Raw genomic sequence first — 60,948 nt, 5'->3', positions numbered from 1 at the left:
ATGAGAAGTCGATATTTCTCATTAAAGCGATAATCAAAATAAGTATTATACTGTGGGATCATGTAGGGCATCAATTCCCCGTTGACAATGCAAATATATTACTACCCGGAAACAAAAATTTAAATGGACATTTAATGACATTTATCAGTGAAATATTAATCTTAGTACGACGGTTCACGATGTTGCAGTAGTTATAATTTGGATTTAATTTGAAATAAGTTTTGTTTTATTCCAAAAAGTCTTTAATAAATGTATGTTTTTATCTATTAATTAATTATTGAGAATTACTTCAAGAGTCATGTGACATTTAACGAAATCCCAGGTTATGGCAAAATTAATACGAAATGGACAATTTAGGACTCTATTTCGGATCTTCAACAGTTTTTTTAACTTATATACAATGTTTGCTTCTCTATTGAACTCATTGACACATTTGGTTCACAGCGCAGTTAATAATTTGTAGGCACACGTGGTCAAAACAGAGTGTTTAGTAAAGGATGGGCAATTTGAGATTATATTTTAGATCTACAACCAACCATTACATGTAGGCTCTATTCATTGACCGCTCATTATGTTTGATACATCAGTTCCGGTCTAGGAGTAGTTTTATCGAGGACGCGGTTACGTTCTGTGCAACATGTTATTAGTAGTTATTCTTCCGCCATACATGTTGCCGAATATAATAATGACGTCACAATAGACTATCCCTACGTCATTGAATGAGGAAAACTCCGGTTACGCTATATTTGGTTACGACTCGACGTCAAAAGTGATTTGACGTCACATTTCAGGGGAGTTTTCCTCGATCTATTTTTTGACGCAGGTTACTCGACTCGTGAGAGGTATCTGGACTGAGTCCAGTAATCTCGCGTGCTTTTCGCCGCCCATTTCGGGGTTGATATCGCAGTTGATGAATATTTCTGAGAAGCGTATCGGCCAATCAACAGACAGCAAAAACACCAGTCATATAATACATATATTTATTATATATAATATATCATGATCTTGGTGAGTATTATGTGGAGCGGTACTTGCTTCTGCCGATTGTACCATTTTGTGTCTTGATTGTCAAGGTTTTCCTCAAGTTTCGAGTCGCAAACTTCACAATTGTACTGAAGCAGGCAAATAACATGCATACAAAGCCATTGCCATTCCATCTGGTGGCCTTTCATACAACATATTGAAATTGTCCTCTAAAACCATTCCAATATCTTGTGTGTTGCCTAATATTTAACGTAAAAATACCATTGCTCTATTACTGTGAACATTATTTATTGTTTTTATTACCGATATTGTCTTTCTCCATACTTTATTCTGTCAAAAATCTCAATCTATTTATTGTATTTTTTAATTTAATTCTTACCATAATCGTGAATTTGATTGTCATAAGTTCTGACTGCAAGTCCGCCGAATATTTGATATGTTGATTCCTGATATATATTCCAGATATATTTGAAAGTAATTTATGGCAAAAAGGAATTCTTCAAATAGCCCATTGTCATTTTTATCAAAAAATAAGAACGCTTTTACATTCTATGACCAAGCTTAATTAGTGGCTATCGTGTGACACGGAAACTATTTACAGTTGTTGTCTTTGCGATTTTGGAGGCCATCTAAGATTCGCACGTTTCTATGTTGGCAAAAAAAAATTAAAAAAAAAAAAAAAACAATAACGTTTCCCTATCGTTGTGGTATTTTATTTGTCGCTTTTAGTAATTTAATAATAGTTTAACTAGTAGAAAATATTTTAGGTCAATTTTGCCCATGACCTCAATTTTGATGACGTCCTATGTAGAAGTTAATATCGGTCTATAAAATGTTTATTTTCTTTTCGTATTCCCGGTCAACAAGCATTCACAAAAAAATAGAAATGTCAGGTGGCGTGCGGGTATCTAGATTTTGTGTGTCATACAAAAATAATTCGACGAGTATTTATAATCCGTTTAGAAAAAAAAAAAAAAAAAAAAACAAACCAAACAAAAAAATCATGTACAAGCTAAGTCAATTTCATCCTCGATACTCCAGGGGTTCCGATCACTTTCGATCTCTACACCCCTGGACTATCTCATAGTAAAACTGGAGGCAACAGAATAGAACAGGTAATTTAGTCATTTGATGTACATCAAAAGAGCCGTATAACGGTACACAAGGTTGACTGTGTGGCTTAGATGTTAGGCGTCGCTCTCTCTGTAGTCTTCAAAGGAAATCTTTGCTAGCCTGTGATTGGTCAAATGTTTTCCGCTGAGCTGCCTTCAATTTCACTATGAGATAGTCCAGGGGTGTAGAGATCGTAAGTGATCGGAAGCCCTGGAGTATCGAGGATGAGTCAATTTTTAGACTTAACAAAACTATATTGCACAGGAGTTTGATATCTCCTGTTTTAAATAATTTAGCAAATAAACTTTGCACTCTTTTTCCAAACTGTTCCCTTTCGGAAAAGGTTGTATGAAAAGTTGTGTGTGGTTCCGATTTTGAAATTCTACGAAACTGTTTTGAATGTTTTCGTATATTTTTGTCATATTCGCGATGTTTTCTAGGATAAAAGAAAAGAAACGAAAGGAATATATCAAGCTTCTGTTTATTATATTACAATGTACAAATGATCCCAGCACATCGGTTTATAACGAAAAAACTAGTTAAGGTTAGCTTTAGAAGCAATGCTTAAGGTTAATAGATATATCCATGCAGTTCACATAAAAGTAATAAACTATATTTTTACAGATATCTCGCAATTAAATCAGCCAATCAGCAAGTGTTTCACACGAATAACACACGTTGTTCTTGTAAACATCCTTTGCCTAAGGTGACAGCTCTGCCACACTCTTAAAAGGCTTTAAACATGTCAGTTATTGAGTATGATACTGTGTATCAAGTTTGTATCAAGGATTCCAGGCGTATTTGATATTAGTTAAACTTTATATCATATAATTAACAAAATGCCTAAATTAATGAAAATAGTAGCTAATTTACTTGCGAGAGACCTTAACATATACATAATATATATAATGGTGCATTTGTTCTTTTTAATTATAATAAATTGATATTGTGTAAATGACAATTGATTCGAAAAAACGAACATGCATTAACTACGTGAAATATATAAAAAAAGAGTAATTAAATTGTTCAAAATTTAAGAATGTTAATCTCGCAATATATCGATTAATTGATTAATCACTTCTCTCAGTTATCAGCTGACTTTCAAATTATTTTCGCAAAGATACACGATACTTCTATAATAGTGAATTCAAAACTCTAATTTTTGACTGTGGCTTTTCTATAATTAACATGCTTTTAACTTAGTAAGGTATATAGTCTTTACATTGCAATATTATCTCAAACTTCATATATGTATTTTATTAAAATATGTATGAAAAACCATCGTGTGACAGTTCGTAACTATTCGATGAATAAGATAAGAAATTGGTAATTAAAGTGAATATCTCAAAAATAATTGTTTAAATATAGATGTGTTTTATCTATATAAAATCTCAGTGGAATTGGTCCAAGAAATACATATTATGTTTTTGAATCATACATGGAGATGGTTGGGCTATTCATCCAGGTGTTTTTCCTCTAGCAATAAGATAATAATTGAAATACAGAATTAAAAACTCACTTCTTTTTACATGTTGAAAAACTTAAATTAATGTATACATACATAATATACACAAACAAATAAAAACCCTCACCATAAACAATTAGAAATAATAAGTTATGCTAAAATATAATCAAACATTAAAACAAGCCCATCAAAATTACCATATTTTACAAGGAGAGCGAATCAATAATGTCAATTGGCGTGCTGTAAGATGTTGTCTCTATTATAAATTGATCAGAAATCGGTTTAACAATCATGAAAATTATCACGTGTATGTCACTATTACATTATCTGATTAAGCAGTTGGATCAAACGCTAAGATATCAAAATTGGTTTAGGACTACGACCAGATAACTAGCACCCGTTAGACTTGATCTTCTATATGGGCATTATGTTACAAAAAGGAATTGATTTTTATTTACCGCTACCGTGTTTACACCTATTGCTACAGAAACTAGTCTGTTCACTTCTCCTCTCTTAAACGTTCCAATCAAGTAATTTACAAGTATTGTGCATTGAAATCAAAAAGTATTTATAATAGCTCGTTTGTCATAACGCATGATGGGAATAAAAATATGAGATGCTAGATCATTTATGAAACAATGGAACGAATATGAAATCATCAATCATTATTATTACAAAAGGATTCATATAAGTCAACTGTCACATTGTAATTTTTCAAAAAAATGTTTACAACAATACAAAAAAAAGTCCTTTACCAAAATGTTTCAACCTTTACTCCAAAGTAAACTTTCCCTTTGAAGTTTCAGTTAAAAGGATACAACCTTTCTTAATTGATGGTCAAATATACATAGAACTAAAGGTCGTCTTATCGTTAACAATAAAACATGTTAAAGTGACGAAAATTGATGGTAACGATGGTATTCGAATAAAGTATGCAAATTATGTCACTTAAAATAAATAGGTACTACTGAGCGAGAATAAGTTATAAATTATTGGATATGTAATACTGTTCCATTTAATTCATGTAGCAATTTTCCATCGGGATTTGTAAAAAGAATCACTCATTAATCAAAACTACCTGGACATATATACCTTTTTAAAACAGATACATGTATAATATAGCACTCTGATTGACACAATTAAATACATTACGATAAAATAAGTAAGATTTGATACAGATCGTACTTAAGACATAGAAACGAAAACGACATTTCATGTTCCTATAATATCGGAATTATATATGTCTATGTAGGCTGTATCGTAATACACTTTTATAAACTATTTTGCGAAGGAAATTAAACTCTTAATGATGTGGTCTATTATTTAATGCTGTAAAATAAAAGATTGTATCAGCCTTATTTAAATTAAATAACAGCAAGCACAGTACATACAATCTTATTCACATAGCTCTTGTTAGTGATACATCTGATTAAATATGATAAAGCTATTTACATCGATATTTATATACTTGGTAATGCTACATGTAATTATTCAACATAATATATATATAAATTTCTACCACAATAGGCAGTGTTATTTAACTCTCAGGACATTAAATAAACACTTCAGCTGTTGAATAACAATTTGTTTATACCCTCTGCACGCATTCTGATTGGCTGACACGATGAACTTTGACCGAACTACTCAGCTCGCAGTGTCATGTCATCATTGTGAACGTCATCAATAATCAAATGACGTCATTATATGTTGTGATTGCCACTTGACGTCAAAAACTGCTGTTGGAAAGCATATGCGTCGTTGTCGTTGTGTCCCTAGAAATATGCGACGTTTTCATACATGTAAGTACTAATACTACATCTTAACGGACAAGAATTTTACAAGTGGGTTTCGTAGATTTAACGTGTAAGAATCGAACTTGATCTTGGTGGTAATGCCTTGATTAATATCTGGAGGGAAACAGACAATGCCGTGTCGTGCTAATGCTTTCACATGTATACATGTAGTCAGAGATTGATTTTTGATTTCTGGAAACAACTATGAAGATTTGAACTCAATAAGACATTAAATGAGTATTATCTAACCCTAAATATGTTGCAAATTAGATAATTTGATATCGGTGGATTCTTTATAAAAGGATGAATTTTGAATACTAATTAGTGTCTTTTTGCTGATAAAAAATATTACTACACGTTATTTGCATATTTAGGTAAATAAACGTCACCGTGTTCCCGCCGTATTCCCGCCGTATTTCTATCGGCTAAAAAACGAATATGATTGTGGTAGAAACATGTCACACTACTCGTGGGTGTTTGAATATTGACTTTATTTCACACTCGTAAGTTATTTTTTGGAACTTTACAAAAGACACTCGCAAAAGTTCGTGTCTTTTGTTATTTTTTTTAAAAAATAACTCACTCGTGTGGAATAAATTCAATATTCAACAACAACTCAATGTTTAAAATCTATATATATGAAGGTTATACACTATACTATCAATCAATGTCATAAATCAATTGTTTTATGACTGTTAACACTTACATCCTATTACACAAACAATTTATCCCTATTGATGAGATAATCAAATGAAAACCCCTCCAACCTAAAACACAGACTACACAAGTGTAGCTTCTCGGGAGTTTCTCGTATGTCCATTATAGCATTACGACTGCTATAAAGATTGACCTCTATACTTAACAATTACCATTCAACTAATTTATACGAGGGAAACCGATCTGGTATCATGCTTAAATGGCTTAACAGTCCAGGTTGACTTCAATTCGATGAAAGCTTATTTACTAGGGTAGAGAAATCTGATAACAGCTTAATGTCCCTGACCGTATTTACTATAGGAAAGATCAAACCAGTGTCGAGCAGTTCTAATTGATATATTTATTTCACAGGTAACTTTAATTTTAGGGACAACCTTTTTTACCATTGGAGAACCCAACCGATACCAGGGCAAGTCATCTGAGTACCTATTTATATAAAAAACACTTAATTGATCTATCAATTATCTAATTGGGGGTAAATTGCTGTTTGCAATCATTTGATTAATAAGTGGAAGAGTAACTCAAATCGGAGTAACAAATTATTAGCATATTTCAAACCATATTTACAATAAGATACAGGCAAAGGTACATTACCTAACATCACGCAAAACAACAAAAACTACAAGAGAACTGTCTCTGCTCAAAGAACTGTCAAACTGACTGAATATGTCTGCCACCTAATACTGTTACCAACTTAATCACTCATTATTTGTATTGGCTGAACATTATTAACGTAAACAAAATAAGGAAAATGAACATGCATATTGAAAACTATACTTATTAGCTAATAACTGAATCCCCTACTTAAATCCGAATATATGCATAAAGCTCCGCTCCACTTCACATATTTCAAACCATATTTACAATAAGATACAGGCAAAGGTACATTACCTAACATCACGCAAAACAACAAAAACTACAAGAGAACAACTGTCTCTGCTCAAAGAACTGTCAAACTGACCTAGCCCCTGCTAATATGTCTGCCACCTAATACTGTTACCAACGTAATCACTCATTATTTGTATTGGCTTATTAACATCATTGACATTATTAACGTAAACAAAATAAGGAAAATGAACATGCATATTGAAAACTATACTTATTAGCTAATAACTAAATCCCCTACTTACTTACATCCAAATATATGCATATAGCTCCGCTCCACTTCACATATTTCTCTAGAGTCTAGAGGATTTTAGCCCCAAGCTGTTTACATTCCCTGTAAGTTTCCTTTTCTCTGTCTCGAACATAAATAGCTACCGCCGGCTGCTTGTCTCTGACAAATATCTCAATTGAAACTATGTATATATCACGTTTTTTTTTTCTTATCCCAAGCGCTGATTAAAACGTATACACTGACCCTCACCCCCATCGGCCTTTCCTGAATCAAATTATTTACTCTACAGCATATAATATAATCATTTAAAACAACTAAAAATGATTTACTAGTAAGAAAAAAATGTCTTGTAGGTGTCTTTCTGGCACGCCAAAACCTGTATTTATTGATTAAATCGTTAAAATTTGAAATATTAAATACATTCTTGACACAGTATATATGATTGTGGTGTATCCGAAATTGCTATGGTTACTATCCTAAACATGCATACATTGCGAAGTTTTGCATTTAGAGTTCATAGGATGCATCCTTTTTGCTTTTGATTCCCATCTCTTGTTTCTTGTATAAAAAAGATCATAAAATAGGTAGAAAAGGAAGTGCAATGCCAAATTGCATATTTTAGATGGCAACTAAAAATCACATTACAAATGAATCATGAATGTACCTAATAATACAACAACGTTATTTCTTAAAACATAGTTGAAACATCGATGAGTTTGTAATTTCACTGTCGTTGTCCATAATTGCTCTTATATTAAAATGAATTATTATTATTTACATGTTATTTTCAAATTCGGTCCATGTCTTCGACCGTACAACCGAATATCTTTGTATCGATATAGGCCATGGCCTAGGAGGGTCCCTTATGCACCCCCCCAAACCTCCGAACCGATTTTTGTTCTGAACCTTTATGACCCACTGATGGCTGTCATCTCGAATTTCAGTAAACTATGAAAATAGTCATAACATTGACATTTTTTCAACCGAAGTAGACAAATGAGGCATCACAATGAACACAATAGAACAGCAAATACATACCAGGAACAAATAATCCAATACATGTAGTGATTACTACGCATGAAATGCAAGAAAATAGGATTTTAAGCCCAAAAATGGTATTTTTTTTAGCATATTTTTTTTTTTTTTTTTTTTTTATTTTACGCAGCAAAAAAGTTTCAAGCTATTATTTCTAATCAGTTATTTAACCGCTTATTAATCAGTAAAAGAACAACAACAACAACAAAATGTTTACATTGTATAAGTTCCGGTTATGACGTCATCAAAATGACCGCCATCTCGAATTTCACTGAAAACTGGGGGGGGGAGTATGGGGGTTAGAGCCAAAATTTATACAAATTATGTTCCTCTTCCCCCAAGGATGTTTGTGGTTAAATTTGGTTTCATTTCATGTAGAACTCTAGGACAAGTAGCGATTTATATGATTTACCTCTATTTCCCCTATTGGGCCCGACCCTCCTACCCCCGGGGGGTTAGAGCCAAAACTTATAAAGTTCTGTTCCCCTTTCCCTAAGGATGTTTCTGGCCAAATTTGGTTACAATTCTTGCAGAACTCCAGAACAAGTAGTGATTTATAGGATTTACCTCTATTTCCCCTATTGAACCCCGCCCATATTGCCCTCGGTGGATCAGAGTCAGAGCATTTTGATACCTCATTTGTCTTCTTCGGTTGAAAAAAATGACAATATTATGACTATTTTTCAATTTCCAGTGAAATTCGAGATGGCGGCCATCTTAATGTCGCCATGACCGGAAGTTCATCCCAACTTTTAAAATCATGTTAACATTTTGATTTGCAATCAGTTGGTCATAAGGGTTCAGAAAAAAAAATATTGGTTCGAATGTTTTTGGTGGTGCATGTGGGACCCTCTTAGCCCATGGCCTAATAGCTCCAAATGCAAGCTACAGTAGCAATGTTATTGATCCTTCGAATGATTTAAGACGCCCCTAACTAAAATTCTTAACCATATTATATTTAATTGGGACATGCCTTAAAAAGTCGCGTGCATTATAGGATATCACATCTAAAACATCTGGCCTGGTCTTGACGTGTTTCACAAGACCTCTCCGGAACCTGTGACCAAATCTGCGCTGTCGTGTACCAGTCAATTCGACATGTCTCCATCGCAGTCAACAATCTGCCAATAGTTGCACTCGCCTTAAACTCGTCTACCCAACATTGAAGGAGGGCACACATTCTCTCCTGAAATGTGGTTGGTTGACCAATCTCCTGCTGCTCTATGATTGGAGGAGACAACCCGAGCTCGAGACAGAGATTGAAGAATGTGTTACCAATATTTGGAACAATTCTCTTGATTTCTTCATCAGAGGGAGCTCTTTTCCAGACGTCGATAGGGACAGCATCTGCAACGGGATCAAAATGAGCTTTTTGTTCATAAATGTAGAAGAATATTTAGGCATTGATGTCACTATTTTTTTTTTAATTTTATCGGTGTATGAAAACAAAATTGTTTGCAAACTGTGCGAATCCGCGTAAAAGTTTGCAAACAATTTTTTTTCATAACCCTATAAAATTAAAAAATAGTGACATCAATACTTATAATTAATTTTATACTCTATTGATGACATGAAGTATGTTTAAATGTAACATTAAAGTGGTTTTTCACGGGATTCTTTTTCCGAATCAATACGCAACGTCAATGGCTCTATTGTGACGTCACGATAACGTCAGGGTTTCGCGCCATTCTCGGATTTTTTTTCATAGTGGTATGCAAAAAAATGTTGGCCAATCAGAAAGCCAGATTTAGTATGAAAACAAAGAAAAATTAATTATTTAAATTTAAAAAAAATACCTTTGTCGTATGCCTTTTGTATGAAGGTATAACTCATTACTGCCTTCAAATACAAACTAAATTATAACACGTTAGTATTTGTTGAAAGCATTCTCTTTGCCGGCATTTTTTTTTTGGAATATATATCACACAATACTTTGCATTTGTAACCATGATATACACATATTTAAAGGAATAATAAAACTGTTGCATTGTCTTTAGTTGCTGTTGTTGAACCCTATTTGTGAACGCCGAAAGTTTCATGTGTAATTTTACTAAAAATATGAAAAAAAATAATGACATAATAGTACTTTAATCAAATGAATGCTGATGTAATTCGAAGAAAAATGTTGTTTTTAAGTAGCTACAGAGGCATTGTTGATGATATATAGATCGGTTAAGCTTACTAGCCATTCCTTCACAGCTCAGCCAACCAGTCACTGATGATGACAGGTGGCTGATACTGTTATGATTTTGTATACACACACGTTCTAAACAGTCTCTCCCCCATAAAAATACAGATAAACTAGATTGACCCGGTCAAAGTTACTGGTTGTGGCCGTCCAATCATGGAAGGAGGTGTCAAGGGTATATCTTAATTGTTGCGGCAATACATTCGATACAGTAGTATAGTACTTTAATCGTTCACAGATAGTGTTCAACGTCAATAAAGTATATATAACATCTGATATATGACGCTATTCTGTATTGTTTTAAAGTACATTGGCCATGTATTCATATTTTTTGGAAATGTCTGTGTAAGAAGTTAATAATTGTATTTTAATGGAGTTAATGAATATATGTTTATATTAACCAATGAAAAAATCCCAACAAAACTGAGAGTGTAGTCCGAGCTAAATAGTTCTCGTTTTCCTATGACATCATATAAGCATATCAACTGAGCCTTATTAAGATATTCTTCCTAACTGTGGCATATCCCACGAAATGGCATTGCCCTTGAATATAATTTTACTCATACATTAGCTATGGCAAAAGCCACAATCTTGTCGCAGCTTCAAAATATACATCATATACATGCATTTTGTTGGCCTAACATACAGAATTAGTAATTTTCTAGTTTGTATATCTATCGAGTTTATGTTGAAGTCATCTGTATTCAATGTAGTCAGTATAGAACCTAAAATTGTCGTCTGTGGAATAGTTTTGGTTACGATTCACTGTGGTCGATAGAGGATTTGTTATAAACATCGCGAAGGTCATCAAGCGTTTTGGTGACGTAGATGATAAATATTTCCAAAATAATCAGTTAGTATTGATTCTATCCCTTAACTGAGACGCTAGAAAAAATATAACTAATAATAAGTATTCATCTCACCATGATCAATCAAGTCCTCATCAGTTTCCAAGACTTCATTGATACGATTTGTTGCCATGTCAACAGATGCCATTGCCTTCTTGATATATCAACGAGTGTCTGATTTGGATATGCATTTGTCCACTTTAGGAACATCTTAGTGATAACTGTGATTCCAGCCAGACTCCGTGCTTCAAACTTGGTTTGATCGACCTCTGGTAATGGTAGACCAAGTTCCACAAATAGCCTATCACATTGTGATGCGTCAACCAAACGCGAGAGACGGCCAAGTTCTTGTGGCGTCGGCCGCCGGTTAGGAATGGTAGTATCATTTCCTCTTCCTAAAATGTTTTTGAATATTCCTACAACGTAAGTAATAAGTATGAAAGAGGCTATTTCATTTTATATATTAGACGTTAAGTTGTGGTGACACAATTCACGAAACAATGAAAGGAAAGTGATCCACATTAATCTGGATCAATGTCCGTCATCTTTTTTATAATGAAATACTTACTCAATGTACTCTCATTCTTGTGTGTATTCCCAGATCCCTTTGACTAATAAAAAAAAACAAAATAAATAATTACATCTGTCTTGGAATCTAACTGTATATGTACCACAAACATTTCCTTTTTTGATCAACTTCTGACTGAAATGCTAATCTTGTTATATCATTCTAAATATAGTTTTTTGTGATATCATAAGTCAATTCATTAAGATGGTAAAAATCTGTGAGGACGACTAAGGTATTTCTTGCTGTTTTGTTTAATGTATTAAGTATTTATCTGTGAATGCATAGTTAATGTCTTTACCTTTTTGATGCCCCAGTAAATTGCATCACTCTTTGACAAACTATGTTTTCCGTGACAGTCACCGCCTTTGCATGGTACGCCCCTCTCTGAATTGATTACACCGTACAGATGTACAGGAGTATCGTAAGATCCCACGTAACAGCTACAATGGAGTTGGTGCGTGAACTGGAAGTGCTGCTGATTGCACATTTGCAAGGTTTCTGAAATTATCTGCTCGATAGAAGTGCGCACGTGTCGTCCAGATTCCGAGGGAAGGCTGGATTCGGTGGTACTGAAGACAGTCAAGGCTATCGTGGATCGCTCTGCATGCATGGACACAATCATTCGGCAAAGGTCATTGATTTCGAAACAGCCAAAACCATTGCGGAGACAAATTGCATTGTCTGATGTTGGTTCGCTATCACCAATTGATTCTTCCAAGTTCTTTGTTGGCAGTGATACCGGCTTGTACTTCCTCAGAACAATGGCAAAGATTCGATGGAACACCTCATCAGGCACATAAAACCGGTCGAAAAACCACACACAAAGGTTTTAGATACAGGGCAGTGTAGCTGCTGGAGCCTGATGATTCTGTCTGTGATGTCATCGATGGCCTCTAGCTCCATAAGTTTGCTCGGAATGACGTATGTCTCGGGGCATTGCTGATGCCCCACTTCTGTATCTGACGATATCAACTTAACAACTAGACCAAACTTTTCCATCAGGGCAAAGAGGACTTGCCTAAAGGGAAGGAAAGCTTTGTTCTCTTCCAAACCAAGAAGACCCTCAATCATCGTATGAGTCAATTCTCCCTTTTCTTTGTACAAGTCCAAGTCTCGAGTCAGCCGGAGGTCAGCAGAGGGAAGAAATTCATTGGGCGTTATATAGATTTTAAAGAAATCTGACAGCCACTTTGGATCGCAGATAACGAAATCAAACTCACGGAAGTAAATCACCGATCTTGTGCAGTGGAGATACCTGGAAAGTTTGATTTATTAAATTACAATATCCGTAATATCAAATTACAATATCCGTAATGTTAAAGTTAGCTACGAAACAAACAATACTGACAAGCAAAAACAGATAATAACACAGACATAAGCAATATAGATTGTATACAAATACTTTCGGATAAATTGCATATTGTATGCTATTTTAAACATTACATTATTTTTTATTGCTGAGGTGATTTTACAGATTAAAGGTCAATGAGTGAAATTTGAAACTTACATTGTTTACATTGTTTAAGTCATTAGAAATTAAATATATCAATAAAATTGTATTTATTGCAGTTTAAGCGATATATATCGTTTGGAACATACATCCAGACAATTCAGAAATACGTCACAATGATTTATTTAATCATTTTAACTTTAATAACGTTTTTGTTCGATGAACTGTTTTGAAGATGAGTATCATTTTCATTAATTTCTCAGTTTTACCAAACTGCAAGACTAAATTGTTAAAGCTTTACACATAATTGGAGTAGGCCGTTAGTCTGTAAACACAATTTTTTCAGCATTCAGAATTATAATAAATGATCTCATGAGTAAATTGATAAATATCATATACAAATATGCAGTTACCTAGCGCTGTTCGTTTAAAAAACAATTTACATTTTTGTGACACGCCATGACATATTATTTTTGTATTGTACATACAAAAACTAAAATTTGAACCAATAATGTTGCATGACAATTTTTCAACCATGTCATAGATTGAGATTGATGTTTAGCACATAATTCAGACGAATGAGTATATGGACGATACCAATGATATATATATTTTTTGCATTCGTTTTGTCATTATGTCACCTCATCCTGACTGCTTTGCAATTTTGAATCCCAAAACCATAATTAAAATATAGTATTTATGATATGGTCTTCCTATATTTTATAATTATCTGAACTTCTTCCAAATAAAAAATTTCTTAATCTGAGACACAAATAGACCTGGATACAATGTATAATAAAATTGCTGGTAACCGCTGGACATATTTGTCCGGGTTTGCTAATAACCCTAAGGCAATGGTGTATATTCTTTCTATAACTATATAAACTAAATTCCAAATGTATAAATGTTTGTTATATAACACAAATCCCAAATTAACACAAAATTAAAGGGACAATTCAGTTAAAGTGTACATTAAAATGTGCATATATATCGGAAACAAACAATTTCTTATTAGAATTAGATTAGTTGGTTTTACTATGATAGCTAGAAAATAAAAACCGTAGTGAAATGTATGTGAAATGTTCAAAATCGCTTGCTGTCCGCCATTACACAATGTTGTCGGACGACTTGTATGCCGAAATAAAGAAGTTTTTGTCTAAACCTACTCAAATCGCTGTTTATGTTATTAGGTGCATGTTCTTGTCCAAATATTATTTCACCAACTTATCAGTGTTTACACTTGTATGTATCGCATTGGATTAGCATACGCGACTTTGGATCGGGTATGGGTGGAACAGCATACGTGTAATATCTGATCAATCGTATTGAATTTCGTTGGTATCAATCAAAATACTTACCAATTTCGTGGACTTTGTTAATATTTCTTGTTATATGTTTCATAGGAATATAGAACAATGCATTTATGTCTTGTTTCGCTTCGTGGTTGTGTAACATAATTTTCTCTTTTAACAATACATTTAAGTCTAGTTAAAATTGCCCATATAATGAAAAGATGAAGGGATAATGCCATATATAAGTCACAAGTATGTTCCTTGGATAGAGTTTTGCAATCGGTTGTGGATACTTACTCCAAAGCAATCTTGACTTCATCTTTATCCGCCAAAGGAGCAATCGATGATTTGTTCATTTCTATCACCTCTGCCAATGTGAGTATCTTCGTTCCCTCTTCTCTTTTCTTGAATATGTCCAGCTCTAACTTTAACCATTTCGTGGGCAGTGGTCTCTCCCACTGATCTTGGTGTACTGCTGACTGTATTATTAAGTCTCGAATTTTATCTAGGTCGGCTTCATTATTACCGAGGCTGTTATCGACTGTGCAGAAGTTTACAAAATGGAGATCCGAAAGTTCTGGAAACTTGGAGATGCTCCGTTGTATTACCTCTATCTGCTTGTGGTAGTCCTATTAAATTATTAATAAATCATCAATCAACTTTCAGCTTATAAATTCCTACCAAAATATACCGACATCGATGCTTGTCTTGTGATTTCACAAGTATCTTTAATTACAAACAAAAGTGAATTTTTTAAAGTCGTGTGTTCAAAGCTCTCTACTCATTTTCTTTATTAATGTATCTCTTTAATGACGAATACATAAATAAATAATTTAATGGAAGGAAAAATAAATGAATGAATATAGAAAAGAAAATGAGACACATTTGATGATGATATTATAAATAGGGGCTTTAATCATTGGCAGATCAGGAAGACGAACTCCTGGTAATTTCTTAGCTCAACCGGATCACAATAAGCCTTTTTTATAAAAAAATACCTTTGCTGTTTTCTTCAGTTCATCAAGAAATGTGCCAACAAAAATGATCGGCGGAGCATGGATCTTCAATTTTCGAGCATTTAATTCAACCGAGGAAAATGTTCCAATTAGGCGAATCCATCTCTTCAGTCGATCTGTAAAGAAATCATAATCAAATTTCGTTAATTTTAGCTAATTGTTACAAGTGCTCATAGCTTGAGGAAATAATTATTTACTGACATATATATTCAATCTATCCACACATATCATGATTTAATCTGCTTACTTCAAACACAATTTATCAATATCTAAAGCAAGGTGTCAGTTGTCAAAAATAACAATTTTTTGGCTTTGGGGATTTTTTGGCTTTGAAGAGAACGAAAGTTTTGCCTTTTTGTCCAAACGTGTACGATGTGAATGGGTACAGGAAAAAAAAGTCGGTGAGGCCACGAAGTATTTTTCAGAAAATTATACATTCACTCAGATAAGATATAACAAAATGATCTTATTTTGACCGCAAACTTTCAGTTTGCCAAAAACGGGTATGCCTTTTAATGATATCTTATTGTTTTTAGCATAAAATTATTTAATTAAATAAATAATAAAATAATTAAATAATTAAATGAAGTAAAATGAAGGACCGGCAGGTATTTTAACGGAAATTTGGTAATGATATGAGAGAAAAAGACTTTTTCATTATATACACATGGAGGATAGGGGATATTCCGCCCTCGGGATCAGAAAATGAGGTAAACCCCTCGGCAAGCTTCGGGTTTTACCACATTTTCTGACCCCTCAGGTGGAATACCCATATCCTCCATGTGTACATATGAAAGAGTCTTATAAACTTTGAGTGGCAATAATTCAAAAACGAAAACGCAGACGAATGCTTTTTCATCCATTTTCTTTTATGGTATGAACTCTTTTAATATATATATATTAACTTATCATATATATATATATTTAAATTTTTAAAAAGACGATGTGCATCAGTAGATATTAAGAACAAAATATATCAACACAGCATTCCTTTTCGCTAACGTGTTCAGGCCTTTCAGGCCATCTTCAGGCGATTGTTATTTACTTTAGCTTAGTTACAAGATGACGTCATAGTAAATGATGACGTCATAACAGACAATACTGTTGTGGGACCTGCAATTACATCCACGAAGGGACCAATCCTCTTTTAAAGACTGGGAAAAAGTAACGCCTAATAATTATTTGAGTTGCAAAAGCAAAAGCAAAAACCTTATCTACGTGATTGTATGTCCCACTTGTAAAGAATTCTACATAGGACAAACAGGAAATGCACTGAATGAGAGAGTCCGAGTTCATAAGCAGCAAATACGCTCCCAGAAACTCGGAAAATCTCACTCGGTGCACACCTCGACACATGTGGTAAAGGCTATTTTACTATATTCCCATTTTACATGATGGGAGATGCTGGGATTATAAACAGACTCTGCAAAGAAATATGTTTGTGAAATTATTTAAACCATTGTTGAATGGTCATTGATATGTTCATTATTGATTAGTTACAATAATTTAATAATATAGTGATACCTGTACCTATATTTACTGACAATACCGTTACCTCCCCTGCGAGTATTGTCTATTATGACGTCATCATTTACTATGGCGTCATCTTGTATCTAAGCTAAAGTAAATAAACAATCGCCTGAAGATGGCCTGAAAGGCCTGAAAACGTTAGCGAAAAGGAATGCCGTGTTGATATATTTTTATTCATAATATATATATATATATATGAGAAAAAAACGTTTCAATACCAGAAAATATTGACTTCTTGTTGTACATGTTTTAGCTATGTAGGATAAGTTAAGAATGCAAAGTGGCTATAGGTATATGTATAGTGAATATTCAAGTACGATGGTCCATATCATCCGACATGGCAACTGCTTTGTTAAACTGTAGTTGTACAGACATTTGTGGTAATTGTCATGGCAACTGCTTTAGTAAAAAGCACTTGCCAATATGCTTTGTCATTTTACTCCTTTGGCAACTACTTAACTAAAGTAACTGTTTTGTCATTCTTACGCGTGGCCCATATCAGCCGTGTTAGCGAATGTCTGGCTTTTGATACAATGAACATTTTGCGCCGATATCTATCCGAGTTTGGCGTTGTACACGTGTACTGATTAAATGATTGAAACCAAAACGATATTTTACGACGCTTTTTTATGGAAGAATCATTGGTAGGTGACGCAATATGTGGTTAATGTTGACGTTTGAATGAAAATAGGCTTTCAGTGAAGTAACTCAATATACGTTAAATCAGATTTAATACTAAATGTTTATTCATCTTAAATAATATCAGGTATTATGTGAAGATTTGAGATTTCCCTAAGAAGGGGCATATAATGAGAGATTATAGGTAAGTTGAATGCCTGCGTTAAATTATAGCTTCCCTCCTAGACTAGCTACCAGTCCCCAGTATATTGAGAGAAAAAAATCACTGAAATTTGGCTCGATTTTTTTTGTATCTACTTCCACAGGGATCTGATAATTAGTTACAGATTATAAAAACGGTTACTACCGTTTGGAAAGAGCGATAATTTTCCTTTCAAAAGCATCCTATACATCTATACAAAGTGCCGTCATTAAGACGATACAAGCCCCATTATGACAAACATCTTGAAGCCATCTAATTAAAAATACATACTGGTTTCGTGGCTGATATAATAGGCATGAGCGAGGCTTCGGCTGCAATCTCATTGGCCGGCTATAAAAAGTCTCTCTTCTCGGGACATTATACATCTATATATGGAGTTCGCCGTTACTATTCAAACACATACATCTGTGGACTTTTTATAGCTTTTTGTAGCTTTTTTATAACTTTTTAAATCTGGAGTCTAAGGCTTTCCACCCTTCTCGTAGTATCGTTTTTAATCTAGACCTCTTAAACGTCTAAAAATGGTCTTAGGGTACTCTGGTGGGCCCATGATTATATCATCTGTAACTATTTTCAGATCCCTGTGTCTACTACATGTCTGATTAAGTTTCAAACTAAGGAAATATAATATAGCTATCATTTTGTTGTCCCCCTCCTAGGGCTGTAACCTCTCCCCATCATTTTCCGTAACTAACAGAACAATAACTTGTTACCATCTATGGCTATGTTATTTGTATCTAACTGTAATCGCCTTTGTCTTGGTAAAGTGTCGTAAAATATCGTTTTGGTTTCAAAGGTCATTTAATCAGCACACCTGTACGGCGTCAAACTCGGCTTGATATCGGTGTGGAATGTTAATTGTCTCAAAAGCCAGACACTCGCCAATACGGCTGATATGGGCCACGCCTAAGGATGGCAAACAGTTACTCTAGTAAAGCAGTTGCCATACAAGTAAAACGACAAAACACTTTGGCAAGTGCTTTTTACTAAAACAGTTGCCATGACAATCACCTCAAATGTGTGTACAATTACAGTTTAGTAAAGCAGTTGCCATGTCGGCTGATATGGGCCATCGTAATTCAAGTAATCTAAAGTTATAACAAAACCTTTTACAGCTACCATTCAATTTTGCCCACGAACCAATTTTACAAAACCTAGGTGCATTTTGTAGTACTATGACAGAGAACTTGTAAGATACCTTTTAACATTTCAAAAGGCTCCAGTGGCCTGTATTAGGGTTGATTTAATGTTTCCACCTCGAGGTGTACACCAGGGTTTCTTTTGTGGTCCAAAATTATATCAATGTATATTTAATCTCGTAAACGACATCATATTTTGAAAAGTATGTCTACACATTTTGACTGAATATGTGTGGCTTAAGATTTTAAATATTGTTTTTACAGTCTTAAAACAAAAAATGGCCAGATTGGGAGGCCTATTTTAAGCAATATTAAATTTTCACCGAAGTGGTACACCCACTTCTGGTTCTTGTGCACCAAAAATATTTTGTAAATATTTGGATTATAATGTCAAAAAAAGAGAATTTAAGAAAAATCTGAAACCTGTAAAGTTTTCATCTAAAGACAAAACTGTTGGAATGTCTTTTTTTAGAAACATTAAGCAAATACTACAATTTTGCTCCCAAATTAAAATTTACTAAGAAAACTTTTTTTTTTTTCATATTTTCAAACATATTCATCACTGAAGTTCCATCTATTGCTCAAAACAATTTGTATTGATAGGTATAGTGAAATAGCAGTGTGTGGGTGCCTCAATCAAATCAGAATTTTTAATTTTTTCGAATTTTCATTAAAATGACTTCCCCACTTCCGGTTATTGTATAGCTACACATTTTTGTATTTGCAAATTACACAATAGTAAGTGATCATAGTGAAAATTTTGAAAATATCGGAAACCGGGAAGTTTGCAATTTACAGGTAAAAAAATTGGATTTGATCAATTTCTACAAATTATCAATATGGTATAAGACACAAGTCTGTTCACTTAATAATACATAAAAAAAACAGAATAATCAACTTGTAAATAGATTATCTTTTTGTTATTAATATTTTGATTAATTTAGGAAAATGTAAGACTAGGATTTATGAAAAATGATATAAGTGTTATGCATTTACCATAATCTTTATGTGTCTGTATATTTGGATACAGATTCTTAGACATGTTGATCGTTTAATATTCATTTATCTTCATAAAATGGTTATTTCATGCAATTGACATACATTCTTGATAAGATTATATTAGTCTTGTGGTTATATAAATGGTTGATTCAACATTTCATTTTGAAATAAAATTCAATTAAGCATAACATTAAACATTTGATTTTAAATCGACTATATCATTAGAAAGCAAACTTTGTATACCAGTACGAACTAATGAATATTTAGAAAATTTCATTTTCTTTTCATCAGAAAGATATTATAATAAACCGATGCAGACGAATAAACAAAAATATTACAATTTCTTGCATGCATCTAAAAAAACAGTTAATAAAAAACCCTGGGGACCATTGTAATAGTTTTCGTAATATGCGGAATTCTTACTAAGTGGGTCTTAATATGCACAACAAACATATAAGAGAAACAAAGAGAGACTTTGGATAGGGATACATAATTGTTTTATTAAGGAATGAATTTTATTGTTTGTTGTTTACTAGTGTGTAAACTGCATTTTTGTAAAGATAATTTAAGTGATGCGCCTTAGCTAGTCATGCTGAAATATCTGTGCAAAACATGTAGTTTACACACCAGTAAACTACAAAAAATAACAATCATTCCTTATATTTACATTTCGACCGACCAATTTATTACAAATTAAGTGTTCAAATAAGATACAACTCTGCTTTTTCAATGTTATACGATTGTTGGAACAGCCGATGAATTGATGGAATCCAGGAACAGATGGCTTCAATTTGGCGGGAAATGTTGTCTAATTCAGAGAGCATACAAAATATAGTTCCAGATTAACTTTATCTTTTTTTCATCCCATTTATACCATATTTGTTAGATATTTTATTTGCTGCTATACAATTAAAAATTTACATTACATTCATACATGCAGTATATTAAAGATTTGTCATACAGATACAATATGTCTTACCGGAAGCGCATTCATATTACTTGCGGATGTCCGTGTTCCGGTGTGTATATTTTTGAGCGGCACCCACTGCGTTGACGCAAGTGTAAACGATTTCGAAGTTGGTAAGGTTATATAGTAAAGAGAAAACGGAAATTAACATATCTGAAAATCTTCATTACCTGTGGTGTATCTACTGTATAGGAATAATTGAAATACAAACTTTTTGTATATCGAAACATATTACGCGGGTTTTTTTTGTATTAACCGATATACTAAACGGGTAATACAAGAATATTGAATGCAACTAACATGTGTATATGTTAAAACATTAAATGTTATGGTATATTAATGTAATGCATGCAATTTTCTGTAAAATTTCATTTTGTCTATATTGACCAAAAATAAATACCAAAAAAAGATACATCTATTCCAGTTGATTATTCTGTTTCTATGTGAAAGGAATAGTGCCATATACGTACTATATATGTACTATATTGATGATTTGTAGATATTGACCTTATACAAAAGTTTTGACCTTGAAATGACAAATTTCCCAGTTTCCGATATTTCCACAATTTCCACAAAGGTCCCCTACTATTGTGTAGTTTGCAAATACAAAAATGTGTAGGTGTACAATAACCGGAAATGGGGAACATAATTTTTAGAAGTAAGATCGTAATACAATTCCCTTACATTTTCTGATTGAGGCACCCATACGCTTCTATTTCACTATATCTATCAATTCAAATTGTTTTCAACATTAGATGAAACTTCAGTGAAGTAGTCATAAATATGTTTGAAAATTCTTAATAAATTATAAATTGCGAGCAAAGTTGTAGTTTTTGCTTAAATTATCTATAAGTAGACCTTCAAACAGTTTTATCTTCAGACTACAACTTAACCGGTGTCAGTTTTTTCTTAAACATTAACAATCTTTTGTTGACATTGTTGTCCAAATATTTATGAAACATTTTTGGTGTACAAGAACTGAAAGTGGGAGTACCACTTCAGTGAAAATTTGCTATTGCTAAAATATTTGTTTTCTAAAAAAAAAAATCCAAACACTTAATACCCAAACCATGTTATGCATCTAAAGGCCGCCAAGGTTGGGGCCTCGAGGTCAGCCTTCAAAGATATAAACAAATGTGTTCCCACACAGGAGGGCTCTCATTCACCACACCACTTACATACGTGTAATAAATGACGCATCACATTAATACCATAAACATAGACATTTATCACAAAAACAACATCACTTTCACTAAATCTTTCATTGTCTATTTATAATTAACGGATTGACAAACAAATTAAAATTTAACACCTGTACTAAAATAACGAATCAGCAAATTAATGTAGTCTATGTAAAAATCCTCTAATGTTTATCATCATATATACAGTATGCATATATTTGTAGAAGATAAACATATTATTTCTGTTTGATACATTAAAGTATTTGTTGGATGTCATGCAATGTTAACCAAATCCCTGTATGTTGTTTTGTCTTTGGGCAATTGTTTTATGTATGTACTTTTATGTGAATTTTAAGTAGGTATGTTTTCAATGCGGTTATGCTTATTTTTTTCTTCTTTCTTGACATAAAAATTATATAGTATTTTGAGTAAGGTATAATCAAAATGATTGGAATAAAGTTTTTATTTTCTACATTTGCAAAACCAAATAATCCCTTTTTATGTCTAAATTCAAAGTTGCATGTGTTGTACCCATTGTGTGATATTATCCCATATTGGTTTAACTTTTAGGCAATTCCAAAGCATACTTTCAATTGTCAATATCTCATTACAATGGTTGCATGTGTCCTTTGGTAGTTTTTTTTATCATTTTTAAGTATGAATTTGTTGGAAGAATTTTGTTTTGTAATTTCTTTTTTTTATAATCTGTATAGTTTTGGTCAAAAAATGGAACCCTGGTGTACACCTCGGGAGGGCAACATTATATCAATCCTAGTACAGGCCCCTGGGGCCTTTGATTTTTTAAAGCTATCTTACGGGTTCTCTGTAATTATACTACAAAATACACAGGTGTTTTGTTAAATGGGTTCGTGGGCAACAATTCCGTGGTAGCTTTAACAGGTCCAAGAAAAAATAAAGAGTCTACCAGTCTCCAATTTGTCTTTCAGGAAATCGGTGAGTCTGAAGACCAGAAGATAGACGCCATGTGACGACACAAATACACTATGTGACGCCTGGAAAGCTGAGTGTCCTCCCATATCCCACAGAGATAAATAAGCGCTATCAGGGTTTGCCGATTCTGAAGCGGATAATACTGCTTTTGTCTCATCTACATGCCGTTTATAGTCACGTGGTCTGGACGATGAGCCATAACGTATAACTGTAACATACATTATATAAAACACCATGTTTCCAATTAGTCCGTAAACTTAGTCAGGAAACAAGAAAACAACATACCAATCTAACTGTGGATTTTTAGATTAATATTTATATTAAAGAAATAACACTAAACACATTGACCGGTATGGGCTAATTGTGACTAACTGTAGTTCGTGAATGTTCCCGTCAGTGCTGTCCTAATAATCATTAACCATGCATCACAAGTCAATAAGGGATAAAAATGAATGGATAGTCTAAGAGTGTAATACGGATTTCGGCCAAAACACAAAACGCTGTTATTATTTCAGTAATACGTTATCATGATTTTAGAATTCATTGTATTTTATTATGCATATATTTCATTTTATCCTGCAACTGCCCCACATACTGACGGATAACTACTGCCGGATAAACTTGTGCTTTATCCGTCAATACGAAATGCTTTATCTGTCAATACGATCACGTGAAATTTGTTCCACATCTGAAGGAAATTTTCTAACTTGACCCCGAACTTTAACCGTACGGTGAATGAAACGTCATTCAGTCCCGCTAAAAATGACGTCACATTCACCGGAATGACGTCCAATTTTTACCATAGTAAAAAATCTCGTATTGCGGTGTCGTCCTTTTCTTGGCTCATGATAAAGGTATGTACTGTAAAGTAACTCTTTGATGGGTGATTATTGTGTTTTCAGTATTTTTACATTGTTTCAGGGATATTACACACTGAATAAAAATACTAGTACTGGTTGCGAATGCGCTTATATATTCCCCACGGCATTAAAAAGGAGCATACTATCATTCGGTTTAGTGAATTGATCTTTTCCTGCGCATCAAAGAAGCGTCTCGAAACCAATAAATAACTGGCAATTAGCTTTCGTTTTGAATGCCAATAATGGTTGCAGGATAAACAGTATACATGGTTAGTATCTTACAATACAAGTGATTTTTTGGAAAGCCGAGATGACGAGGCTTTGCCGAGTCATCTCGGCTTTCATAAGTCTCGCACCAAAATAAACCCTTTATTGTAAGATAAAAACCATGTATTCTCTATATATCAAATTAATTTGTATATACAAACAAATTTATACCATATAAACATCTTGTAAGTGTAATGTGACATCATCCGAATGCGTCTGTCAATTTGAACAAATTATAGCAATGTATAAAATGGAAACCACTAACCCACATGTGTAGACGTATTCACATCCTAAAATTATGGAAACGTATTATGGAAATGAAATGTACTAGATTATTTCTGTAAAACCAATTTCCATGATGTAATACATTTGTGTTTTTAGTGATAAGAAGAACGTATTTCAGTTTGAGCTTTGACCTCACCGCATGGTCATCAAAATTGACAACATCATTTTTCCGAAAGAGAATGACCTACTGAACATTTTGGTATATGGTGTCAAACTTTATCAAGAAGTGCCCAAGGAACCTCCAAAACCCGACATAAGCCATCGGACTAATAGGTATTATATGCAGCAAAAATGAGCCCCCTACGCAAACTTTTCACAACGACAAACTTGTATCAATAACATGATCAAAAGAGGTGTTAATCTCACATGCAACTACATAACAGATCGACATTACCTATTTGCTGCCGATATCTCACTGTTGCTCCCAATCGGTTTTGCATCACGTTAGTTGGTAACTGGTCATCATCATGGTCCCATATTTTATCTTTCAGATCGATAGTGAACCAGGAAGGATGAATGCTGACTCCGACAGTCGGTTGTCTTGCATTGATGTCAACATATTCATTTTTGAGGCGACGACACAGTGTAGTTTTACCTGCGCCGTCACGACCAGTAAGAACGACACGTATGTGTCGATAACGTTCTGTGTGTCCTTTAAACAGTCCCAAATATTGATGGAAGTCGCCTGCAAAAGGAATTTATGTAATGTAATCGATAAATCAAACTGTAAGCAAATTAGTAACTTATAACTTATTTCAGACGACGGCAACCCAATGATATTCCATTATGTTTCCATGGTAACCGCTTTTGGGGCATGTGGTGTGTCAGATCGCATTTATCCAGCTGCTATGCCAAAGAACTAAATTTGAAAATTAGTGATACAAAACTGTGTATGTATAGTGACCTGGTTACAATAAAATCAACATTTTGGCAATGCATGTACATCTGCATGGGGTTCCCAATATTGCTGCCAAGTACCATTGAAATTGCTGTAATAGTTTTTCCAGAATATTCCTTTACTCCGCTAATGATAATAGACTATCTATAAGTTTCGTAGTCTTTCCTCGCCTAGCCTTGCCGTACGACCACGTCATAAATTTTGTAAGACACACGTATAATAGCACTTATGCAATGCGACATGTAATAATGACGTCATTGACGAAAATGTCTTAAACGAGCCTAATTTCATCACCCTTATACTTATAAATGAAATAGAATGTTTTGTCTATATTTTCAGATGAAGTACTAGATGAAGTTATGCGATACAATGAATTTGCACCACGGCGGAAACGCTCTGCCTTCCTTTCGATCGTACTGCTGATCGCCACGTTCCTTTAAAGTAACCGTGAAGAAAGTAAAAGTAACGTTTTGTTTGTGGTTTTAGTTGAAATCCCTCCCCGTGCATTTTGATTGGTAGTTTAACTGGAGTCGGTGAAGGTGTCCGACAGCAGCAGAGCCACGTATATATTCTTTAATAAAACAAATTGACACACAATCAGATATACTTGAATACTACATTGAATTTTCTGCTCACAACCATCTTTACTGTATTTTCTGCATTGAAAAAAGTTGTGTGTTGTTAAGTCAAATAACATCCATACGAACACTGACCACATGCTTACCAGACATTCCTGTACATGTACAGAAGCTACATGTGTACATGTATACCATAGACTCCGATCATCAATATATCAGGAATGCATCCTTCAAAAACAGGGGACCAAAACGCTGGGCCATATTATATGTCCATTTTGTAATTGGTTGTGCTGGACACGAGCCTCACATATTTTTATATTTGTAAAAATGAGTTAATGCTAGCTTTGCGACAAACTTTCATATCGAAATATTACTGTATAAATCCATTTTTTTATTTTTCACACAAAAAAGATAGGGATATACCTTCTACGTAATTCTCAATTACCTCCGTAAATAATTTTTGGTTTGACTTATTAAAATTCTCAGTTAAATGTGCATTGCACGTAACATGCATGCCAATGTATGCACATACATGTGACTACATGTATGTACATGTAATTACATTGATAAATTAATACCAGCATATGTATTCGGGATAATGTCATCATGCAGCATCAGTCAAGATTTTATACATTTATGATTGTTCTTTCTTCACTTTTTTGTACAATATGACCTTCTGTAACACATGGTAACAAACTTTGAAATTTTGAATCTTGGAGTATCGATAATGTAGGCGCCCATACCCCAATGCATTCTTATAATTTCCTTGATAATTTTAGGATTATAATACTGATTATAGTGTATCAAACATAATCCAATTCCTACCCTGGCTATGCCATCGATAATCACTAATTATGTGATTTCGCCAAAATGTCTTTGTGAATATCACTCAATGACACTTATACGTCGAGCATTACGCCCGGAATAGTTTTCTAACAATAAATCTTGTTGATACATATAAAACCTATGGATATCTATAAAATGAAGTTGAAATATACAAGTAATACATTCATTTTAATTACTATATCCGCGGTAAAATTTAAACTTTTGTTTTCAGAAACAAGGCTGGGTTTACTTTGTAAGTAAAATATACAAACAACGGGATTTGTGTTGAAAATATCACAAGTTTCCATATATGGAAAATTGACTTGCATTCGCGGTATTTTTTTCGAATTTATTTCGAGATGGCGGTGTTAAAATCATTAGTAGTAAAAATTGATAATACATGTGTAACACGTCACGGTACAATGTATGAGACATCCCCTTTGGGCATAGCCTCGGGTTTTACATTTTCTGACCCTGATCCCTTGAATTGTTTTTACCTAAATTTAACCCCGCTCGGATAGAATAATGAAGTAAAATCCTCTCTCCATCATTATAAAGTTATACACATATGAAAGAGTCTTAAAAAATATGTGATATTCACAGGGCGTAGTCTCACTTATAAATCCTTGGTGATATATATATCCATTTAATTTCCTCACGATATTGGTAATATGCATAGTCATGTGTATTTCATAAGGCTTTAAAAACCGAGGTATTAAAATAATCGAATTGAGATACTTGTACGGTACATGAATGTACATGCAAGCGATTCTGACTTTAAAATGTTTCACAATATGCACGTGAGCCTGATGAAATCCAATGTAATTCAAAAGGCGTCATGATTTGCAATTGTAATTGGGAGTGGCTTTCGATATTCGACAGAATGTCGGTGATGGGGTGAAAGTTACCTGTGATGGGGTTTAGGAACAAAATCAAAGAAACTTTCGGAATGGTGTTACAATCTCCAACCGCGTCACTTCATTCGAAACGAACCCTCTCTGTTTCCGCCTTGGTGCAATCCATTATAAAGGTCTCGTTGTATATCAAATTATTACACTCGTTTATTACAGTTCATTACTCAGCTATATAAGACCTTCTATGCATTCATTAAAATTACTCCGAATTATATATGCTTTAAAAAATGTTATGTTTCTTTCAGCTAGATCTTAGTGAAAGAAAACAAAATCTCCTTAAACATGTATTAGCAAATTCCTGCTTTTGATAAGTACACTGTATCCTTGTAAACGACTAATTTTTCGATTTTTTTCTTTTGCTTTAAATTCTTTTATCGTTTCAAAAATGTATCACATGGGCTTCGTTTGATCAATAATCATATCGAGTTAAACCCGTTCATGATACTGATAGAAACATGTTGTAGAATTGGCGATTACTGAATGTAAAAAAACAATTTACAAATACCGAACCTATCACCATTGTTCTCACATTTTTATATTGGCAATGTGTTTCGTACGTAAAGATTCGAATGGAAAGGAACAAATACCTATACTGGTATAATCAAGGAGAAGAAAATTATAAAAAAATAGCATTTTTTTTCATGATGAGACACATATCTACATTTACTTACGTTCTGTTGACAGAGACAGTCCCGACGGGTGGATATGAAAAATAAAATATTATACAACAGTAATATAAGTTGATACTTAAAATAAAATACATGTTTGAGAACTAACTTTTTTCTCATTGTGACGTCACAAATTGATAACTTCAATTTGAACGTCACCGTTTCATAAACATGTATCTATTTGAAATTGGTTATAAACATACTTATTTCTTACTGATCAATACTGATCAGCCATCCCCTAGTCACGTATGTTAATAGTTGATATAATTATGATTATGCATACTTTATTTCATAGCCGCGGATTTGAAGCCAATGGTAAAAGTGACATCGTGGTAGTTTTGCATTCTAAATGACATCGTAGTTTAAAATAAGAAAATACCAATGTGACTGTTTCCATGTTCACACAATCTCAATTGAGCATGTTAGTCTAAATATTCATGGAATGTTACGTTTGTTTCCTAAATAATCCGGTTCTGATGAAGGTTGAAGTACTGGGTACTGTGACCTGTCAACATATTTCTACTGTGATTTATGTATACACTGCTATGAATAGCTCTCATACATGTAACATTAATAAATTGGTGGTATCTATTTCCTGTAGACCGCACTCGAACCAAACTAAAACTAGTTGAGTCACTCTTACAATAAAGAGTATATGTTTTTAGGTGAAATACATCTACTATAAACGTTATTATCTCTATTACAAGTGCTACTAGGTTGCGGTTTATGTATCATACGGAAATCCACCTCGGACATGGGTATATATCACATATTGTGCTTTCTTGATCATATATCTTCACGATTACGCATTTCAATTATGTCAAGTGAAATCAAACGACACCGTGGATTGTGTCAATATTCATTTTCCATAAGTATGCTAGAACAATAGTTTTGTCTAACAGTTTACTTCATGCTTATATAACCAAACTAACGTTCCTTAAACGCTAGGCTTTGCTTTTTTCAGTAACAATCTAGTTCTAGTGACAATTGGAGTAGTTGGTATCACTGTGGCCTACCTACAGATGTCTACTGTGATGTATGTGTACCCTGCCAAGAATAATGCATTCGCAATTTTGATGAATTGCTGATATATATTTCCTGCAGACCACTCTCAAATCGGCATCAGTTGACTAAAATAAAGCACCAATATAACTGTTTGATTCACTCGTACAATGAAATATAAATTTTGTCATGTGAAATAGGGTCATCTTAAAAGTAATGTTCTCTATTGAAAGTGCTATGACATGCCTAGACGAAGGTTTATGTGTCATATACAACTCCAAATCCATATCAGCGGTGCCAATATAAATCGTCAACAGCAACTTGGAATTTGCCATTATATTTATATCTTTTTATACGGGATTTTGAACAATAGCTTTATCTAACATTTTGCATCATGGTTATGCAGCAAAATCAACTTCATTATGTGATCTCTGTAGATATATTTCAGGTTTTTAAATATAAATAAATGAATAGAGCAGCATTGATATTAACATAATGATTTTGGAGGAAGATATAAAATTACATTACTATGGTATAACAGTGACCGATACTAATATTTACTTACGCACTGAGATGGCCGCATCAGATGGATATGGAAAATAAAGCAAAATATGCCATCGTCATCATTGAAATCATCATATTCAAATATTACCAAACCGATCGTCAACATTATTGCAACGGAATTTCCTATCCATTACACTACATTTACAACCAGCAATGGAAAACTATTATTTACAATGAACTGATAACAAAAACATCTTTGGTTGTTTCCTGTTTGATGATTTTTAAATGAAAACAATTTATATACAATATCTAATTTTCTATATCTTTTGGGATCATAACGGTACTAATAAAACGTTATAACCTTTGATTTACATGTATATTTAATTTCTTATAGATCAATACATATCAGCTTTCCGCTTGTCACGTTTGTTACATGCGATAAACAAATTATTTATATCATTATTTGAATTTAATGTCCAAATCCAGATATGAAACAAATGTTTAAATTGACTATATATAGAAGTTTTGCATTTTAATATGACATTGTAGATTGAAATGCAAATATCATTGTGTCTGTTTCGAAGTTCACACATACTTCAAAGAGGCAAATTATTATAAAAGTTCATGAAACGCTACGGTATCCTTTTATATAAAAAATAATCTGGTTCTGATGACGGTTGGAGTAGTTGGAATCACTGTGACCTACCTACAGATATCTACTGTGATTTATGTGTACACTGCCAAGAATAATGCATTCGCCATTTTAATGAATTGCTGATATATATTTCCTGCAGACCACTCTCAAATCGGCATCAGTTGATTAAAATAAAAGCACCAATATAACTATTTGATTCACTCGTAGAATGAAATATGAATCTTTTCATGTGAAATTCGTCCCCTTAAAAATAATGTTCTCTATTGAAAGTGCTACGAAACGCCTAGACAAAGGTTTATGTGTCATATACAACTCAACTCCATGTCAGCGATGCCAATAGAAATCGTTAACATCAACGTGAAATTTGCCAATATTTTTATATCTTTTATACGGGATTAAGAACAATAGCTTTATCTAACATTTTGCATCATGGTTAAGCAGCACAATCAACTTCATTTTGTGATCTCTGTAGATATATTTCAGGTTTTTAAATATAAAATAAATGAATACAGCGGCATTGATATTAAAATAATTATTGTGGAGGAAGATATAAAATTACATTACTATGGTATAACAGTGAAAAATATTAATATTTACTTACTTCCCTGAGATGGCCGCATCAGATGGATATGGAAAATAAAGCAAAAGATACCATCGTCATCATTGAAATCATATTCAAATATTACCAAACCGATCGTCAAAATTATTGCAACGGAATTTCCTATCCATTACTACATTTACAACTAGCATTGCAAAACTATTATTTATAATGAACTGATAGCAAAAAATATCATTGGTTGTTTCCTGTTTGATGATTTTTAAATGAAAACAATTCATTTACAACATCTCTTTCTATATCTTTTGGGACCATACATTAAGTATATGATTTATATATATTTAAACAACATGGTCATCTTAAACTATCATAACGGTACTAATAAAACGTAAACCTTTGATTTACATGTATATTTATTTCTTACATATCAATACATATCAGCTTTCCGCTTGTCACGTTTGTTACATGCGATAAAACAAATTATTTATATCATATTTATATTTTATGTCCAACTCAGATATGGAACAAATGTTTAAATTGACTATATGATAGTTTTGCATTTTAAGATGACATTGTAGATTGAAATACAAATATCATTGTGTCTGTTTCGAAGTTCACACATATTTCAAAGAGGGGAACGCTACGGTTTACTTTTATATCAAAATAATCTGGTTCTGATGACGGTTGGAGTAGTTGGTATCACTGTCGCCTACCTACAGATGTCGACTATGATTTATGTGTACACTGCCAAGAATAATGCATTCGCCATAATAATATATTGGTGATATATATTTACTGCAGATCGCACTGAAACCGACACAAAGAATAAAATAATAATGTACCTATATAACTAATTGATTTACTCGTACAATGAAATATTAATCATATGAAAATACGTCATCTTGAAAGTAATGTTATCATTGAAAGTGCTACAAAAACTAGATGACGATTGATATGTTATATACAAATCCAGCTTTCGGACATCGGTATATGTGTATAGCGCACATACTGTGATTTTTCATCACATATCTTTACCATTATGTATGTCCACGATGCCAATAAAAATCGACAACAACATTGTGGATATTTTGCAAATATCAGCTTTATGTCTTCCTATGCAGAATTTAAGAACAATACCTTTATCTAACATTTTGCCACATGGTTATGTGGAGCCAAATCAACTTCATTATCTAATATAATCTCTGGTCTATAATAGTTATATGAATCAGGGCATAAATATATATAATGATTGATGAATACAACAACATTGATATTAACATAATATGAATATTGAAGGAAAGATATAAATTACATTCTGAATATGCTGTTGGTATGGAACATTGATACATAAATTATATTCGCTAACTTTTGACAAAGATGGCCGCATCATGTGGCTATGGAAAATAAAGCAACATTCACTATTTCGCCAAGCATTGTAATCATATTCAAATATAACCAAACCGATCAACCATATTTAAAGACGTTGTCGTCCTATCCATTACTACATTTACATGCAGCATTGTAAAACTATTATTTACTATAATGAACTTGGGAGCATAATTATGTATATGATTAATTATATTTAAACAACGAAGTCATCTTTAAATAACGATATTAATAAAACGACACCATTTGATACACATGTGTATACTTGTGTTAAATACATTTATGTTTTTACAAATCAATACTGATCCTGCCATCCCCTTGTCACATGTGATACACATTAGATAATCAAATAATGGATATGATTATTTATAGCTTACTCCTGAGGCTCAGATATTAAAACAAATGTTAAAATTTACTATATTAAAGTTTTGCATTTTAAGATGAACCTGGATCTTGACATAAAAATATGAAATAAAAATTATCATTGTGTGTGTTTCGATATTCACACTTTTTTCATAGACAATTTAGTACAAAATTTTCATTAAACGATACGGTTTGCCTTTATCATGTAATAGTACGGTTCTGATGACAGTTGGAAGTAGTTGGTATCACTGTGGGCCTACCTACAGATGTCTACTATGATTTGGACTGTACACTGCCAGGAATTACGCATTCGCCATTATAATAAAATGATGATTGTATATATCCTGAAAACTAATTTGATTCACCCTTACAATGAAATAGAAATATTTTTCATGTGAAATACGTCCCCCTTAAAAATAATGTTCTCTATTGAAAGTGCTACGAAATGCCTAGACGAAGGTTTATGTGTCATATACAACTCCAAATCCATGTCAGCGATGCCAATAGAAATCGTCAATAAGCAACTTGGTAATTTGCCAATATTTTTATATCTTTTATACGGGATTTAGAACAATTGCTTTATCTAACATTTTTGTTTGCATCATGGTTATACAGCAAAAAAACTTCATTATGTTTCGATCTCTGTAGATATATTTCAGGTTTTTAAAGTATAATAAAAATGAATACAGTGGCATTGATATTAACATAATGATTGTGGAGGAAGATATAAAAAAAGATTACATTAATATGGTATAACAGTGAAAGATATCAATAGTTACTTACGTTCCGAGAAGGCTGCATCAGATGGATATGGAAAATAAAGCATACAATATACCATCGTCAGCATTGAAAAAGCATATTAATAATATTACCAAAAACCGATCGTCCCAAAATTATTGCAAAAGAATTTCCTATCCAATTACTACATTTACAACTAGCATTATAAAACTATTATTACAATGAACTGATAACAAAAACATCTTCCTGTTTGATGATTTTTAAATGAAAACAATTTATATACAACATAACTTTCTTTATCTTTTAGGAACATACATAAGGTTTATGAATTATATATATTTAATAAACAATCATGGTCATCTTCAATAATTCAAAACGGTACCAATAAAACGTAAACATTTGATTTACATGTATATTTTTTCTTACAGATCAATACAAATTGGATTTCCGCTTGTCATGTTTGTTAAATGCAATAAACAAATTATTTATTATCATTATTTTATATTTTATGTCCAAACTTAAATAAGAAACAAATGTTTAAATTGGACTATATGGTAGTATTTGCATTTTAAGATGACATTGTAGATTGAAATGCAAATACCATTGTGTCCTACGTCACACAATATTTCAAAGAGGGAAATTATTATTATAACGTTCATGAAACGCTACGGTTTACTTATATATATAAAATAATCTGGTTCTGATGTCGGTTGGAGTATTGGTATCCACTGTTGCCTACCAACGAGAATTTTGCACAGGTGATTAATGTGATACACTGCGAAGTATATATGCCTTTCGCCATTTCTAATGACTTGCTGATATGATATTTACCATGCATGACCTCTCTTCCAAAATCAGCATTAGTTGTATTAAAATATAGCACACAATAATAACCAATTTGATTCACTCGTAGAATGACATGTAAATCCTTTATTCTTGTGAAACACGTTTCCACTTAAACAGTAAATGTTCTCCTATTGAAAGTGGCTACGCAAATTCCTAGACGAAGGTCTTATGTGTATATGTAACTCCTATACCTCCACTGTGAGCACGTTGTGCGCAATATAAAATCGTCAACAGCAAAAGTGGTAATTTGCGATATTTTTTTATAATCTTTTATACGGCATTTGGATCATTAGCTTTAACCTAACATTTTGCATCAAGGTTATGGCAAGCAAAATCAACTTCATTATGTGATCTCTGTAGATATAATTCACGGTTTTATAAATATATAAATAAATGAATACTGCGGCATTGTGATATTAACATTATGATGTGTGGAGGAATGATGTTAAATTAACATTAATATGGTTATAACAGTGAAAGATATATTAATAAATTTGTGTATTTTACTTACGTTCCTGAGATGGTGCTAGCATCAGATGGATATGGAAATAAAACGCAAAATAGTACCATCGTCATACATTGAAATCAATATTCAACATAATTACCAAAACCGATCGGCGTCAATATTTATTGCTAACGGAATTTCCTGACCCATTAAACTACAGATATACAACTAGCATTTGCGAAAACTAATAATTACTATGAACTTTATAACGAAAAACATCTGTGTGTTGTTTTCTGATATTGGATGATTTTTAAATGTGAAAAACAATTTATATACAACATCTTTTTTCTATATCCTATGGGAACATTACAATTAATGTATATGATTTATATATAGTTAAACAACATGGTCATCTTAAATTATCATAACGGTACTAATATACGGGAAACCTTTGATTTACATGTATATTTATTTCTTACAGATCAATACACATCAGTTTTCCGCTTGTTTTCGTTTGTTACATGCGATAAACAAATTATTTATATCAATTATTTATATTTTATGTCCAAACTCAGATATGAAACAATTGTTTAAATTGACTATATGGTAGTTTTGCATTTTAAGATTTTTTTTTGGTTTGTTTAGTTTTACGTCCTATTAACAGCCAGGGTCATGTAAGGACGTGCCAGGTTTGTTGGTGGAGGAAAGCCGGAGTTCCCGGAGAAAAACCACCAGCCAGCGGTCAGTACCTGGCAACTGCCCCACATGGGATTCGAACCCGCATCCCCAGAGGTGGAGGGCTTGTGGTAATAAGTCGGGACATCTTAACCACTCGGCCACCGCGGCATTTTAAGATACATTAGTAGATTGAAATGCAAATATCATTGTGTCTGTTTTCGAAGTTCACACATATTTCAAGGAGGCAATTTATTATAAATCGTTCGTGAAACGCTACGGTTTTACTTTTATATAAAAATAATCTAGTTCTGATGACGGTTGGAGTAGTTGGTATCACTGTCGCCTACCTACAGATGTTCTACTGGTGATTTATGTGTACACTGCCAAGAATAATGCATTCGCCATTTAAATGAATTGCTGATATATTATTTCCTGCAGACCACTCTCAAATCGGCATCAGTTGATTAAAATAAAGCACCAATATAAACTACTTGATTCATCTCGTACAATGAAATATAAATTTTTGTCAATGTGAAATACGTCCCCTTAAAAATAATGTTCTCTATTGAAAGTGCTACGAAATTCCAAGAACGTAGGTTGTATGGGTCATATACACACTCCAAACTCCTCCATGTGAAGCGGTGCCTATAAGAATTTCGTCCCCAAAAAAACAACTAACGTGAATTTTGACTAATATTTTTTATATCAATTTATAAGGGATTTAGAGCAATAGCATTAATCTACCATTAATGACATCATGGTTCATGCAGCAAAATCAACTTCATTATGTGATTCACCAGTAGATATATTTACAGGTTTTTAAATATAACCATAAATGTTATTCAGCGGCAATGATATTATCATATTGTTTGGGGAGGAAGAATAATAAAAATAACATTAATATGGTATTATCATTGAAAGATACCAATAATTACATACATCCTGAGATGGCCGCTTCAAGAGGGATATGAAAAACATAAGCAAATCTTTACCTCGTCATCATTTGAATCATATTCAAATTAATACCAAAGCCGGATCTGTGAAAATTATTGCACACGGAATTTACTATACATTACATACATTTTTCAACTAGCATTGTCAAAACTATTATTTATAATGAACATGATACAAAAAATAACTTTGGTGTTTGTTTCCTGTTTGTGATGATTTTTAATCTGAAAACAATTGATATACAACAATCTCTTTCTTTATCTTTTTTTCTGGGGAACATACTTTAGGGTATATGATTATAATAATATATTTAAACAACATGGTCGATCCTTAAATTATCATAACGGTTTCTAATTATAAAACGTAAACCTTTGATTTACATGGTATATTGATGTCTATTATGACACAAATTGTTTGGTTGGAAAACCGTTGACCTTTGACCTTGGTAATGTCGACACCACGATTCTTTGATTTTACTCTGTCGCGGATCCACTCGTTAAAATATACCATATTCTGGTAAAGATCTTCCAAGGTTGTCGTTGTTCTATGAAGTGTTTATATGTCAGTATTGTATTTGAATTCTTGAAATAACATATGCTGGGTTTTTGTTTTGATTTTGAAAACCCATTTCGTTTTCTATGTGTATGACTCCTCCGCTTAAATATTTTGTAAAACAGAATTTTTATACATCTATCAGGAGAAAGAAGACAGATATCATGTTATATATACGACGACCCATGGGTTTCGTGAAATGCATGTTGATGAAGGAATGGTAAAGTTTATCAATGAATTGAAAAAATGCTCTGTCACTTGTAGTTATAAGCTAAGCAGCTTGGATTTTGGCTAACGATTATTTTGCTTTAAATTTTATCTTTTTTGTTTTTTGTTTAGCACCTATTACCAACCAACAGGGTAATTCTTTTAAGGAACTTGACCAGGTATGTTTATGGGGTGATAGAAGAGAGAAGAAAAAACTAGAGCACCCGATTAAATAATATACAATCCAGTGGTCCAGCAACCCAGAGGGCAGAGGGCGCTGTGCGTGGCGTAAGTGAAAACGGAAGCGTTCGTTTGAGGACGAGCGTTATGTCAGTACTGGACCGCACGGACGGGTATCAGGGACAGACGTTAGCGTTTCACCATCCCACTCCCCACCTTTGCAATGTTTATCCCGAGTTGTTTAGATCTTATGCCGGGAATTGTTAATACTTGATACCAATTGCCTCCGTATAATTCTTAATGAATATTGCTGAATACAAATAGACACAATGTTTGAGGGTAAAATAAATTAAACGCTGTTTCCTAAACCACCTAAATCATTTAGACAAAGCGTCCAGCTAATTGTTGATTTCGAGTGTAATATTACGCCCTTTACCATGTTATACTGTTCAGTTTTATTGACTATGACCTTTCTTCTTGCTCTGGAGGGATCACATCGAACGAGAGTTCGAGCATTTTTTTTGGATTCTTAGCTAGTTGGTTCTGGGCATTGGCTCTCCTCTACTTCAATTTTTCTTAGGCTTGGGTAGAGTTTTGTGGTCTTAACTTGGATGTGTATCCACTTCACGCTATTGACGTATTTTATGTCGGGGTGTTTTAACCTTGATTCTGGACTAGGGCTGGCGTGTGGGTTTATGATTCTCGTTATTGGGGAGCGGGTGGCTCACCCGGCAGACACCTCTGCAGTTTTGGGGGACCACGACCGTAGGTCTAGGGTGTCGAGGTTGGCGTCGGCGGGGGGGGTGTTGGGGACGTGGTTACTGCCCACGTAGTGTGGGTCGAGCACGCCGACGAGTAGGGGGTGGATTGTGTGTGTGAGGGGGGGGGGATTTGTTAGAGCTTGATCCTTAGGCAGAGATAGGCGGTGTGTGGGGGGACTGTACGTTCGGTGGGAAGGGTGTAGCGATGGGAGGCTCGGCTGGGATTGGCAGGTGGGTTGGCGGCTGTATCCCGGTGGGTTCCGAACGCGGACACGGTGTGGAGAGCAAGTGTGAGTGGGGGTGAAGTAAAGTCAGCCAGGTCGACGGTGCGTCAGACGGGACGGTTCACGACGAGGGTAGCTGAAGGGGTCAAGGCTATCAGTTGTGTTGCGGTGCCGGAACGCCCGATGACCCCCCGACCGTACACCCACCCAGCCTACCCACCGTGCACCGCCCCCCCCCGCGCGCGAAGCAGCGGTCGTGTTGCCCCCCGGCGGCGAGCACGAGGATAGAGGAGGCGTAGGCCAGCGTGGTTGCGTGGTGGAGTATAGCGTACGTCGATCGGAGTGGGCGGAGACCGAGATTGGGGGTGCGGGGGAGGTGAGGGCGGTCGCGAGTGGGTTGGGTGAGTGTGGGGGGGGCGAGGGGGGGGCTTTGAGGATTATGAGCCGTGCAACAGGGCGGGTTTAATGTTGGGCTAGCACCAAGCAAACAGGGGGAATAAGGATTTCTGATCTCCATTAGGTGGCGGTAGCGGGCGAAGCGCCGGAGCTTCCTTCGGGTTTGATCCTAACACACCATATCCCAAAACCCCGAACAACCACCTCGACCGCCCCGAGACTACCCACCGACTTATCTGCTCGTACTTCCACCACCCACACGCGCCCAGACTAATATTGAAACACGGACAGTGTTGGTTTTCAATGATGGGCTCTAAGTGTGGCTTCGGTAGGGGGTTAGGCGCTGGGTTTCATAGTATGCTTATGTGGATCAGTCTAGATTATCTTAGTTCATTCCAGGTTAAGCGGTAGGGGGAGGGGTTTGGTCATGGGGTTAGGTGTCAGGTATTGGTATTGTTGGACATTTTGATTGTGGGCAGACGGAGTCGGGGGATAGGGGGTCCAATATAGTGAAATTGGGACGTGAGGGTATTTAATATTCGGCAACATGTATGGACGGAGAAAAGAATAACTAAAAATATACTACTTGGGTAACTTAAACGAAGACTATTCAAATAACATGTTGCACACAGAACAGTAACTTTACATAATTCCCACCCCCACCCGCGTCCCACTCCGGCGTCCCTCGCATAAAAAACAACCTATTACTCGGCTATTAATACTTAACTACAATCTCCTATGCTAGTACCGTTAACTAGGATGACATGTACATTGTTCAATGACCAAATGAAGAGTCCCCCTTCCACCCCCAGAGAATGAGAGTTAATCGATCGATGAGTCGCAAAAAGGAGGGATAGCTGATGCGAAGTAGCAATACGAATGACGGAGATTGACTACAGTCGTGCTAATGAGGACTTTGACGTTCGCGGGAATGAGAGCGGGCTTGAGATCGGATGAGACAAATGATTGGGAGTCATGAGCGGAGATATCGATGGAGAGGCGGGGAGGCGTGCAAGTTGGACGATTTGGATCAAACATTAATGAGTTTTGTAAGACGTTCGTCAATGAATAGCTAGCCCTTAAATGCTGTGTTAAATGGTTAGGTACCTGTACGTATCTAAAATAAAATGCTCAAAATTAATGAATGAATCATCCTGATCTGAAGACCTATTATTACTAAATTGCTGACACTACACGTAGATATGAATAATTTATACAGTGAACCGACTATGCACGATGTTGCCTACATCTAGTAAGGGTCTATTGTACTATGCGGTCTAGGGAAACTAACTGTGTCAATGAGTGTTTTCAATTAACGAAGATTATCTCTTTAACGGTATCGTCTTAAATAAGTTATAAAAGAAAGAAAATGGGTAAAAAAAAAAAAAAAAGAAAAAAAACAAAAAACAAAAAAAAAAAAAAAAAAAAAAAAAAGAAAACAAAAAAAAAGAAAAAAACTGTTAAAGAATCGGTACAATAAATGCCTAAAAGCTATGCGTTCCATCTGTATAACATTTCTTCGGTATAACTTAATTTATATATGGACATTTTCACTTTTTTATTATATTATTATTATAACAAACCTCATTGAGGACCCTATGCTTGATATTGATCATGATCTTTATGGGATCAAATTGTCTCACATCAGAAACTACACCTTTCTGAAGTAAGGCTTCACCCTCAAAAAATAAAATAATAGCATCATTTTAAACATTTGTATACATGTATTTATTCTATTAGTACTATTATCTGGAATAATAAAAAAAAAATACAAAACAAACAAAACGCGGGTGATATTTCAAATTAGGTGCCACTGACCAAAATTATTAACTACTTGCGTGGCCCATTACGGGAACTAGTCAGCAACAGGTTAAAAATACAAAGCGTTCGAAACATCAACGAAGCCATCCCATTCCACATAAAAACCCCCTACATAACAAAGTAAACACACCAACACACTCATCAACACCTGACAACCACCTCATTTACCAACAGATTTACCCCCGTTAATCACTGATAACGCCTACCAACCAACAATCTCCACCCGAAGCCCCGCACTGCACCATCCGAGAACTCACTAACTTACATACATCAAACCATAGGGACCAATGATGCTACTACATCACTGCAAGTAATAAATAGCTACCTAAAAGCTGTGCCAACAGATATAAGAGGGAGATCATACCATCGTTCCCGCTGCAATCCCCCGTCTACCACAAGTATTGATAACATTCAGTTCAATCAACTACTTTGAGATTATCTATACCACTACCGTGCTAGAAACACAATGCGTCCGCGTTATATTAAATCTTTTTTGAGTATAACAGTGACCGCCTCCTACGCATACCCGCAGGTTCATTACAAAATATATTTGCCCGGATTGTGCGTCGGGGGAATACAGTAACGAGGAAAACGTATGGATAGATTGGCCCGCGGAGCTTGTAATATGGGCAGCTAAATCAATTGATCCGTACGGGTATTACTAGCGTACAATAATTTGATCAATTTGCGTCCCGCATTATCAATACACTAAAAAAAATGGGTATTTACACAATGAAGCACGTCGACGTACCTCTGTCTGCACTATCTAGCCATCCGGCTACGTATGTAGGCTCGGAAAGTGTAAGGTCTTGGTTCCTGCTCAAAGAAGGCGCTTTTTCTTGTGTGATCATACAACTAATATTGGCATTGTTACTGAGTCGAAAGTGCGGGGTGGGGGTCCTCCTTATCGGGGGCTGGGGGGTTGGGGTGTTGAAGGAGCTGCTAGTGTGAGTGGGGGTGTGGGGGTCTGATGTTTGTATTGGACGGGTGTGACATTTACACAGTTGTTTATCCTGGTTGATGTGGAAAGTGATCCAAGATCTTGTGTGTAACGTGTTAAGATTTAGGGAGGGTTGGTTTCGGTTCAGTGGGGACTTTCAGGGGTTGGCATGGGTAGGGGGTTTGGGGAGAGAGGTGGGTTATGTGAGTTGTGATGGTGTAGCTTTTGTTTTGGTGTGGTTTAACGTGGGGGTGTGTCTACGTATTGGGGTTGTGTTGGTTGGTTTAGTTGGATCAATGTCCTGAGCATGTGGATGTACCATATCGGGATATAAAGGTATAGGGGGGGGGTTTAGTCAATGATTGTTTTTGGTTGTCTTTTGTATGTGAATACTAGGTTTACTGTGAATGGGGTCAAGATGGTGTGGGGGATTGGCCAGAGCTCGATCCATTTCAATCAAGTGGGCATGTCAATATAGGGTCTTTATTTTTTGAGGGTTACCCTAAAATTGTTTTCTGGTGAATAAACTTCATATTTCATGCTTAGATTTCAATGGGTGGTTTAATGACATTTGGGTTTTTAGATTACAACTGTGTCTAAACACTAATTCAAGATGTTCTTTGTTTTTTATAGAATTGGGGTATTACCCATTAGATAGGTTATTGTAAATTTGTATTGTTAAGGAGGGATGAAATTCTTGTTTATGCGTATTAAAGGTTTGGGGGATTTATTAAATCTGACATTTAAGAATTTGGAGTTTCATCACCATGATGAACGTGGGTTGATATGGGAAGGGGGGGGAGTTCAGTTAAAGGGGTTGTGGGGGTGGGGGGTTTATTTGGTGTTTGCGACAATTCGTTTAAAAAACTTTTGGGAAATGTTAATCGCAGTGCTTACATGGGAACGGTGTGTGGAAACAGATTGTTGTTTTGGAGGATGGGTGATGGCGCCCGTTTTTTATGGGGTGGGGAATTTTTAAGTTTTAGTTTGGGGTGGAAGGTGGTGGCGCGAAAAATAAATGATGGTTAGGACCTAAAAACGGTTTCGGTAGGTCCATTTTTATTTTCTAATTTTTTTCCTCAACAAGCAAATCCGGGTTGTAATTGAATGATTTTACAAAAAATAATTATGCACATGAATGAAAAGATTACTTTAATGTCCTTAATTATTGAATATATTGGATTAGCATAGTCCTTAAATTGTATCATGGAGGGTAATTCTTTAGAATTTTTTCATTACATGTGTGTTTTAGTAAAGCACAAAATTTACATAATGGGGTATTGATTGTTAGGGGGGGGGGAGAATAAAATTCCGGGAGTGGTATCCTTGAAAAGGTACGTGGGAGTTGACCCAAATAGTTTAACCAACCTGATCGTCAATCGACATAGGTGGTAATTTGAAAAGTGGGGGGGGGGATGGGTTGAGAAATTTTCTTCTGGACAAAAAAGTTATTTTAATTGTATGTAAATCAATTAATTTGATAAAAAGTGTTGGTATTTTTTAATAATTGGACAAGGGTGAGTGGGATACTTTGGTTATTTTGTCTTAAGACACATTTTTGATTGCAACTTTCACATTATTCCTCAGATCGGATGGGGCATGATGAATAAACATTGTGTTTTTGGTACTAATGATAAAATGGAAATTTCGTAGTGTATTACAATCACACTACGTGTAATTTAGTCAGCCATTCTATGTACTATTTCTTTATCATCAACTTTAAAATTTTAACATTGGTGGAGTAATTTCTCTGTAGTCATTGTTATCATATTATTGGTGTTATAAGCACGGAACCCCATTGGTATGAATGGAATAGTGTGTTGGTACAATTATGTTTTGTTCGTGGTTTAGAGATGTAGGGTCATTACAATGTTTACATTTAAGACGTTTGTCCAAATACTTTTAAAACAACTACAAATTGTTAAAGATATTCTGTCGTGTTTGGTTTGATAATTTAATTTAAACGGTTGAATAGTACATTGACAGGGGGGACAAAAATTAGTTACTTTTAATTGGTTTTAATGGTTCATTAGATTATTGTTTAAAAGTAATGAAAGGGGTAGCTTTCAGGTTTCACAATTAATTGAAGGATATGGAAAATATGATTTAACATTCAACTTATATGTTGCACGGCACTTTGTTTCCCCACCCATGCTCTGACGCCGAAGCACAACATAAAAACACTGGCGGCGATCTATTCAGTGGTGGGCATGGTTCACCAAGTTCGTGTGGTACAAACATTGTGTTACTCACAGGACAGTCTTTTTCAATCACGCTAGCAATAAAGCGCGGATTATGCAGAACATGCCAGCGACACGCTGGGCACTAGGAATTGCTTTTCTTTATCTCCAACTGTCAAATGTTTATAAGATCCATAAGCCCCCCTCTCAAAATCAAGTGAAATAACCTCATTATTCACGCTTAATTCATAAAGACTATTACACATTTGTAAATCATGACCTAATTTGTGTTCAGCTAGTGCCTGTTTTAAAGTGATGTATCGTTGCAATATTTCGCGACATTGATCAAGTCTGCTACCAATGTATTTGAAATATTTTACTGGACGTAAGTTATTAATAATTTGAAACGTAATCATGACTATTAGTATGAAATTGTACCGTAATTGTCTTTATTGGTGGAGGTTTTAGTGTTGCGACTCTTTAAAATTGCAATTGATATGTTAATTTTCGAGATAAGTGCTGCAGCCACCATAGTTGAAACTTGTGATATGTTAAACCATTTGTACTAATTATTGTAATTCATTGTTTTCACTCATAAAACAGGAAAACCACCTGGACGATTGTAGGACAGGCTGTTTCAAAACATTGCGTAGGTGGTACAACTTGTGTTATGTAACATTTCAACGTATATTGACATATCCGAATCAACAGAAGCGAGATTGACAGATCATGCATAACTGCAAATAGCCTAATGAAACATTTGTATCATAAACATGTTCAAGCTTTGCCCGTCAGTCACAGATACATCAAAAGGTAAGGAAGTGAAGTGAAGCTGGGAAAGCTCATTAATTTTAGTTTAATTAAAATTATATTTGTTTTTTGATGAAATATGCCTTTTTGTAGTTGCATTTTAACAACTTATAATAAACGCAAACTTGATGAAAAGAAAGCTATTAGTAACGTAAATCTACTTTACTGCGATTAACATTATATAATGCAACATATAACTAAATGTGGCTTTGTCTAATATTTTGATTACTTGGTAAAATATGATACAAATTATTTTTGAGATTGCTGTGTCTGTGAACACTCTGTGGATGTGTTAAGCTTATTTGTATCTGGTTATTTTATTTCATTTCTTACTCTAAACGAAACTCCCCCAAAAGATATTATACCAAGAAAATCAAAAAAAGAAAAAAAAAGAAAATTCAAATGTTTCAATGACAATGTTTGACATGAAGAAGATATATGCATTATCTGGACTATTTCATACATTTCCTGACATGCAAGATGTCTTGTAAATAGATAGCAGTGGGTAATTTGTAAACTGTTCACCCTATACATTACGGTATGGGAGAATCACATTATCATACACAAAACAGACCTAGCCAAGTCCATTAGTTAAATGTTCTAGCAATAAGCTTGTATTTTATGTTTTCCTCCAGCACAAATGTTAAAACAAAACGATAGCATGACATTCAGGTGTAAATGTTCAGTTTTTATCATCAACGTATTTCACGTTTAAGATGTACAGTTTATAATGACTTTTTTAATATTTCATGAGTTTGAATGATATGTTTAATTGGTAAACTAATTTTATCTACTTATATATAACATTTAAGTTAGTACTAAAACACTGTTATAGAGTAATGTTCCCCATCAATTTCTTCTACATATACACACATGCCGTCATATTGGACACATTGTGCATGAAGATAACAATGTTTATAGCAATGTGTGGCATTTCAGGTAAATAAAACTTCCATGTACATACTTTAAACATTGATCTTAACATCAATTTGATTTGCTTTTACGGATTTATGCAACTTGTTCACAACTAAAGTTGTTCAAAAAAGAATGCGCATCAGTAAACATTTGTAAAAATGTGGGCTGCTAATTTTCAGTGATGTAACAAATAGATTGTATAGGAAGACAAGCTGCAACAAATTATGCAATCTAAAAAGTTAGTATCTGATATTCACGATTACGTTACCACTACACTGTGAATTTTTTACTGTTTCACTTAGAAATACACATGATGGATTTAAGGATATTTTGAAAAGTAATCTTGCATAAACAGATTTTTTAAAATGTATAAAAAAAATATTTGGTTTAGATAATGAAAAATGGAATAGGAAAATAACCATTTTTTCAAACAATCATCCTCCAGGGATATATTATATATATAGTTTTTAACCTTGTTATGTATATGATAAAAGTCGTTAATTACGAAAAAAGTTTTTTCGTTATAAATATGACTTGTAGTAAAAATATAAATGAAATTCTGCGATTTTCGGGATTCTCTGTTACTTTCAAGAGAAACATCTGAAAATCAAAACACTGGATTTCCATTTACCTCGCATATGGCTTGAACAATTAAAAATTAATAAATTAATAAATGCATGTAGGTCACCTTTAATTATATTTTAATTTTATTTTTAAAATGGAATTCCGTTATCATTGAATTGCTGATTGTTTGTAATTTAACATAAACGTTGAGTTATTCATTGAGAAATGAACGTTAGACGGAACAGACCAATGTAAACAGTAGCCTTTCTATACTAACTGTGTTTACATCACCTCTCTGTTTCTCAAACTCTTGCCTTATCTTAATATCTTAAAGAAAACAATTTGAACACAACAAAGAATAATGTCCTGCTTATATCAAAATGACTATCACAAAGTATATGTTAGCTTATTTTTGACATCTAAATAGCATTGACCGGTGCTGTACACAAGTATTTCGACTTGAACTGACAAATGAGTATTATATATGTTATATTTGAGATGTTAACGTCATGTCAAACAATCCTTTCGTTTGCTTTGTAATTTATTACTCGTATTGTCTCAGAAAAAACAACAACAAAAAAATGGAAAAAAAAAAACCCCGTTAAAGCTAAACAAGTGATCAGACATGCATACGTTTCGCCAGATGTTAGTCTTTAGTTTATAAAAGCACATGTGCAGATCATAAGTCTATGTAATATGTGTCAAGGATCGGTGTATATCCCCGTATTACACAATGACCTTTGTTGACCTCTCATGACTTTTGATCCTTCACAAGTGACATCAAACAAAGAGCTTGGGAAAAAACCCCGACCCAGCTATACTAAGGGAACTTTGTCTTTGTTCTGCAAATGTGTTCTGAAAGATGTATTCTTCAGGTTGAAATCATTTGAAATGTAAACGATTATTGAATACAACCAATTGGAAAGTACCGATAGCGACTGCTATTTTCTTCAAATCTTTGTATATAACTAACATCAAGTTGCATATGTTATACAATATTATATAGTGATGTAAACAAGTGTTGATAGCAATGGAAGCATTAAAAAAGTCCAGATCTAAAGTAGCAATACCATCAACGTATTCTTGATATGTGATGGTATGACTAAAGGCATTTTAGGCGAAAACATATCTGATGAATCACAGGCCTAGAAAGTCTTCCTTTCATGATTGCACAGAAAGCAACATCCAACTTGAAAGCTATATCGTTAACATTAGTATACCGTTATTAGAGTAATTTGACGTATACCAAAAGGCCAAACCACCTGTCTCATCTGTCATGTTGTCACACACATAGCATTGAACAGCTTTGCTATGATATTTTCCAGAGGTGGATGTAACGATAGTGATAGTTATCCCTGGGAAGTCATGGATGTAATTAACATTGACACTACCAACAAGATCAAGTGTATCTTTTTGACACAACAAAATTATTTAGTATGCTAGAAAAAACAGTAGAAAATTGATATAAGTTACGAGAAAAGCTGTTCGATATGATAGATAGCAGTATGGTAGAAGAAACTCGCGATCGATAGGACACAGTCTTTACCTTAAGGTAAGCGTTTGCAGTCATTCGGTCAACTGGGAACAGTTAATAACAGAGAAAAGATCATAAGTAAAAAATAACATCAAAAACAACAGAAAAAAAATCAAGATAGAGTTGGTAATTAACTAATAAGAAAATCAACACACATCAGTTTGGATTGTAAGATGTGCATTTCAATATAAACATCTTCAAACAAAGGATATAGATAAATTAATGAAAACGACAAAATAATTTTATAAATATCTAATTATACAGCATATCATTTTCAGCTATTCTCTTATATATCCAAATATGTGTATCAACAACACCAAATGAAGACATCATATTCAATAAAATTTATCAGTAATATAATCAATGTAAGTTTGATTAACTTAATATCAACAGCATGACCTTCGATTGAGTTGTTGAAACAATACAAAGATGGACATACAAACTAATAGGAGTAATATCCCTTCAACAGAGTTTGAATTAGTTGTAATAAAAAAGTGTCAGTTCTTTTTCTTTCCGAAATAGTTTCAGTTCGAAAAATGAACGAAATATATTTCACAAGATATACTATTAGTTTTTAATTCCTAAAATACAAATCAAATGGCTTTTAAAATATTTCATTTAACTCAGTTTTTCGGTGAAAATAAAGTTAATTACTTTAAATCAAAATCAGTTATGCAGTCTACATGTCCGCTAAATAAAATAGTATACAAAAATCTTTAGCTGCCATTTCGTTGTCCATCAACAGACCCATCTTGGTTCCAACGACGCTTATCAGTGATATTGACAGGTGAGTTATAACACATCGTACATTGATGTTTTTGTTCGTGATTGATATAATCCCACCATGAAATTATGTAATATCGGTTTTTTCTGAATTTTCCTGAATCGCAGAGAGAGTGAACGTCAGTCAGGCGTGTCGTCAACATGTCCTACAAATAACATAAAAAAAAGTAAACCTGTCATTTTAACCTCCATCGCACTCTCCATAACATTGTAAAGCATTTATTTTAGCGCAACATATTTGGCCGCAATCTTATCTTACATTCTTATTTGTCAACTGTTGAACTAGATATTCTTATGTCAGATGACAATAGAGGTAACAGCTGATATACATATAAGGCTAATATTTTAATGCCTTTTCAAAGCTATTAAAAGAGCTAGAGCTTAAATTTTTTTAACATATTTTCATTACATACACTTATAACATTGTTTTCCATAAGTATCCTCATTTTACTAACCAGCTACGCATGCAGTGACGAAACAGGCCATGCAACCAGAAATAAGCGCACGGAAGGAGACTTTAACGATATCTTCCTTTCTAGAGGGCGCCACAGCCGTCAAAGCCCCGATCATGATACCAAGAGCTGTCAAATTGGAAAATCCACACAGAGCGTAGGTGGTAATAATCTCAGATCGACGCTGAAATAAACACCCGAATAATTTACGAAGCGTTGTTATTATGAATGTTAAAAACCACTGTTCTTTTCTTTCTACCTTTAAAATGTAGGACAAGGGGGTAAACAAACTAGCAGACAAATATATAGAAATGCAATGTCAAATCGTTAAAATGTTTTAATTCAAATTTCATCACTTTTTTTACATATCTGAATTCATATAGCAACAAATTAATTTCTTAGAAAATCGTTATGAAGTTACTCTTGGATATTTGAAGATATTATTTTTTTCATTTTTTTATCAGTGATTGATGCAATCCGACCTTTTACAGTCTATAACGTGTTTACGGACATTTCTTTTAAAAAGAAATAACTGAACATACACATTAGGAAGTATTTTTCTTCGTTACATTAAAAAATAGTTACGAAACTGAAAACTATACGTTACCTACCGACATTACCCCTCCCATGAGAACAGTGACATTGCCAGGAGTGTCCATGATGATATTTCCTGTTTTGTCTGTGAACCAGGTACCATTAAAGCTCCGGAACGCATTTCCATTCTTTATTACAGCACCCAGATCTTCATAGGCGAGAAAACTCATTGATGAAAGTTTTGATACCAACCATCCTTGCGGCAACGTGACAGTCGGCTGGTTCTACGCCCATCAGGAAGACAAGAGGCCAGAATAGGTACGAACATATAAGCTATATCAAAGACAAGAATTACTCCATAACTTTGATGGATGGAAATGCAATCCCATTCAAAGAACAGTAACTCGTGCTGTTCGCTTGAAGCAATTATATTCAACATTTTGATAAAAAAAATATAATGTGTCACAGGGTTAAATATTTCGCATAAGAACACTAATCTACATTCTGGTGTGTTATCTGAGTGAGAAAATGGCAAAAGCATGCCTATATTTTTATGTACAAATTTAAACACATGTTTTACATGAATACATAAGTATGATATTGATACATTTTTTTCAGTTTAGCACCGATAGAAAGTATTAAAAAATCAAAGCAATTCAGTTTTAACCCTCATTGGTGAAATTCGAGATGGTGGCCATATTGATGACGTCATAACAGGAAGTTCAATCCAACTTATGCAATGTTTACATTTTGATTTGTGATCAGTGGGTCATTAAGGGTTCAGAAAAATATTGGTTCGGAGGTTTTGTGAGGGTGTGCATACAGAAAATGTATCGACTTGCATACCTATTTGTCAACCTACCTGGAATGAGAGAATGGGGTAATCGGGAGGAGTAAGTCCCACACGGTCTCCTAACCACTCTAGTGTAGCGTTACAGAATCCCAGTAAAGAGAAGAAGGCCAACACACTGACAAGTATATAGGCCACTATCGAGGTCGCCCCTACGGCACCTACAGACGCTGCATCTACTATGTTTTGGCCATACCTGTAACAAATGAGGCAAAGAGATTTCATAAATCAATTTTTGTATCTTAAAATGGTAAACGTACATTTTGTATCAATGTGTGTCTATTGCTAAGCAAATATTTCCAGATTTTATTTAAATCACAAGCTCAGTACGGAACCTATATCCTATACGAATCCTCGGCGTTTTTGTGAGTGTCTATTATAGTAAATGTACTAGAACAACCGCATAAAACCTATTTTCTCAAATTAAACTATATCAATAATCAAAATTATATCAACACTACAAGTTGTTTTATGCAATTAAAACATTTTCTGAAATTATTTATATTTACTTCATTATGCATATTATAATTCAACAGTACCCCTTTTTGTCGAGATTGACCTTTGACTTCCGGACCTCGTCGTCCGGATAAAAAAGCTTAGACAAGGCAAGGGCGGCGGGGGCTGACATTACTGAGGCCGATAATAGATGATTTGCTGGAGCCTGTGACGATTAAAGGACAATTTTAAACACCTATAACACAAATATATTGGATTTTGTCCTACCTTGATTGGAAGCTTTTAAAGATGCTCCACCGCTGACAAATGGTATTTGTTCACTATCAAAAACAGGAGCAGACAATTTAGTATTTTTCTTCAGTTACAAAAGTTACTTACTTTACACCATTACCACCGTTGAAAAGTTTGAGCTTCTAATTTTACTTCAAGTTAAAAATATGAAAAAATAATTAATTGCATCCCGAAAAAAATCCGTGGCATTATATCCTATATGGAATGATGTACTGATTTCGCATTTTTTAATTATTTTTTGTGTTAATAAGACATATATATACACTATAAAACACCAATTATTGTTTAAATGATGAATGTCATTTATGGTCTGTCGGCGATGGAGCATCTTTAAGCAATAATTATCCCAAAAAATGGTTTTTGCCGAATGTGTATGGTTATTTTGTCAGTTACAAATGTTATTTAGTTTACATCATTATCTTTCTAATTTCACTCTAATATCAAAGTATTTGAATAATTAATTACATCTTTGGAAAATTCAACGACAATATGATCGGTATGCAATGAGGTACTGATTTCACAGACAACAAAAGCAAAACAAATACATTTGAAAATAGTTTTGTGTGAATTATACATTATAAACTTATACCATAAGAAACTATTATTCAAATGATAAATATTATTTATATTCTGTCGGTGGTGAATCATCTGATTATTATCTCAGAATACTGCGATACAATGTATCATCCCTTACCCCGTACATATGATAGATAACTAGAGTACTGCCTGACACAGTGGCAAACCCATTAGTCATCACAGTATGCAGTTCCTGAAGTGTCATGTCTCCAAAGAAAGGCTTAAGGAACGCGATTGTCTCCCCCTGAAATTAAGAATACATACTGCAATTTGACTAGTTTACGCGGTTCGCGCGCGTTTTCCATGTCCAACGGCTGCGAATTAATTCCACGGTTTAGATTCATAAGGCTTTATTTTCAATTGCTTTGTTAACCAAAATGTTTTGTTTGGGTATCGCTTCGCAGTTACAATACACAAGTGTTAATTTCATTTTTTTTTTTTTTTCAAAAAAAAGATCTTACCCAGCCGACGAAAATGTTGAACGCTGCGTGAAGAGATTCCATAGCGGATATACCAAGACTATACTGCATGACAACGCCAAGTGCCCGGATGAGGACTTGAATCCAGCCGAGATAATAAAGCACAGATATTGAGGCACTGAAGAACACAATTACTGGTAGGACCTGACAACAGTAGACATCATAATAAAATTGTTTATATATCTACAACACTACTTCATACGTGTGTACAAATAATGGACACGACAAAACATTGCTTCGTATCCGTAAAAAATAAACAGAAAAAAGATGAATATAAAATGTATGTATCGTACAATATGAAAACTAATTGTTTAAGAAATAACAGAAATTGCGTTTCACATATTCTCTTCTAAATAAAACTGAATTCGAAAGTTTTGATTAAATACAGATTAGTATACTAATTGCAAGCTTCAGAGAAATTATGTAAGATGTTGTTGATATAAGTATTTGACATATCTCCATTTTGCTGAAAAAATTACTTTAATTAACAAATAATGTTTGATGATAAATGTATACTAACCGAATCCTTTTACTCATGAATGAAAACTATATCTTACTTTAATATTATTTACTAACACTTACACTAAATGCAAACAAATGCTCTTCATGATGAGGCCCGAACACAAACTTGGCTCCTGCCTCTGAATGCTGAAGATATTCTGTCACCCGTTTTGCCAACCAATCAAACGCGTCATATCCCCACGGTGAGCGGAGCACTATCAGCGCAAAGACAACTTGTAAGAGTAAACCCCAGAGCACAGGCCTCCATACTACCTAAAAGATAAATAATTCACAAGTAGATCAATCGTAAGGAATTTGTCGTCGTTGAAATATCGTTCAAACTTAAATCAGAGAGCTATTGAGATTTTCATATAATCATTATCATTATTCTTAAAAAGTAGCATAAGTGAGTTAGACTTCTATTGAATCAGTTGCAATGATGTAATTAGGAACTTTAAGTTACCATTATTTTGGCGCTTTTATTTTCAAATCAAGCACCTACATTGATCAGTTGATATTTGTTATTATACTTTGTTACGTACCTTGGCCGGGTCTTTGGAGAAAAAGAACATAACCATTATGAAGATAAACATTCCAAGAGCTGACACGAGGCTTGATGGTGATTTGATAACGACATCAATCAAAATGTATATGACAATAGCAATAACTACAACAACACTGAACATCCTGAAAACAGAAAGGTGATCACGTTTAGTTTGCATCATATTACGTATTTCCAACATATTTTCTATAAATAATAGGAATTAACTATCTCATTATGAATTTTGATAAGTGCTATTGTTTATATGGATATAATTCTGATGTTTTGATGAAACTTAACAGTAGTTTTGTATGAATTTTACGGTGATTTTTTTATCGATATGCATATGTTGATCATATTCACTCTTACGAACCACTACACCGTCCGACCACCCTATTATTTTGCAACGTTTTTTTATTTCTAATTATGCCATAAACGTATTTTGAAATCGTACTTTTTTAATTTTCTAGCATAAAATGCATATGTAGTGATAATTTATTTTGCTTAATAATTTTATCGTCATACAGGTTAGGGTCATTAAGGACCTGTGCAGATTTATGTAGTGGTGGAAAGTTTGAGTACATAGATAATAAACCTTAGGCCTACCGTCAGTATCTGGCAACTGCCTTACATTGGAAACCCCGAGAAGAATAGATTTGTAAAAGATCATCTTCATTTGTATAAGTCGAAATACAAACTGTCCTTGCTATAAAACATTAATCCACAATACGTTGTATTTATACCCCTACCTTTGCAGCAATAGAAGCCTCTTTTTAATTTGACGTCTCAGTTGTTTGAAACAGGGAGTTGACTGTACAAACGAAGTCACTGGAGGACCAAATTTTCTAAAAGTCATCTTGAGGATACATCCCATCACTACGACAGCTGTCAACACCATCAGACGGACAGAACCTTCATCACCAAATTTATAAAGCATTGCGTAAACAAAATACGCTAGGTAGCCGAGGAGGAAAACAATTTTGATCGTTTGTCTCAAATTATACTCGTTTGTTTTGCAGCAGGCATCGCATGATTTACGGACCCGGATGATAGCATTAAGCGGCGAGAAACAATTGTCTTGTATCCATGAGCTGGTGACGTCATCAACATTTGTATCAGCTGCAGTACTGTGGTCTAACTACAAATAGTACATTTACCAGGCATTAGTTACAAATAAAAAAATTATTGGTAAAACGCCTTTTTATAATACTGTTGTGGTAATGGTTTCGCAGTTGAATTGTGAAGTAAACGTATCCAGTTAATTATTATTAGTTAGAATATTACAATTAGTGCAACAGTACAATAAGCGGTTCAAAGTGTAACTGAATCATCACGATTTTCATATATTATATGTTTTAGAAATTAGTAATTAATAACATGTGAACACGTATTTTTTCTAAAGACTTCTAATAACGTAAAAATGGTAACTGCGATTACGATAACGTCTATGAAAATACTTCACAGTTGATGTCAATGTGGATTTAAGAAGATGTATCAGTAGTCAATATTTCTCACGAAAACGACGATGAGAACGCGACTTTTACTGTGGAATCATATAGGACATCACACCTCCCGTAACAGATACAATAATATTATTATCCAGAAAAAGGAAACTAAAAAACATATGTAGCTGTGAAAAAAAACATTAATAGGTTTCATCTAGTCGTGACTTAATGATATTGTTGAAAGTATTAACAATTTATGATTAAATCTTGATGAAGTGAAAAGTTAATGCCTTTTTGAAATGAAAACTAGGTTTTAAATTCATAATGAAATCTTTCATTTATAGTAATGATGGGAATAAAATGCATAGCTTAATGCGATTACAAATTAATTCAGTGATTGTTTTTACATATACATGAACACACTATTAGCTTTTTTAACGACATTGGACCAATTACACAGATCCATAAATATGTCACCGTCTTGGATTTTTCGTTAGTGGAATCGAAGACAACGAAATAGTGTAGAAAGTATCGCTAAATTGGTTCTTACGAATAACTAACAGAAATATGTACAAATAATAGGTAATAATTTTGATATGTATTAGGTTAATCAACTGGATCATCCTTACTCTGTGATCGTGCATCTCCTTATCTGTAGACATCAGACGGTCCATTTGATCACCTGTCGTATCAACATGTTCATTCATGGCGGCCATTTCTACGTCCTTCTCCATATTTGATGTCATAAAATTACCCTTAGTCGAAAATAGAATAAAAAGCCACGGTGTACATATTATATACATAATTCGTATCAAATACAGTTTTAAAGATTGTTGGTTGGTTGAGCGTCCTAAAGCCAGCAGTTTCGGGATTACATCGATTGACCGGCTAAAACATCTATAGTATAACGTTAAAACAACTTTTAAAAAAAGTTTTATTTTATCGGAACATTAAATTTGAAAGAAATAGTCGGTTGAAATGTAAATATCAGGAATATTTTTCAATTATTTTTTACCGGTGTGTAAACTGCTTTTGTTTGACAAATATTTCAACATGACGAGCTAACGCGCTTTATTTAAAATATCTGTCCAACAAATGCAATTTATACACCAGTAAACAACAAAAAATAAAAATCATTCATTCAACAACATATAGCGACAAAGACAACAAACAATCCATCTTCAGCATGTCATATCATACGAATAACTGGAAAACCAGTCTATTTTCTAAACTGAGAGTTAAGAAGGATGATAAACTACAATTTGTATAGACTCTACTGTGTCTAGTCACAGAGATAATACTCGATGCGTTCCCCAAAAATGTATTTTCTGTATATAAAGTATTATAATCATTACCAACGCACAAAACTATTACTGTACAACACTGTGAATTTACGTTTGCTTAATTATGTTCATGTCAATTATACACGGGGATAATGTCAAGAGACATTTAACAGTTTACGGTATACTGGGATGTGGCAAAAATAAGACCATCAAGCAATTGAACTATAATATCGAAAGTAAAAGACAACTGCTAAATAATGGTCACACTGTTGTTCCCTGAAGACCAGGGTTACGGTGTAGTATGTGTCAGAGATCCGAACCACTCGGCTAAACAGACTATAAATTGTCTTCATAGACACATGCTGACTTGTTATCAGTAAAGGCATGTTGTTCTCACTGCCAGGTTAATACACTGACTACTACAATTCTACAGTAACACACTAACTGGTACTGCTGGACGTGTTATTCATTAGCTGTACAAACACTGTACTCTTCTCATCTGACTGACATGATAGTTCATAGTCCTCTTCATAACACAATCCTAACACAATTTTATCTATAAAATATTCAATGTGGGACTATTATTTGAAGTTACAACGTGATATTTTACGTTATATATGACGCTTCCTAATAAAATGACCGACACATTAGTTCAGGGGAATACTGTTCATAATATGCAGACACAATGTCAAAACAAAAAAATTCTGGAAAAGAAACAAATTTGGTCGTTGATTTGGATCAACAACGGTAAACGTTTACGTAATAAACAATGCTTACCTATCTATTACAATGACTTACACATTGGTTTACAGTACTTTAAAAAATTGTAGAAGAAACGATGTTAACACAGTTTTTTCCATTAAATGGAAAATATGAGACTCTATTTCGGACCTTTTATTTTTTGACGTTATATACAACACTGTCTTCAACATATAGCGCATGATTTTGCATTCTGTTGGTAGAACATTAAATATACTTACTCAAATAGATACCGTGTTATCAAGTCTACTTCAATTGAACTAAACATGTCTTATCTTCAATTCATCGCGTAAACCTCAGCTAATGTTTCGCGATTGAATATAACATAGTACAAGTCAGCATTGGTCGCTCATTATGTTGGAGACGTCACTTCCGGTCTAGGAGTACGTTTTATCGAGGCTGTGTTTACGTTCTATACAACATGTTAATAGTACTTATTCTTGTGATATTACTTTCTCAGATAGGATTTCTCAATGACATGTAAAGTTGAATATTGATGGATGCGTGGTAATCACTGTGTTACTTGCTAGAGTTGATGGAATCATTGATGTTATTATTAACAATTACATTATTTAAACTTACTACTTTACGACCTCACCGTACGACCCGAGCCTGCCTCCAGCTTCCCTCCTCGTTAGTGTAGATACTCTAGCTACCAGAGTGCTACTGCAAGTGACCTACATTCTCTGTTTATTAGTTCGCCATATCATTATAACCTATATGAAGGCCCGACTCGACAAAAATAGTGTTTTAACGATATCTTATCAGTAATCATGATTAACTGTCCAATAAAATACTAGATAAAGAGACTTACTGTAAAGATCCCGTTATTTGTATTAAACGATTTTATTTTACACATACATTGTTTGTTACTGTAGAAATGGTCGGTGGTTGTTCCCGGTACTCCGGGTTTCCTCCACCAACAAACCTGGCACGGCCTTAACTGGCCCCAGCTGTTAATAGGACATTAAACTATTAAAACTAAATATTAAGATTACCTTGTCAATTAATATAATTAAACGTTTAGAATATTACAAAAAGTGTACGGATACTGCTAATACAATTTATGGGTAGCTTTCTTCCAGTTGCGTTATTCAGTCCTACTTGTAATTGTGGTCATTTAGGAGAAGCTTGTTTGTTTGTTTCAAATTATTCGACGTCATGGTAAAACACAATTACACGCAATAACAATAAAACTCGAATATAACGAGTTCGGTAGAACGAATTCCCATTAATAACAGAATAAAAAACATTCCCCGACTGCATTACAATGTAACATTAGAGATAGACCATTTGTAGTACGATTTTTATATAACGAATCTTTGTGTTTAGTGAATTCTTTCTTGGGTCCGTTCATATCCTTGTCTTAGTAGCTGTATACTCAAACAGCAAATCTCTAATCATTCATAACCCTATCTGAACATTCCAACATTTATCTATTTGATAGTACAAAATTTCAAAAAATAAAAGTATTTTTTCCATTTTCGTTTTGTATTTCTGCCAGAGTCATTGTTTGGGAACAAATCAAATACAAACAATATGTACGAAACTAAGACGATGTTTATTTCCATTCGCTCTAATTATACAACGGATATTTTGTATTAAGATTTTTTGAGGTTTTGAATTCTGTTACAATACACTCATTGTATTTATACATTATAGATTAGATCATATTATTATGAATTTAATTTAACCCAGGAGAAAGACAATAGTTATGTGTAAAATGTAGTTACATTTCATTTCAACTTAACCAGAATTTCAATATAACTGATTTCAAATTAGGTGGAATCCATCATATCATATATTATGACATTGACTAGACTATGAAAACGACAGCTTAAATGTAACCCACATTACCTAAGTGTGTATGCCCCCAACATATTGCAGTTATATGTGCCATAACTGAGATTTAGTTTTTGCATCCAATCCGTTCCTCGGTAATATGAAAAATGGATTAAGCTGTTGCTATAAATATTTAAATTTCCTTTTTTATTTTTGCTATATATAACCTTACCAAGTGGGAAAACGTAAACGCAGTCGGTTGTCGCGCAAGAATACGTACACCGGAACACGGACTTCTGCTAGTGGTGTTAATGCGCGTCAGATTTGATCAATTGTTTCTGTATCTTAAATTCTTCAATATAAACAATTTGAATGTAATTAAAATCTTACAATATATTTCAGAAAATATTTTTTAAAGAAATATTGCGTCAAATTTGCGATACAGCTGAGTCCGTGATTAACATCAATTCATTCACCGTGCTTTTACAACAATCGTATAACGTTGGAAATGTATCAATATCGGATATTTTATCGGAACAGTATATTTAAAAGAAATAGTCGGTTAAAATAACCATAACACCGGATATATAATGACAGTATAATCTTAACACCAGACATATAATGACAGTATAACCTTAACACCAGACATATAATGACGGTATAACAATAGCACCAGACATATAATGACAGTATAACCATAGCACCAGACATATAATGACAGTATAACCATAGCACCAGACATATAATGACAGTATAACCTTAACACCAGACATATAATGACAGTATAACCTTAACACCAGACATATAATGACAGTATAACCTTAACACCAGACATATAATGACGGTATAACCATAGCACCAGACATATAAAGACAGTATAACCATAGCACCAGACATATAATGACAGTATAACCTTAACACCAGACATATAATGACAGTATAACCTTAACACCAGACATATAATGACAATATAACCTTAACACCGGACATATAATGACAGTATACCTTAACACCAGACATATAATGACGGTATAACCATAGCACCAGACATATAATGACAGTATAACCTTAACACCAGACATATAATGACAGTATAACCATAGCACCAGACATATAATGACAGTATAACCTTAACACCAGACATATAATGACAGTATAACCTTAACACCAGACATATAATGACAGTATACCTTAACACCAGACATATAATGACACTATTAAAACCTTAACACCGGACTTATAATGACAGTATAACCTTAGAACAAGACATATAATGATAATAAAAGTATTATGAATTGAGATGAGATGAGATACGTCACTTGCTATGCTAATTTCATTGTCTTTGATATAAGTTGTATGTTGGTTTATCGTTTTTAATAATTCATCTGAGTTTTCAAAATATATCCTACTAGTTTTCAAGCTTCATCCGTCATCGTGCGCTGTGTGTATTTTTCGTTCAAGCGACTTTTCCTCAATAACTAAAACGCCCAGGGTACTGATATTAAGTGTGTAGGCATGCTGCCATGAATGAACTTGGCCTTTTTTCATGGTCAAAGAGGGTCAAATAGTCCCAAAAAAATTAAATAACTTCTTTTCTAATAGTAATAGCCCTTGAGATCTAATTTTGGGCCTGTAGCATGTTGAAATGGAGGGCTACTAAGTAATTTTTAAATGAATGACCTTGACCTTCATTCAAGGTCACAGGGATCAAATAGACAACACTCTTTATGGTAACAGCCAACTAAAAAAAAGACCTTCGAATTGGCCCCTGTGTATACAAGATTGAACCCAGGATAGAATTTTAAACCCGGCCGCTGATTGGCTGGCTAATTATGAATTCTGAAAGTAAAAATGTTTTCTGATAGGTAATTATTCCCAGATAACCATCCGACATAAATTTGGAAATTCAGATTGAGATTCAGGTTCAAAATATCAATTTTGATAATGATTAAGTAAAAACAAAATTATTTAGTTGGTTGTTCTCTTAACGGCTTAATGTCATCTTCAGTTTCTAGTGTATAATGTAAAGTTAAATTGTATTAGTCAGATGACCGTTCAGGCCAATTGGGACTCTTGTTTATCTTTATGTTTTATTACAGTGAGTCCGTTTAGGTTCTGAAGATTTTATAGAGCAGAGTTTCGGTTTGATTTGGTTTAGAGAACACTTGTATATCGTTATATTTACCATTACATTTGAATTTATTCTTAAGATAAAATTATCTTTTTCCTTCTCCTTATCTTATCTAATGAAAAAAAAAAAATAATTATGTGTTTGTATGTGTAACGTAAACATCCAAAATGTTCGCAATTGCATCAACCTATTTGCTTCATGTTTTCTATATTGCTTGGCCCGATTTCAATGAAAATGTCAAATTTCTAAATTCAAAATTTGATAATTAAACAAACTGTTAAACATGATAACAGATGTTTTTTTTCTCCATTGATAAAATGTTACAGGCCTGAATTAGTAATTTTCCTATTTCATTCAGACATTCCATTGGATCGATTAGTGAAACAAC

At 33.8% G+C, this 60,948-nt stretch overlaps 2 pseudogenes; both read right to left on the bottom strand.

Annotated features, from left to right (window-relative positions):
- Positions 1-8,321: 8,321 nt before the first annotated feature.
- LOC138333708 (uncharacterized) lies at positions 8,322-25,193 on the bottom strand (annotated as a pseudogene).
- A 23,737-nt stretch (positions 25,194-48,930) lies between these two features.
- LOC138332666 (uncharacterized transporter YutK-like) lies at positions 48,931-57,299 on the bottom strand (annotated as a pseudogene).
- Between the last annotated feature and the right edge of the window lie 3,649 nt (positions 57,300-60,948).

The sequence above is a fragment of the Argopecten irradians genome, chromosome 10, assembly GCF_041381155.1.
Source record: "Argopecten irradians isolate NY chromosome 10, Ai_NY, whole genome shotgun sequence".
NCBI lineage: Eukaryota > Metazoa > Mollusca > Bivalvia > Pectinida > Pectinidae > Argopecten > Argopecten irradians.
The sequence above is the reverse complement of the archived record's forward strand: the minus strand, read 5'-3'. Positions and strand labels throughout refer to the sequence as shown.